Source organism: Myodes glareolus, chromosome 7, assembly GCF_982192425.1.
Source record: "Myodes glareolus chromosome 7, mMyoGla1.1, whole genome shotgun sequence".
Classification (NCBI taxonomy): domain Eukaryota; kingdom Metazoa; phylum Chordata; class Mammalia; order Rodentia; family Cricetidae; genus Myodes; species Myodes glareolus.
The window spans coordinates 109,546,643-109,618,050 of record NC_142032.1 but is presented as its reverse complement, the minus strand read 5'-3'; positions in this window follow the sequence as shown (position 1 = coordinate 109,618,050).

The following is a 71,408-nucleotide window of genomic DNA, read 5'->3' as shown; positions in this document are numbered from 1 at the left end:
GAGAAACGCATGTGAGTTTCTTCCTAATGCTTGCAAGTAGCTTAAGGCACTTTCAAAGGAAAGTGATTTTCTCAGAAAGGACAGCATTTAGAAAGTGAAGCAACACTCCATTCACTTCGCACAGTGAATTGAAGTGTTGGAACAGACTGCTTCTCTTTCATAGAAACGCATGTGAGTTTCTTCCTAATGCTTGCAAGTAGCTTAAGGCACTTTCAAAGGAAAGTGATTTTCTCTGAAAGGACAGCATTTACAAAGTGAAGCAACACTCCATTCAATTCGCACAGTGAATTGAAGTGTTGGAACAGACTGCTTCTCTTTCAGAGAAACGCATGTGAGTTTCTGGTGAATGCTTGTAAGTAGCTTAAGGCACTTTCAAAGGAAAGTGATTTTCTCTGAAAGGACAGCATTTAGAAAGTGAAGCAACACTCCATTCACTTCGAACAGTGAATTGAAGTGTTGGAACAGACTGCTTCTCTTTCAGAGAAATGCATGTGAGTTTCTGTTGAATGCTTGTAAGTAGCTTAAGGCACTTTCAAAGGAAAGTGATTTTCTCTGAAAGGACAGCATTTAGAAAGTGAGGCAGCACTCCATTCACTTCACACAGTGAATTGAAGTGTTGGAACAGACTGCTTCTCTTTCAGAGAAACGCATGTGAGTTTCTTCCTAATGCTTGCAAGTAGCTTAAGGCACTTTCAAAGGAAAGTGATTTTCTCTGAAAGGACAGCATTTAGAAAGTGAGGCAACACTCCATTCACTTCGCACAGTGAATTGAAGTGTTGGAACAGACTGCTTCTCTTTCAGAGAAATGCATGTGAGTTTCTGGTGAATGCTTGCAAGTAGCTTAAGGCACTTTCAAAGGAAAGTGATTTTCTCTGAAAGGACAGCATTTAGAAAGTGAAGCAACACTCCATTCACTTCGCACAGTGAATTGAAGTGTTGGAACCGACTGCTTCTCTTTCAGAGAAACGCATGTGAGTTTCTGGTGAATGCTTGTAAGAAGCTTAAGGCACTTTCAAAGGAAAGGGATTTTCTCTGAAAGGACAGCATTTAGAAAGTGAAGCAACACTCCATTCACTTCGTGCAGTGAATTGAAGTGTTGGAACAGAGTGCTTCTCTTTCATAGAAACGCATTAGTGTTTCTTGTGAATGCTTGCAAGTTGCTTAAGGCACTATCAAAGGAAAGTGATTTTCTCTGAAAGGACATAATTTAGAAAGTGAAGCAACACTCCCTTCACTTCGCACAGTGAATTGAAGTGTTGGAACAGACTGCTTCTCTTTCAGAGAAACGCATGTGAGTTTCTGTTGAATGCTTGTAAGTAGCTTAAGGCACTTTCAAAGGAAAGTGATTTTCTCTGAAAGGACAGCATTTAGAAAGTGAAGAAACACTCCATTCACTTCGCACAGTGAATTGAAGTGTTGGAACAGACTGCTTCACTTTCAGAGAAACGCATGTGAGTTTCTGTTGAATGCTTGTAAGTAGCTTAAGGCACTTTCAAAGGAAAGTGATTTTCTCTGAGAGGACAGCATTTAGAAAGTGAGGCAACACTTCATTCTCTTCGCACCGTGAATTGAAGTGTTGGAACAGACTGCTTCTCTTTCAGAGAAACGCATGTGAGTTTCTTGTGAATTCTTGCAAGTTGCTTAAGGCACTTTCAAAGGAAAGTGATTTTCTCTGAAAAACAGCATTTAGAAACTGAAGCAACACTCCATTCACTTCGCACAGTGAATTGAAGTGTTGAAACAGAATGCTTCTCTTTAAGAGAAACGCATGTGAGTTTTTTGTGAATGCTTGAAAGTAGTTTAAGGCACTTTCAAAGGAAAGTGATTTTCTCTGAATGGACAGCATTTAGAAAGTGAAGCAACACTCCATTCACTTCGCACAGTGAATTGAAGTGTTGGAACAGACTGCTTCTCTTTCAGAGAAACGCATGTGAGTTTCTGTTGAATGCTTGTAAGTAGCTTAAGGCACTTTCAAAGGAAAGTGATTTTCTCTGAAAGGACAGCATTTAGAAAGTGAAGCAACACTCCATTCCCTTCGTGCAGTGAATTGAAGTGTTGGAACAGAGTGCTTCCTTTCATAGAAACGCATTAGTGTTTCTTGTGAATGCTTGCAAGTTGCTTAAGGCACTTTCAAAGGAAAGTGATTTTCTCTGAAAGGACATAATTTAGAAAGTGAAGCAACACTCCATTCACTTCGCACAGTGAATTGAAGTGTTGGAGCAGACTGCTTCTCTTTCATAGAAATGCATGTGAGTTTCTGATGAATGCTTGTAAGTAGCTTAAAAAACTTTCAAAGGAAAGAGATTTTCTCTGAAAGGACAGCATTTAGAAAGTGAAGCAACACTCCATTCACTTCGCACATTGAATTGAAGTGTTGGAACAGACTGCTTCTCTTTCAGAGAAACGCATGTGAGTTTCTGTTGAATGCTTGTAAGTAGCATAAGGCACGTTGAAAGAAAAGTGATTTTCTCTGAAAGGACAGCATTTAGAAAGCGAGGCAACACTCCATTCACTTCACACAGTGAATTGAAGTGTTGGAACAGACTGCTTCTCTTTCAGAGAAACGCATGTGAGTTTCTTCCTAATGCTTGCAAGTAGCTTAAGGCACTTTCAAAGGAAAGTGATTTTCTCTGAAAGGACAGGATTTAGAAAGTGAAGCAACACTCCATTCACTTTGCACAGTGAATTGAAGTGTTGGAACAGACTGCTTCTCTTTCAGAGAAACGCATGTGAGTTTCTTCCTAATGCCTGCAAGTAGCTTAAGGCACTTTCAAAGGAAAGTGATTTTCTCTGAAAGGACAGCATTTAGAAAGTGAAGCAACTCTCCATTCACTTCGCACAGAGAATTGAAGTGTTGGAACAGATTGCTTCTCTTTCAGAGAAAGGCATGTGAGTTTCTGTTGAACGCTTGTAAGTAGCTTAAGGCACATTCAAAGGAAAGGGATTTTCTCTGAAAAGACAGCATTTAGAAAGTGAAGCAACACTATATTCACTTCGCACTGTGAATTGAAGTGTTGGAACAGACTGCTTCTCTTTCAGAGAAACGCATGTGAGTTTCTGTTGAATGCTTATAAGTAGCTTAAGGCACTTTCAAAGGAAAGTGATTTTCTCTGAAAGGACAGCATTTAGAAAGTGAAGCAACACTCCATTCACTTCGCACACTGAATTGAAATGTTGGAACCGACTGCTTCTCTTTCAGAGAAACGCATGTGAGTTTCTTCCTAATGCTTGCAAGTAGCTTAAGGCACTTTCAAAGGAAAGTGATTTTCTCTGAAAGGACAGCATTTAGAAAGTGAAGCAACACTCCATTCACTTCGCACAGTGAATTGAAGTGTTGGAACAGACTGCTTCTCTTTCAGAGAAACGCATGTGAGTTTCTTGTGAATTCTTGCAAGTTGCTTAAGGCACTTTCAAAGGAAAGTGATTTTCTCTGAAAGGACAGCATTTAGAAAGTGAAGCAACACTCCATTCATATCGCACAGTGAAATGAAGTGTTGGAACAGACTGCTTCTCTTTCAGAGAAACGCATGTGAGTTTTTTGTGAATGCTTGAAAGTAGTTTAAAGCACTTTCAAAGGAAAGTGATTTTCTCTGAAAGGACAGCATTTAGAAAGTGAAGCAACACTCCATTCACTTCGCACAGTGAAGTGAAGTGTTTGAACAGTCTGCTTCTCTTTCAGAGAAACGCATGTGAGTTTCTTCCTAATGCTTGCAAGTAGCTTAAGGCACATTCAAAGGAAAGTGATTTTCTCTGAAAGGACAGCATTTAGAAAGTGAAGCAACACTCCATTCACTTCGCACAGTGAATTGAAGTGTTGGAACAGACTGCTTCTCCTTCAGAGAAATGCATGTGAGTTTCTGTTGAATGCTGGTAAGAAGCTTAAGGCACTTTCAAAGGAAAGTGATTTTCTCTGAAAGGACAGCATTTAGAAAGTGAAGCAACACTCCATTCACTTCGCACAGTGAATTGAAGTGTTGGAACAGACTGCTTCTCTTTCAGAGTATCGCATGTGAGTTTCTGTTGAATGCTTGTAAGTAGCTTAAGGCACTTTCAAAGGAAAGTGATTTTCTCTGAAAGGACAGCATTTAGAAAGTGAGGCAACACTCCATTCACTTCACACAGTGAATTGAAGTGTTGGAACAGACTGCTTCTCTTTCAGAGAAACGCATGTGAGTTTCTTCCTAATGCTTGCAAGTAGCTTAAGGCACTTTCAAAGGAAAGTGATTTTCTCTGAAAGGACAGCATTTAGAAAGTGAAGCAACACTCCATTCACTTCGCACAGTGAATTGAAGTGTTGTAACAGAGTGCTTCTCTTTCAGAATAACGCATGTGAGTTTCTTCCTAATGCTTGCAAGTAGCTTAAGGCACTTTCAAAGGAAAGTGATTTTCTCTGAAAGGACAGGATTTAGAAAGTGAAGCAACACTCCATTCACTTCGCACAGTGAATTGAAGTGTTGGAACAGACTGCTTCTCTTTCAGAGAAATGCATGTGAGTTTCTGTTGAATGCTTGTAAGTAGCTTAAGGCACTTTCAAATGAAAGTGATTTTCTCTGAAAGGACAGCATTTAGAAAGTGAGGCAACACTCCATTCACTTCACACAGTGAATTGAAGTGTTGGAACAGACTGCTTCTCTTTCAGAGAAACGCATGAGAGTTTCTTCCTAATGTTTGTAAGTAGCTTAAGGCACTTTCAAAGGAAAGTGATTTTCTCTGAAAGGACAGCATTTAGAAAGTGAAGCAACACTCCATTCACTTCGCAGAGTGAATTGAAGTGTTGGAACAGACTGCTTCTCTTTCAGAGAAACGCATGTGATTTTCTTGTGAATTCTTGCAAGTTGCTTAAGGCACTTTCAAAGGAAAGTGATTTTCTCTGAAAGGACAGCATTTAGAAACTGAAGCAACACTCCATTCACTTCGCACAGTGAATTGAAGTGTTGGAACAGACTGCTTCTCTTTAAGAGAAACGCATGTGAGTTTTTTGTGAATGCTTGAAAGTAGTTTAAGTCACTTTCAAAGGAAAGTGATTTTCTCTGAAAGGACAGCATTTAGAAAGTGAAGCAACACTCCATTCACTTCGCACAGTGAATTGAAATGTTAGAACAGACTGCTTCTCCTTCAGAGAAACGCATGTGAGTTTCTGGTGAATGCTTGTAAGTAGCTTAAGGCACTTTCAAAGGACAGTGATTTTCTCTGAAAGGACAGCATTTAGAAAGTGAAGCAACACTCCATTCACTTCACACAGTGAATTGAAGTGTTGGAACAGACTGCTTCTCTTTCAGAGAAACGCATGAGAGTTTCTTCCTAATGTTTGTAAGTAGCTTAAGGCACTTTCAAAGGAAAGTGATTTTCTCTGAAAGGACAGCATTTAGAAAGTGAAGCAACACTCCATTCCCTTCGTGCAGTGAATTGAAGTGTTGGAACAGAGTGCTTCTCTTTCATATAAACGCATTAGTGTTTCTTGTGAATGCTTGCAAGTTGCTTAAGACACTTTCAAAGGAAAGTGATTTTCTCTGAAAGGACATAATTTAGAAAGTGATGCAACACTCCATTCACTTCGCACAGTGAATTGAAGTGTTGGAACAGACTGCTTCTCTTTCAGAGAAATGCATGTGAGTTTCTGTTGAATGCTTGTTAGTAGCTTAAGGCAATTTCAAAGGAAAGTGATTTTCTCTCAAAGGACAGCATTTAGAAAGTGAAGCAACACTCCATTCACTTCGCACATTGAATTGAAGTTTTGGAACAGACTGCTTCTCTTTCAGAGAAACGCATGTGAGTTTCTGGTGAATTCTTGTAAGTAGCTTAAGGCACTTTCAAAGGAAAGTGATTTTCTCTGAAAGGACAGCATTTAGAAAGTGAGGCAACACTCCATTCACTTCACACAGTGAATTGAAGTGTTGGAACAGACTGCTTCTCTTTCAGAGAAACGCATGAGAGTTTCTTCCTAATGCTTGCAAGTAGCTTAAGGCACTTTCAAAGGAAAGTGATTTTCTCTGAAAGGACAGCATTTAGAAAGTGAAGCAACACTCCATTCAATTCGCAGAGTGAATTGAAGTATTGGAACAGACTGCTTCTCTTTCAGAGATACGCATGTGAGTTTCTGTTGAATGCTTGTAAGTAGCTTAAGGCACTTTCAAAGGAAAGTGATTTTCTCTGAAAGGACAGCATTTAGAAAGTGAAGCAACACTCCATTCACTTCGCACAGTGAATTGAAGTGTTGGAACAGTCTGCTTCTCTTTCAGAGAAACGCATGTGAGTTTCTTCCTAATGCTTTTAAGTAGCTTAAGGCACTTTCAAAGGAAAATGATTTTCTCTGAAAGGACAGCATTTAGAAAGTGAAGCAATACTCCATTCACTTCGCACAGTGAATTGAAGTGTTGGAACAGACTGCTTCTCTTTCAGAGAAACGCATGTTAGTTTCTGGTGAATGCTTGTAAGTAGCTTAAGGCACTTTCAAAGGAAAGTGATTTTCTCTGAAAGGACAACATTTAGAAAGTGAAGCAACACTCCATTCACTTCGCACAGTGAATTGAAGTATTGGAACAGACTGCTTCTCTTCCAGAGAAACGCATGTGAGTTTCTGGTGAATGCTTGTAAGTAGCTTAAGGCACTTTCAAAGGAAAGTGATTTTCTCTGAAAGGACAGCATTTAGAAAGTGAAGCAACACTCCATTCACATCGAACAGTGAATTGAAGTGTTGGAATAGACTGCTTCTCTTTCAGAGACATGCATGTGAGTTTCTGTTGAATACTTGCAAGTTGATTAAGGCACTTTCAAAGGAAAGTGATTTTCTCTGAAAGGACAGCATTTAGAAAGTGAAGCAACACTCCATTCACTTCGCAGAGTTTATTGAAGTATTGGAACAGACTGCTTCTCTTTCAGAGAAACGCATGTGAGTATCTGGTGAATGCTTGTAAGTAGCTTAAGGCACTTTCAAAGGAAAGTGATTTTCTCTGAAAGGACAGCATTTAGAAAGTGAAGCAACACTCCATTCACTTTGTACAGTGAATTGAAGTGTTGGAACAGACTGCCTCTCTTTCAGAGAAATGCATGTGAGTTTCTGTTGAATGCTCGGCAGTAGCTTAAGGCTCTTTCAAAGGAAAGTGATTTTCTCTGAAAGGACAGCATTTAGAAAGTAAAGTAACACTCCATTCCCTTCGCGCAATGAATTGAAGTTTTGGAACAGACTGCTTCTCTTTCATAGAAACGCATTAGTGTTTCTTGTGAATGCTTGCAAGTAGCTTAAGGCACTTTCAAAGGAAAGTGATTTTCTCTGAAAGGACAGCATTTAGAAAGTGAAGCAACACTACATTCACTTCGCACAGTGAATTGAAGTGTTGGAACAGACTGCTTCTCTTTCAGAGAAACGCATGTGAGTTTTCTGTGAATGCTTGAAAGTAGTTTAAGGCACTTTCAAAGGAAAGTGATTTTCTCTGAAAGGACAGAATTTAGAAAGTGAAGCAACACTCCATTCACTTCGCACAGTGAATTGAAGTGTTTGAACAGTCTGCTTCTCTTTCAGAGAAACGCATGTGAGTTTCTTCCTAATGCTTGCAAGTAGCTTAAGGCACTTTCAAAGGAAAGTGATTTTCTCTGAAAGGACAGCATTTAGAAACTGAAGCAACACTCCATTCACTTCGCACAGTGAATTGAAGTGTTGGAACAGACTGCTTCTCTTTCAGAGAAACACATGTGAGTTTCTGGTGAATGCTTGTAAAAAGCTTAAGGCACTTTCAAAGGAAAGTGATTTTCTCTGAAAGGACAGCATTTAGAAAGTGAAGCAACACTCCATTCACTTCGAACAGTGAATTGAAGTGTTGGAACAGACTGCTTCTCTTTCAGAGAAATGCATGTGAGTTTCTGTTGAATGCTTGTAAGTAGCTTAAGGCACTTTCAAAGGAAAGTGATTTTCTCTGAAAGGACAGCATTTAGAAAGTGAAGCAACACTCCATTCACTTCGCAGAGTGAATTGAAGTGTTGGAACAGACTGCTTCTCTTTCAGAGAAACGCATGTGAGTTTCTGGTAAATGCTTGTAAGTAGCTTAAGGCACTTTCAAAGGAAAGTGATTTTCTCTGAAAGGACAGCATTTAGAAAGTGAAGCAACACTCCATTCACTTCGCACAGTGAATTGAAGTGTTGGAACAGACTGCTTCTCTTTCAGAGAAACGCATGTGAGATTCTGGTGAATTCTTGCAAGTTGCTTAAGGCACTTTCAAAGGAAAGTGATTTTCTCTGAAAGGACAGCATTTAGAAAGTGAAGCAACACTCCATTCACTTCACACAGTGAATTGAAGTGTTGGAACAGACTGCTTCTCTTTAAGAGAAACGCATGTGAGTTTTTTGTGAATGCTTGAAAGTAGTTTAAGGCACTTTCAAAGGAAAGTGATTTTCTCTGAAAGGACAGAATTTAGAAAGTGATGCAACACTCCATTCACTTCGCACAGTGAATTGAAGTGTTGGAACAGACTGCTTCTCTTTCAGAGAAACGCATGTGAGTTTCTTCCTAATGCTTGTAAGTAGCTTCAGGCACTTTCAAAGGAAAGTGATTTTCTCTGAAAGGACAGCTTTTTGAAAGTGAAGCAACACTCCATTCCCTTCGTGCAGTGAATTGAAGTGTTTGAACAGAGTGCTTCTCTTTCATAGAAACGCATTAGTTTTTCTTGTGAATGCTTGCAAGTGGCTTAAGGCACTTTCAAAGGAAAGTGATTTTCTCTGAAAGGACAGCATTTAGAATGTGAAGCAACACTCCATTCCCTTTGTACAGTGAATTGAAGTGTTGGAACAGACTGCCTCTCTTTCAGAGAAATGCATGTGAGTTTCTGTTGAATGCTTGTCAGTAGCTTAAGGCTGTTTCAAAGGAAAGTGATTTTCTCGGAAAGGACAGCATTTAGAAAGTGAAGCAACACTCCATTCACTTCGCACAGTGAATTGAAGTGTTGGAACAGACTGCTTCTCTTTCAGAGGAACGCATGTGAGTTTCTTGTGAATTCTTCCAAGTTGCTTAACGCACTTTCAAAGGAAAGTGATTTTCTCTGAAAGGACAGCATTTAGAAAGTGAAGCAACACTCCATTCACTTCGCACAGTGAATTGAAGTGTTGGAACAGACTGCTTCTCTTTCAGAGAAACACATGTGAGTTTTTTGTGAATGCTTGAAAGTAGTTTAAGGCACTTTCAAAGGAAAGTGATTTTCTCTGAAAGGACATAATTTAGAAAGTGAAGCAACACTCCATTCACTTCGCACAGTGAATTGAAGTGTTTGAACAGTCTGCTTCTCTTTCAGAGAAACGCATGTGAGTTTCTTCCTAATGCTTGCAAGTAGCTTAAGGCACTTTCAAAGGAAAGTGATTTTCTCTGAAAGGACAGCATTTAGAAAGTGAAGCAACACTCCATTCACTTCGCACAGTGAATTGAAGTGTTGGAACAGACTGCTTCTCTTTCAGAGAAACGCATGTGAGTTTCTGGTGAATTCTTATAAGTAGCTTAAGGCACTTTCAAAGGAAAGTGATTTTCTCTGAAAGGACAGCATTTAGAAAGTGAGGCAACACTCCATTCACTTCACACAGTGAATTGAAGTGTTGGAACAGACTGCTTCTCTTTCAGAGAAACGCATGAGAGTTTCTTCCTAATGCTTGCAAGTAGCTTAAGGCACTTTCAAAGGAAAGTGATTTTCTCTGAAAGGACAGCATTTAGAAAGTGAAGCAACACTCCATTCACTTCGCACAGTGAATTGAAGTGTTGGAACAGTCTGCTTCTCTTTCAGAGAAACGCATGTGAGTTTCTTCCTAATGCTTGTAAGTAGCTTAAGGCACTTTCAAAGGAAAATGATTTTCTCTGAAAGGACAGCATTTAGAAAGTGAAGCAATACTCCATTCACTTCGCACAGTGAATTGAAGTGTTGGAACAGACTGCTTCTCTTTCAGAGAAACGCATGTTAGTTTCTGGTGAATGCTTGTAAGTAGCTTAAGGCACTTTCAAAGGAAAGTGATTTTCTCTGAAAGGACAACATTTAGAAAGTGAAGCAACACTCCATTCACTTCGCACAGTGAATTGAAGTATTGGAACAGACTGCTTCTCTTCCAGAGAAACGCATGTGAGTTTCTGGTGAATGCTTGTAAGTAGCTTAAGGCACTTTCAAAGGAAAGTGATTTTCTCTGAAAGGACAGCATTTAGAAAGTGAAGCAACACTCCATTCACATCGAACAGTGAATTGAAGTGTTGGAATAGACTGCTTCTCTTTCACAGAAATGCATGTGAGTTTCTGTTGAATGCTTGCAAGTTGCTTAAGGCACTTTCAAAGGAAAGTGATTTTCTCTGAAAGGACAGCATTTAGAAAGTGAAGCAACACTCCATTCACTTCGCAGAGTGAATTGAAGTTTTGGAACAGACTGCTTCTCTTTAAGAGAAACGCATGTGAGTTTTTTGTGAATGCTTGAAAGTAGTTTAAGGCAATTTCAAAGGAAAGTGATTTTCTCTAAAAGGACAGAATTTAGAAAGTGATGTAACACTCCATTCACTTCGCACAGTGAATTGAAGTGTTGGAACAGACTGCTTCTCTTTCAGAGAAACGCATGTTAGTTTCTGGTGAATGCTTGTAAGTAGCTTAAGGCACTTTCAAAGGAAAGTGATTTTCTCTGAAAGGACAGCATTTAGAAAGTGAAGCAACACTACATTCACATCGAACAGTGAATTGAAGTGTTGGAATAGACTGCTTCTCTTTCAGAGACATGCATGTGAGTTTCTGTTGAATGCTTGCAAGTTGCTTAAGGCACTTTCAAAGGAAAGTGATTTTCTCTGAAAGGACAGCATTTAGAAAGTGAAGCAACACTCCATTCACTTCGCAGAGTTTATTGAAGTATTGGAACAGACTGCTTCTCTTTCAGAGAAACGCATGTGAGTATCTGGTGAATGCTTGTAAGTAGCTTAAGGCACTTTCAAAGGAAAGTGATTTTCTCTGAAAGGACAGCATTTAGAAAGTGAAGCAACACTCCATTCACTTCGCACAGTGAATTGAAGTGTTGGAACAGACTGCTTCTCTTTCAAAGAAACGCATGTGAGTTTCTGGTGAATTCTTGCAAGTTGCTTAAGGCACTTTCAAAGGAAAGTGATTTTCTCTGAAAGGACAGAATTTAGAAAGTGATGCAACACTCCATTCACTTCGCACAGTGAATTGAAGTGTTGGAACAGACTGCTTCTCTTTCAGAGAAACGCATGTGAGTTTCTACCTAATGCTTGTAAGTAGCTTCAGGCACTTTCAAAGGAAAGTGATTTTCTCTGAAAGGACAGCATTTAGAAAGTGAAGCAACACTCCATTCACTTTGTACAGTGAATTGAAGTGTTGGAACAGACTGCCTCTCTTTCAGAGAAATGCATGTGAGTTTCTGTTGAATGCTCGGCAGTAGCTTAAGGCTCTTTCAAAGGAAAGTGATTTTCTCTGAAAGGACAGCATTTAGAAAGTAAAGTAACACTCCATTCCCTTCGCGCAATGAATTGAAGTTTTGGAACAGACTGCTTCTCTTTCATAGAAACGCATTAGTGTTTCTTGTGAATGCTTGCAAGTAGCTTAAGGCACTTTCAAAGGAAAGTGATTTTCTCTGAAAGGACAGCATTTAGAAAGTGAAGCAACACTCCATTCACTTCGCACAGTGAATTGAAGTGTTGGAACAGACTGCTTCTCTTTCAGAGAAACGCATGTGAGTTTTCTGTGAATGCTTGAAAGTAGTTTAAGGCACTTTCAAAGGAAAGTGATTTTCTCTGAAAGGACAGAATTTAGAAAGTGAAGCAACACTCCATTCACTTCGCACAGTGAATTGAAGTGTTTGAACAGTCTGCTTCTCTTTCAGAGAAACGCATGTGAGTTTCTTCCTAATGCTTGCAAGTAGCTTAAGGCACTTTCAAAGGAAAGTGATTTTCTCTGAAAGGACAGCATTTAGAAAGTGAAGCAACACTCCATTCACTTCGCACAGTGAATTGAAGTGTTGGAACAGACTGCTTCTCTTTCAGAGAAACACATGTGAGTTTCTGGTGAATGCTTGTAAAAAGCTTAAGGCACTTTCAAAGGAAAGTGATTTTCTCTGAAAGGACAGCATTTAGAAAGTGAAGCAACACTCCATTCACTTCGAACAGTGAATTGAAGTGTTGGAACAGACTGCTTCTCTTTCAGAGAAATGCATGTGAGTTTCTGTTGAATGCTTGAAAGTAGCTTAAGGCACTTTCAAAGGAAAGTGATTTTCTCTGAAAGGACAGCATTTAGAAAGTGAAGCAACACTCCATTCACTTCGCACAGTGAATTGAAGTGTTGGAACAGACTGCCTCTCTTTCAGAGAAATGCATGTGAGTTTCTGTTGATTGCTTGTCAGTAGCTTAAGGCTGTTTCAAAGGAAAGTGATTTTCTCGGAAAGGACAGCATTTAGAAAGTGAAGCAACACTCCATTCACTTCGCACAGTGAATTGAAGTGTTGGAACAGACTGCTTCTCTTTCAGAGGAACGCATGTGAGTTTCTTGTGAATTCTTGCAAGTTGCTTAACGCACTTTCAAAGGAAAGTGATTTTCTCTGAAAGGACATAATTTAGAAAGTGAAGCAACACTCCATTCACTTCGCACAGTGAATTGAAGTGTTTGAACAGTCTGCTTCTCTTTCAGAGAAACGCATGTGAGTTTCTTCCTAATGCTTGCAAGTAGCTTAAGGCACTTTCAAAGGAAAGTGATTTTCTCTGAAAGGACAGCATTTAGAAAGTGAAGCAACACTCCATTCACTTCGCACAGTGAATTGAAGTGTTGGAACAGACTGCTTCTCTTTCAGAGAAACGCATGTGAGTTTCTGGTGAATGCTTGTAAGAAGCTTAAGGCACTTTCAAAGGAAAGTGATTTTCTCTGAAAGGACAGCATTTAGAAACTGAAGCAACACTCCATTCACTTCGCACAGTGAATTGAAGTGTTGGAACAGACTGCTTCTCTTTAAGAGAAACGCATGTGAGTTTTTTATGAATGCTTGAAAGTAGTTTAAGGCACTTTCAAAGGAAAGTGATTTTCTCTGAAAGGACAAAATTTAGAAAGTGATGCAACACTCCATTCACTTCGCACAGTGAATTGAAGTGTTGGAACAGACTGCTTCTCTTTCAGAGAAACGCATGTTAGTTTCTGGTGAATGCTTGTAAGTAGCTTAAGGCACTTTCAAAGGAAAGTGATTTTCTCTGAAAGGACAGCATTTAGAAAGTGAAGCAACACTCCATTCACTTCACACAGTGAATTGAAGTGTTGGAACAGACTGCTTCTCTTTCAGAGAAATGCATGTGAGTTTCTGTTGAATGCTTGTAAGTAGCTTAAGGCACTTTCAAAGGAAAGTGATTTTCTCTGAAAGGACAGCATTTAGAAAGTGAAGCAACACTCCATTCACTTCGCAGAGTGAATTGAAGTATTGGAACAGACTGCTTCTCTTTCAGAAATACGCATGTGAGTTTCTGTTGAATGCTTGTAAGTAGCTTAAGGCACTTTCAAAGGAAAGTGATTTTCTCTGAAAGGACAGCATTTAGAAAGTGAAGCAACACTCCATTCACTTCGCACAGTGAATTGAAGTGTTGGAACAGACTGCTTCTCTTTCAGAGAAACGCATGTGAGTTTCTTGTGAATTCTTGCAAGTTGCTTAAGGCACTTTCAAAGGAAAGTGATTTTCTCTGAAAGGACAGCATTTAGAAAGTGAAGCAACACTCCATTCACTTCGCACAGTGAATTGAAGTGTTGGAACAGACTGCTTCTCTTTCAGAGAAACTCATGTGAGTTTTTTGTGAATGCTTGAAAGTAGTTTAAGGCACTTTCAAAGGAAAGTGATTTTCTCTGAAAGGACAGAATTTAGATAGTGAAGCAACACTCCATTTACTTCGCACAGTGAATTGAAGTGTTTGAACAGTCTGCTTCTGTTTCAGAGAAACGCATGTGAGTTTCTTCCTAATGCTTGCAAGTAGCTTAAGGCACTTTCAAAGGAAAGTGATTTTCTCTGAAAGGACAGCATTTAGAAAGTGAAGCAACACTCCATTCACTTCGCACAGTGAATTGAAGTGTTGGAACAGACTGCTTCTCTTTCAGAGAAACGCATGTAAGTTTCTGGTGAATGCTTGTAAGAAGCTTAAGGCACTTTCAAAGGAAAGTGATTTTCTCTGAAAGGACAGCATTTAGAAACTGAAGCAACACTCCATTCACTTCTCACAGTGAATTGAAGTGTTGGAACCGACTGCTTCTCTTTCAGAGATACGCATGTGAATTTCTGGTGAATGCTTGTAAGTAGCTTAAGGCAGTTTCAAAGGAAAGTGATTTTCTCTGAAAGGACAGCATTTAGAATGTGAAGCAACACTCCATTCACTTCCTGCAGTGAATTGAAGTGTTGGAACAGAGTACTTCTCTTTCATATAAACGCATTAGTGTTTCTTGTGAATGCTTGCAAGTTGCTTAAGGCACTTTCAAAGGAAAGTGATTTTCTCTGAAAGGACATAATTTAGAAAGTGATGCAACACTCCATACACTTTGCACAGTGAATTGAAGTGTTGGAACAGACTGCTTCTCTTTCAGAGAAACGCATGTGAGTTTTTTGTGAATGCTTGAAAGTAGTTTAAGGCACTTTCAAAGGAAAGTGATTTTCTCTGAAAGGACAGAATTTAGAAAGTGAAGCAACACTCCATTCACTTCGCACAGTGAATTGAAGTGTTTGAACAGTCTGCTTCTCTTTCAGAGAAACGCATGTGAGTTTCTTCCTAATGCTTGCTAGTAGCTTAAGGCACTTTCAAAGGAAAGTGATTTTCTCTGAAAGGACAGCATTTAGAAAGTGAAGAAACATTCCATTCACTTCGCACAGTGAATTTAAGTGTTGGAACAGACTGCTTCTCTTTCAGAGAAACGCATGTGAGTTTCTGGTGAATGCTTGTAAGAAGCTTAAGGCACTTTCAAAGGAAAGTGATTTTCTCTGAAAGGACAGCATTTAGAAAGTGAAGCAACACTCCATTCACTTCGCACAGTGAATTGAAGTGTTGGAACAGACTGCTTCTCTTTCAGAGAAACGCTTGTGAGTTGTTTGTGAATGCTTGAAAGTAGTTTAAGACACTTTCAAAGGAAAGTGATTTTCTCTGAAAGGACAGAATTTAGAAAGTGATGCAACACTCCATTCACTTCGCACAGTGAATTGAAGTGTTGGAACAGACTGCTTCTCTTTCAGAGAAACGCATGTTAGTTTCTGGTGAATGCTTGTAAGTAGCTTAAGGCACTCTCAAAGGAAAGTGATTTTCTCTGAAAGGACAGCATTTAGAAAGTGAAGCAACACTCCATTCACTTCGCACAGTGAATTGAAGTGTTGGAACAGACTGCTTCTCTTTCAGAGAAACGCATGTGAGTTTCTGTTGAATCCTTTAAGTAGCTTAAGGCACTTTCAAAGGAAAGTGATTTTCTCTGAAAGGACAGCATTTAGAAAGTGAAGCAACACTCCATTCACTTCGCAGAGTGAATTGAAGTATTGGAACAGACTGCTTCTCTTTCAGAGAAACGCATGTGAGTTTCTGGTGAATGCTTGTAAGTAGCTTAAGGCACTTTCAGACGAAAGTGATTTTCTCTGAAAGGACAGCATTTAGAAAGTGAAGCAACACTCCATTCACTTCGCACAGTGAATTGAAGTGTTGGAACAGACTGCTTCTCTTTCAGAGAAACGCATGTGAGATTCTGGTGAATTCTTGCAAGTTGCTTAAGGCACTTTCAAAGGAAAGTGATTTTCTCTGAAAGGACAGCATTTAGAAAGTGAAGCAACACTCCATTCCCTTCGTGCAGTGAATTGAAGTGTTGGAACAGAGTGCTTCTCTTTCATAGAAACGCATTAGTGTTTCTTGTGAATGCTTGCAAGTGGCTTAAGGCACTTTCAAAGGAAAGTGATTTTCTCTGAAAGGACAGCATTTAGAAAGTGAAGCAACACTCCATTCACTTCGCACAGTGAATTGAAATGTTGGAACAGACTGCTTCTCTTTCAGAGGAACGCATGTGAGTTTCTTAGAATTCTTACAAGTTGCTTAAGGCACTTTCAAAGGAAAGTGATTTTCTCTGAAAGGACAGCATTTAGAAAGTGAAGCAACACTCCATTCACTTCGCACAGTGAATTGAAGTGTTGGAACAGAGTGCTTCTCTTTCAGAGAAACGCATGTGAGTTTTTTGTGAATGCTTGAAAGTAGTTTAAGGCACTTTCAAAGGAAAGTGATTTTCTCTGAAAGGACATAATTTAGAAAGTGAAGCAACACTCCATTCACTTCGCACAGTGAATTGAAGTGTTGGATCAGACTGCTTCTCTTTCAGAGAAACGCATGTGAGTTTCTTCCTAATGCTTGCAAGTAGCTTAAGGCACTTTCAAAGGAAAGTGATTTTCTCTGAAAGGACAGCATTTAGAAAGTGAAGCAACACTCCATTCCCTTCGTGCAGTGAATTGAAGTGTTGGAACAGACTGCTTCTCTTTCAGAGAAACGCATGTGAGTTTCTGGTGAATGCTTGTAAGAAGCTTAAGGCACTTTCAAAGGAAAGTGATTTTCTCTGAAAGGACAGCATTTAGAAACTGAAGCAACAATCCATTCACTTCGCACAGTGAATTGAAGTGTTGGAACAGACTGCTTCTCTTTAAGAGAAACGCATGTGAGTTTTTTATGAATGCTTGAAAGTAGTTTAAGGCACTTTCAAAGGAAAGTGATTTTCTCTGAAAGGACAAAATTTAGAAAGTGATGCAACACTCCATTCACTTCGCACAGTGAATTGAAGTGTTGGAACAGACTGCTTCTCTTTCAGAGAAACGCATGTTAGTTTCTGGTGAATGCTTGTAAGTAGCTTAAGGCACTTTCAAAGGAAAGTGATTTTCTCTGAAAGGACAGCATTTAGAAAGTGAAGCAACACTCCATTCACTTCACACAGTGAATTGAACTGTTGGAACAGATTGCTTCTCTTTCAGAGAAATGCATGTGAGTTTCTGTTGAATGCTTGTAAGTAGCTTAAGGCACTTTCAAAGGAAAGTGATTTTCTCTGAAAGGACAGCATTTAGAAAGTGAAGCAACACTCCATTCACTTCGCACTGTGAATTGAAGTGTTGGAACAGACTGCTTCTCTTTCAGAGAAACGCATGTGAGTTTCTTGTGAATTCTTGCAAGTTGCTTAAGGCACTTTCAAAGGAAAGTGATTTTCTCTGAAAGGACAGCATTTAGAAAGTGAAGCAACACTCCATTCACTTCGCACAGTGAATTGAAGTGTTGGAACAGACTGCTTCTCTTTCAGAGAAACTCATGTGAGTTTTTTGTGAATGCTTGAAAGTAGTTTAAGGCACTTTCAAAGGAAAGTGATTTTCTCTGAAAGGACAGAATTTAGATAGTGAAGCAACACTCCATTCACTTCGCACAGTGAATTGAAGTGTTTGAACAGTCTGCTTCTGTTTCAGAGAAACGCATGTGAGTTTCTTCCTAATGCTTGCAAGTAGCTTAAGGCACTTTCAAAGGAAAGTGATTTTCTCTGAAAGGACAGCATTTAGAAAGTGAAGCAACACTCCATTCACTTCGCACAGTGAATTGAAGTGTTGGAACAGACTGCTTCTCTTTCAGAGAAACGCATGTAAGTTTCTGGTGAATGCTTGTAAGAAGCTTAAGGCACTTTCAAAGGAAAGTGATTTTCTCTGAAAGGACAGCATTTAGAAACTGAAGCAACACTCCATTCACTTCTCACAGTGAATTGAAGTGTTGGAACCGACTGCTTCTCTTTCAGAGATACGCATGTGAATTTCTGGTGAATGCTTGTAAGTAGCTTAAGGCACTTTCAAAGGAAAGTGATTTTCTCTGAAAGGACAGCATTTCGAATGTGAAGCAACACTCCATTCACTTCGCACAGTGAATTGAAGTGTTGGAACAGAGTACTTCTCTTTGATATAAACGCATTAGTGTTTCTTGTGAATGCTTGCAAGTTGCTTAAGGCACTTTCAAAGGAAAGTGATTTTCTCTGAAAGGACATAATTTAGAAAGTGATGCAACACTCCATATACTTCGCACAGTGAATTGAAGTGTTGGAACAGACTGCTTCTCTTTCAGAGAAACGCATGTGAGTTTTTTGTGAATGCTTGAAAGTAGTTTAAGGCACTTTCAAAGGAAAGTGATTTTCTCTGAAAGGACAGAATTTAGAAAGTGAAGCAACACTCCATTCACTTCGCACAGTGAATTGAAGTGTTTGAACAGTCTGCTTCTCTTTCAGAGAAACGCATGTGAGTTTCTTCCTAATGCTTGCTAGTAGCTTAAGGCACTTTCAAAGGAAAGTGATTTTCTCTGAAAGGACAGCATTTAGAAAGTGAAGAAACACTCCATTCACTTCGCACAGTGAATTGAAGTGTTGGAACAGACTGCTTCTCTTTCAGAGAAACGCTTGTGAGTTGTTTGTGAATGCTTGAAAGTAGTTTAAGGCACTTTCAAAGGAAAGTGATTTTCTCTGAAAGGACAGAATTTAGAAAGTGATGCAACACTCCATTCACTTCGCACAGTGAATTGAAGTGTTGGAACAGACTGCTTCTCTTTCAGAGAAACGCATGTTAGTTTCTGGTGAATGCTTGTAAGTAGCTTAAGGCACTCTCAAAGGAAAGTGATTTTCTCTGAAAGGACAGCATTTAGAAAGTGAAGCAACACTCCATTCACTTCGCACAGTGAATTGAAGTGTTGGAACAGACTGCTTCTCTTTCAGAGAAACGCATGTGAGTTTCTGTTGAATCCTTTAAGTAGATTAAGGCACTTTCAAAGGAAAGTGATTTTCTCTGAAAGGACAGCATTTAGAAAGTGAAGCAACACTCCATTCACTTCGCAGAGTGAATTGAAGTATTGGAACATACTGCTTCTCTTTCAGAGAAACGCATGTGAGTTTCTGGTGAATGCTTGTAAGTAGCTTAAGGCACTTTCAGACGAAAGTGATTTTCTCTGAAAGGACAGCATTTAGAAAGTGAAGCAACACTCCATTCACTTCGCACAGTGAATTGAAGTGTTGGAACAGACTGCTTCTCTTTCAGAGAAACGCATGTGAGATTCTGGTGAATTCTTGCAAGTTGCTTAAGGCACTTTCAAAGGAAAGTGATTTTCTCTGAAAGGACAGCATTTAGAAACTGAAGCAACACTCCATTCACTTCACACAGTGAATTGAAGTGTTGGAACAGACTGCTTCTCTTTAAGAGAAACGCATGTGAGTTTTTTGTGAATGCTTGAAAGTAGTTTAAGGCACTTTCAAAGGAAAGTGATTTTCTCTGAAAGGACAGCATTTAGAAAGTGATGCAACACTCCATTCACTTCGCACAGTGAATTGAAGTGTTGGAACAGACTGCTTCTCTTTCAGAGAAACGCATGTGAGTTTCTTCCTAATGCTTGTAAGTAGCTTCATGCACTTTCAATGAAAGTGATTTTCTCTGAAAGGACAGCATTTAGAAAGTGAAGCAACACTCCATTCCCTTCGTGCAGTGAATTGAAGTGTTGGAACAGAGTGCTTCTCTTTCATAGAAACGCATTAGTGTTTCTTGTGAATGCTTGCAAGTGGCTTAAGGCACTTTCAAAGGAAAGTGATTTTCTCTGAAAGGACAGCATTTAGAAAGTGAAGCAACACTCCATTCACTTTGTACAGTGAATTGAATTGTTGGAACAGACTGCCTCTCTTTCAGAGAAATGCATGTGAGTTTCTGTTGAATGCTTGTCAGTAGCTTAAGGCTCTTTCAAAGCAAAGTGATTTTCTCTGAAAGGACAGCATTTAGAAAGTGAAGCAACACTCCATTCACTTCGCACAGTGAATTGAAGTGTTGGAACAGACTGCTTCTCTTTCAGAGGAACGCATGTGAGTTTCTTAGAATTCTTACAAGTTGCTTAAGGCACTTTCAAAGGAAAGTGATTTTCTCTGAAAGGACAGCATTTAGAAAGTGAAGCAACACTCCATTCACTTCGCACAGTGAATTGAAGTGTTGGAACAGAGTGCTTCTCTTTCAGAGAAACGCATGTGAGTTTTTTGTGAATGCTTGAAAGTAGTTTAAGGCACTTTCCAAGGAAAGTGATTTTCTCTGAAAGGACATAATTTAGAAAGTGAAGCAACACTCCATTCACTTCGCACAGTGAATTGAACTGTTTGAACAGTCTGCTTCTCTTTCAGAGAAACGCATGTGAGTTTCTTCCTAATGCTTGCAAGTAGCTTAAGGCACTTTCAAAGGAAAGTGATTTTCTCTGAAAGGACAGCATTTAGAAAGTGAAGCAACACTCCATTCACTTCGCACAGTGAATTGAAGTGTTGGAACAGACTGCTTCTCTTTCAGAGAAACGCATGTGAGTTTCTGGTGAATGCTTGTAAGAAGCTTAAGGCACTTTCAAAGGAAAGTGATTTTCTCTGAAAGGACAGCATTTAGAAACTGAAGCAACAATCCATTCACTTCGCACAGTGAATTGAAGTGTTGGAACCGACTGCTTCCCTTTCAGATATACACATGTGAATTTCTGGTGAATGCTTGTAAGTAGCTTAAGGCACTTTCAAAGGAAAGTGATTTTCTCTGAAAGGACAGCATTTAGAAAGTGAAGCAACACTCCATTCACTTCGCACAGTGAATTGAAGTATTGGAACAGACTGCTTCTCTTTCAGAGAAACGCATGTGAGTTTCTGGTGAATGCTTGTAAGAAGCTTAAGGCACTTTCAAAGGAAAGTGATTTCCTCTGTAAGGACAGCATTTAGAAAGTGAAGCAACACTCCATTCACTTCGCACAGTGAATTGAAGTGTTGGAACCGACTGCTTCTATTTCCGAGAAACGCATGTGAGTTTCTTGTGAATTCTTGCAAGTTGCTTCAGGCACTTTCAAAGGAAAGTGATTTTCTCTGAAAGGACATAATTTAGAAAGTGAAGCAACACTCCATTCACTTCGCACAGTGAATTGAAGTGTTGGAACAGTCTGCTTCTCTTTCAGAGAAACACATGTGAGCTTCTTCCTAATGCTTGCAAGTAGCTTAAGGCACTTTCAAAGGAAAGTGATTTTCTCTGAAAGGACAGCATTTAGAAAGTGAAGCAACACTCCATTCACTTCGCACAGTGAATTGAAGTGTTGGAACAGACTGCTTCTCTTTCAGAGAAACGCATGTGAGTTTCTTGTGAATGCTTGCAAGTTGCTTAAGGCACTTTCAAAGGAAAGTGATTTTCTCTGAAAGGACAGCATTTAGAAACTGAAGCAACACTCCATTCACTTTGCACAGTGAATTGAAGTGTTGGAACAGACTGCTTCTCTTTAAGAGAAACGCATGTGAATTTTTTGCGAATGCTTGAAAGTAGTTTAAGGCACTTTCAAAGAAAAGTGATTTTCTCTGAAAGGACAGCATTTAGAAAGTGAAGCAACACTCCATTCACTTCTCACAGTGAATTGAAGTGTTGGAACAGACTGCTTCTCTTTCAGAGAAACGCTTGTGAGTTGTTTGTGAATGCTTGAAAGTAGTTTAAGGCACTTTCAAAAGAAAGTGATTTTCTCTGAAAGGACAGCATTTAGAAACTGAAGCAACACTCCATTCAATTCGCAGAGTGAATTGAAGTATTGGAACAGACTGCTTCTCTTTCAGAGATACGCATGTGAGTTTCTGTTGAATGCTTGTAAGTAGCTTAAGGCACTTTCAAAGGAAAGTGATTTTCTCTGAAAGGACAGCATTTAGAAAGTGAAGCAACACTCCATTCACTTCGCACAGTGAATTGAAGTTTTGGAACAGACTGCTTCTCTTTCAGAGAAACTCATGTGAGTTTTTTGTGAATGCTTGAAAGTAGTTTAAGGCACTTTCAAAGGAAAGTGATTTTCTCTGAAAGGACAGAATTTAGATAGTGAAGTAACACTCCATTCACTTCGCATAGTGAATTGAAGTGTTTGAAAAGTCTGCTTCTCTTTCAGAGAAACGCATGTGAGTTTCTTCCTAATGCTTGCAAGTAGCTTAAGGCACTTTCAAAAGAAAGTGATTTTCTCTGAAAGGACAGCATTTAGAAAGTGAAGCAACACTCCATTCACTTCGCACAGTGAATTGAAGTGTTGGAACAGACTGCTTCTCTTTCAGAGAAACGCATGTAAGTTTCTGGTGAATGCTTGTAAGAAGCTTAAGGCACTTTCAAAGGAAAGTGATTTTCTCTGAAAGGACAGCATTTAGAAACTGAAGCAACACTCCATTCACTTCTCACAGTGAATTGAAGTGTTGGAACCGACTGCTTCTCTTTCAGAGATACGCATGTGAATTTCTGGTGAATGCTTGTAAGTAGCTTAAGGCACTTTCAAAGGAAAGTGATTTTCTCTGAAAGGACAGCATTTAGAAAGTGAAGCAACACTCCAATCACTTCGCACAGTGAATTGAAGTGTTGGAACAGAGTACTTCTCTTTCATATAAACGCATTAGTGTTTCTTGTGAATGCTTGCAAGTTGCTTAAGGCACTTTCAAAGGAAAGTGATTTTCTCTGAAAGGACAGCATTTAGAAAGTGAAGCAACACTCCATTCACTTCGCACAGTGAATTGAAGTGTTGGAACAGACTGCTTCTCTTTCAGAGAAACGCATGTTAGTTTTTTGTGAATGCTTGAAAGTAGTTTAAGGCACATTCAAAGGAAAGTGATTTTCTCTGAAAGGACATAATTTAGAAAGTGAAGCAACACTCCATTCACTTCGCACAGTGAATTGAAGTGTTTGAACAGTCTGCTTCTCTTTCAGAGAAACGCATGTGAGTTTCTTCCTAATGCTTGCAAGTAGCTTAAGGCACTTTCAAAGGAAAGTGATTTTCTCTGAAAGGACAGCATTTAGAAAGTGAAGCAACACTCCATTCACTTCGCACAGTGAATTGAAGTGTTGGAACAGACTGCTTCTCTTTCAGAGAAACGCATGTGAGTTTCTGGTGAATGCTTGTAAGAAGCTTAAGGCACTTTCAAAGGACAGTGATTTTCTCTGAAAGGACAGCATTTAGAAACTGAAGCAACACTCCATTCACTTCTCACAGTGAATTGAAGTGTTGGAACCGACTGCTTCCCTTTCAGAGATACACATGTGAATTTCTGGTGAATGCTTGTAAGTAGCTTAAGGCACTTTCAAAGGAAAGTGATTTTCTCTAAAAGGACAGCATTTAGAAAGTGAAGCAACACTCCATTCACTTCGCACAGTGAATTGAAGTATTGGAACAGACTGCTTCTCTTTCAGAGAAACGCATGTGAGTTTCTGGTGAATGCTTGTAAGAAGCTTAAGGCACTTTCAAAGGAAAGTGATTTCCTCTGTAAGGACAGCATTTAGAAAGTGAAGCAACATTCCATTCACTTCGCACAGTGAATTGAAGTGTTGGAACAGACTGCTTCTCTTTCAGAGAAACGCATGTGAGTTTCTTGTGAATGCTTGCAAGTTGCTTAAGGCACTTTCAAAGGAAAGTGATTTTCTCTGAAAGGACAGCATTTAGAAACTGAAGCAACACTCCATTCACTTTGCACAGTGAATTGAAGTGTTGGAACAGACTGTTTCTCTTTAAGAGAAACGCATATGAATTTTTTGCGAATGCTTGAAAGTAGTTTAAGGCACTTTCAAAGAAAAGTGATTTTCTCTGAAAGGACAGCATTTAGAAAGTGAAGCAACACTCCATTCACTTCGCACAGTGAATTGAAGTGTTGGAACAGACTGCTTCTCTTTCAGAGAAACGCTTGTGAGTTGTTTGTGAATGCTTGAAAGTAGTTTAAGGCACTTTCAAAGGAAAGTGATTTTCTCTGAAAGGACAGCATTTAGAAACTGAAGCAACACTCCATTCAATTCGCAGAGTGAATTGAAGTATTGGAACAGACTGCTTCTCTTTCAGAGATACGCATGTGAGTTTCTGTTGAATGCTTGTAAGTAGCTTAAGGCACTTTCAAAGGAAAGTGATTTTCTCTGAAAGGACAGCATTTAGAAAGTGAAGCAACACTCCATTCACTTCGCACAGTGAAGTGAAGTTTTGGAACAGACTGCTTCTCTTTCAGAGAAACTCATGTGAGTTTTTTGTGAATGCTTGAAAGTAGTTTAAGGCACTTTCAAAGGAAAGTGATTTTCTCTGAAAGGACAGAATTTAGATAGTGAAGTAACACTCCATTCACTTCGCATAGTGAATTGAAGTGTTTGAAAAGTCTGCTTCTCTTTCAGAGAAACGCATGTGAGTTTCTTCCTAATGCTTGCAAGTAGCTTAAGGCACTTTCAAAGGAAAGTGATTTTCTCTGAAAGGACAGCATTTAGAAAGTGAAGCAACACTCCATTCACTTCGCACAGTGAATTGAAGTGTTGGAACAGACTGCTTCTCTTTCAGAGAAACGCATGTAAGTTTCTGGTGAATGCTTGTAAGAAGCTTAAGGCACTTTCAAAGGAAAGTGATTTTCTCTGAAAGGACAGCATTTAGAAACTGAAGCAACACTCCATTCACTTCTCACAGTGAATTGAAGTGTTGGAACCGACTGCTTCTCTTTCAGAGATACGCATGTGAGTTTCTGGTGAAAGCTTGTAAGTAGCTTAAGGCACTTTCAAAGGAAAGTGATTTTCTCTGAAAGGACAGCATTTAGAAAGTGAAGCAACACTCCATTCACTTCGCACAGTGAATTGAAGTGTTGGAACAGAGTACTTCTCTTTCATATAAACGCATTAGTGTTTCTTGTGAATGCTTGCAAGTTGCTTAAGGCACTTTCAAAGGAAAGTGATTTTCTCTGAAAGGACAGCATTTAGAAAGTGAAGCAACACTCCATTCACTTCGCACAGTGAATTGAAGTGTTGCAACAGACTGCTTCTCTTTCAGAGAAACGCATGTGAGTTTTTTGTGAATGCTTGAAAGTAGTTTAAGGCACTTTCAAAGGAAAGTGATTTTCTCTGAAAGGACAGAATTTAGAAAGTGAAGCAACACTCCATTCACTTCGCACAGTGAATTGAAGTGTTTGAACAGTCTGCTTCTCTTTCAGAGAAACGCATGTGAGTTTCTTCCTAATGCTTGCTAGTAGCTTAAGGCACTTTCAAAGGAAAGTGATTTTCTCTGAAAGGACAGCATTTAGAAAGTGAAGCAACACTCCATTCACTTCGCACAGTGAATTGAAGTGTTGGAACAGACTGCTTCTCTTTCAGAGAAACGCATGTGAGTTTCTGGTGAATGCTTGTAAGAAGCTTAAGGCACTTTCAAAGGAAAGTGATTTTCTCTGAAATGACAGCATTTAGAAAGTGAAGCAACACTCCATTCACTTCTCACAGTGAATTGAAGTGTTGGAACAGACTGCTTCTCTTTCAGAGAAACGCTTGTGAGTTGTTTGTGAATGCTTGAAAGTAGTTTAAGGCACTTTCAAAGGAAAGTGATTTTCTCTGAAAGGACAGAATTTAGAAAGTGATGCAACACTCCATTCACTTCGCACAGTGAATTGAAGTGTTGGAACAGACTGCTTCTCTTTCAGAGAAACGCATGTTAGTTTCTGGTGAATGCTTGTAAGTAGCTTAAGGTACTTTCAAAGGAAAGTGATTTTCTCTGAAAGGACAGCATTTAGAAAGTGAAGCAACACTCCATTCACTTCGCACAGTGAATTGAAGTGTTGGAACAGACTGCTTCTCTTTCAGAGAAATGCATGTGAGTTTCTGTTGAATGCTTGTAAGTAGCTTAAGGCACTTTCAAAGGAAAGTGATTTTCTCTGAATGGACAGCATTTAGAAAGTGAAGCAACACTCCATTCACTTCGCAGAGTGAATTGAAGTATTGGAACAGACTGCTTCTCTTTCAGAGAAACGCATGTGAGTTTCTGGTGAATGCTTGTAAGAAGCTTAAGGCACTTTCAAAGGAAAGTGATTTCCTCTGAAAGGACAGCATTTAGAAAGTGAAGCAACACTCCATTCACTTCGCACAGTGAATTGAAGTGTTGGAACAGACTGCTTCTCTTTCCGAGAAACGCATGTGAGTTTCTTGTGAATTCTTGCAAGTTGCTTCAGGCACTATCAAAGAAAGTGATTTTCTCTGAAAGGACAGCATTTAGAAAGTGAAGCAACACTCCATTCACTTCGCACAGTGAATTGAAGTGTTGGAACAGACTGCTTCTCTTTCAGAGAAACGCATGTGAGTTTTTTGTGAATGCTTGAAAGTAGTTTAAGGCACTTTCAAAGGAAAGTGATTTTCTCTGAAAGGACAGAATTTAGAAAGTGAAGCAAAACTCCATTCACTTCGCACAGTGAATTGAAGTGTTGGAACAGTCTGCTTCTCTTTCAGAGAAACGCATGTGAGCTTCTTCCTAATGCTTGCAAGTAGCTTAAGGCACTTTCAAAGGAAAGTGATTTTCTCTGAAAGGACAGCATTTAGAAAGTGAAGCAACACTCCATTCACTTCGCACAGTGAATTGAAGTGTTGGAACAGACTGCTTCTCTTTCAGAGAAACGCATGTGAGTTTCTTGTGAATGCTTGCAAGTTGCTTAAGGCACTTTCAAAGGAAAGTGATTTTCTCTGAAAGGACAGCATTTAGAAACTGAAGCAACACTCCATTCACTTTGCACAGTGAATTGAAGTGTTGGAACAGACTGCTTCTCTTTAAGAGAAACGCATGTGAGTTTTTTGTGAATGCTTGAAAGTAGTTTAAGGCACTTTCAAAGGAAAGTGATTTTCTCTGAAAGGACAGCATTTAGAAAGTGAAGCAACACTCCATTCACTTCGCACAGTGAATTGAAGTTTTGGAACAGACTGCTTCTCTTTCAGAGAAACTCATGTGAGTTTTTTGTGAATGCTTGAAAGTAGTTTAAGGCACTTTCAAAGGAAAGTGATTTTCTCTGAAAGGACAGAATTTAGATAGTGAAGTAACACTCCATTCACTTCGCACAGTGAATTGAAGTGTTTGAACAGTCTGCTTCTCTTTCAGAGAAACGCATGTGAGTTTCTTCCTAATGCTTGCAAGTAGCTTAAGGCACTTTCAAAGGAAAGTGATTTTCTCTGAAAGGACAGCATTTAGAAAGTGAAGCAACACTCCATTCACTTCGCACAGTGAATTGAAGTGCTGGAAAAGACTGCTTCTCTTTCAGAGAAACGCATGTAAGTTTCTGGTGAATGCTTGTAAGAAGCTTAAGGCACTTTCAAAGGAAAGTGATTTTCTCTGAAAGGACAGCATTTAGAAACTGAAGCAACACTCCATTCACTTCTCACAGTGAATTGAAGTGTTGGAACAGACTGCTTCTCTTTCAGAGATACGCATGTGAGTTTCTTCCTAATGCTTGCTAGTAGCTTAAGGCACTTTCAAAGGAAAGTGATTTTCTCTGAAAGGACAGCATTTAGAAAGTGAAGCAACACTCCATTCACTTCGCACAGTGAATTGAAGTGTTGGAACAGACTGCTTCTCTTTCAGAGAAACGCATGTGAGTTTCTGGTGAATGCTTGTAAGAAGCTTAAGGCACTTTCAAAGGAAAGTGATTTTCTCTGAAAGGACAGCATTTAGAAACTGAAGCAACACTCCATTCACTTTGCACAGTGAATTGAAGTGTTGGAACAGACTGCTTCTCTTTAAGAGAAACGCATGTGAGTTTTTTGTGAATGCTTGAAAGTAGTTTAAGGCACTTTCAAAGGAAAGTGATTTTCTCTGAAAGGACAGCATTTAGAAAGTGAAGCAACACTCCATTCACTTCGCACAGTGAATTGAAGTGTTTGAACAGTCTGCTTCTCTTTCAGAGAAACGCATGTGAGTTTTTTGTGAATGCTTGAAAGTAGTTTAAGGCACTTTCAAAGGAAAGTGATTTTCTCTGAAAGGACAGAATTTAGATAGTGAAGTAACACTCCATTCACTTCGCACAGTGAATTGTAGTGTTTGAACAGTCTGCTTCTCTTTCAGAGAAACGCATGTGAGTTTCTTCCTAATGCTTGCAAGTAGCTTAAGGCACTTTCAAAGGAAAGTGATTTTCTCTGAAAGGACAGCATTTAGAAAGTGAAGCAACACTCCATTCACTTCGCACAGTGAATTGAAGTGCTGGAACAGACTGCTTCTCTTTCAGAGAAACGCATGTAAGTTTCTGGTGAATGCTTGTAAGAAGCTTAAGGCACTTTCAAAGGAAAGTGATTTTCTCTGAAAGGACAGCATTTAGAAACTGAAGCAACACTCCATTCACTTCTCACAGTGAATTGAAGTGTTGGAACAGACTGCTTCTCTTTCAGAGATACGCATGTGAATTTCTGGTGAATGCTTGTAAGTAGCTTAAGGCACTTTCAAAGGAAAGTGATTTTCTCTGAAAGGACAGCATTTAGAAAGTGAAGCAACACTCCATTCACTTCGCACAGTGAATTGAAGTGTTTGAACAGTCTGCTTCTCTTTCAGAGAAACGCATGTGAGTTTCTTCCTAATGCTTGCTAGTAGCTTAAGGCACTTTCAAAGGAAAGTGATTTTCTCTGAAAGGACAGCATTTAGAAAGTGAAGCAACACTCCATTCACTTCGCACAGTGAATTGAAGTGTTGGAACAGACTGCTTCTCTTTCAGAGAAACGCATGTGAGTTTCTTCCTAATGCTTGCTAGTAGCTTAAGGCACTTTCAAAGGAAAGTGATTTTCTCTGAAAGGACAGCATTTAGAAAGTGAAGCAACACTCCATTCACTTCGCACAGTGAATTGAAGTGTTTGAACAGTCTGCTTCTCTTTCAGAGAAACGCATGTGAGTTTCTTCCTAATGCTTGCTAGTAGCTTAAGGCACTTTCAAAGGAAAGTGATTTTCTCTGAAAGGACAGCATTTAGAAAGTGAAGCAACACTCCATTCACTTCGCACAGTGAATTGAAGTGTTGGAACAGACTGCTTCTCTTTCAGAGAAACGCTTGTGAGTTGTTTGTGAATGCTTGAAAGTAGTTTAAGGCACTTTCAAAGGAAAGTGATTTTCTCTGAAAGGACAGCATTTAGAAACTGAAGCAACACTCCATTCACTTCTCACAGTGAATTGAAGTGTTGGAACAGACTGCTTCTCTTTCAGAGATACGCATGTGAATTTCTGGTGAATGCTTGTAAGTAGCTTAAGGCACTTTCAAAGGAAAGTGATTTTCTCTGAAAGGACAGCATTTAGAAAGTGAAGCAACACTCCATTCACTTCGCACAGTGAATTGAAGTGTTGGAACAGACTGCTTCTCTTTCAGAGAAATGCATGTGAGTTTCTGTTGAATGCTTGTAAGTAGCTTAAGGCACTTTCAAAGGAAAGTGATTTTCTCTGAAAGGACAGCATTTAGAAAGTGAAGCAACACTCCATTCACTTCGCAGAGTGAATTGAAGTATTGGAACAGACTGCTTCTCTTTCAGAGAAACGCATGTGAGTTTCTGGTGAATGCTTGTAAGAAGCTTAAGGCACTTACAAAGGAAAGTGATTTCCTCTGAAAGGACAGCATTTAGAAAGTGAAGCAACACTCCATTCACTTCGCACAGTGAATTGAAGTGTTGGAACCGACTGCTTCTCTTTCCGAGAAACGCATGTGAGTTTCTTGTGAATTCTTGCAAGTTGCTTCAGGCACTATCAAAGGAAAGTGATTTTCTCTGAAAGGACAGCATTTAGAAAGTGAAGCAACACTCCATTCACTTCGCACAGTGAACTGAAGTGTTGGAACAGACTGCTTCTCTTTCAGAGAAACGCATGTGAGTTTTTTGTGAATGCTTGAAAGTAGTTTAAGGCACTTTCAAAGGAAAGTGATTTTCTCTGAAAGGACAGCATTTAGAAACTGAAGCAACACTCCATTCACTTCTCACAGTGAATTGAAGTGTTGGAACAGACTGCTTCTCTTTCAGAGATACGCATGTGAATTTCTGGTGAATGCTTGTAAGTAGCTTAAGGCACTTTCAAAGGAAAGTGATTTTCTCTGAAAGGACAGCATTTAGAAAGTGAAGCAACACTCCATTCACTTCGCACAGTGAATTGAAGTGTTGGAACAGAGTACTTCTCTTTCATATAAACGCATTAGTGTTTCTTGTGAATGCTTGCAAGTTGCTTAAGGCACTTTCAAAGGAAAGTGATTTTCTCTCAAAGGACAGCATTTAGAAAGTGAAGCAACACTCCATTCACTTCGCACAGTGAATTGAAGTGTTGGAACAGACTGCTTCTCTTTCAGAGAAACGCATGTGAGTTTTTTGTGAATGCTTGAAAGTAGTTTAAGGCACTTTCAAAGGAAAGTGATTTTCTCTGAAAGGACAGAATTTAGAAAGTGAAGCAACACTCCATTCACTTCGCACAGTGAATTGAAGTGTTTGAACAGTCTGCTTCTCTTTCAGAGAAACGCATGTGAGTTTCTTCCTAATGCTTGCTAGTAGCTTAAGGCACTTTCAAAGGAAAGTGATTTTCTCTGAAAGGACAGCATTTAGAAAGTGAAGCAACACTCCATTCACTTCGCACAGTGAATTGAAGTGTTGGAACAGACTGCTTCTCTTTCAGAGAAACGCATGTGAGTTTCTGGTGAATGCTTGTAAGAAGCTTAAGGCACTTTCAAAGGAAAGTGATTTTCTCTGAAAGGACAGCATTTAGAAACTGAAGCAACACTCCATTCACTTTGCACAGTGAATTGAAGTGTTGGAACAGACTGCTTCTCTTTAAGAGAAACGCATGTGAGTTTTTTGTGAATGCTTGAAAGTAGTTTAAGGCACTTTCAAAGGAAAGTGATTTTCTCTGAAAGGACAGCATTTAGAAAGTGAAGCAACACTCCATTCACTTCGCACAGTGAATTGAAGTGTTTGAACAGTCTGCTTCTCTTTCAGAGAAACGCATGTGAGTTTTTTGTGAATGCTTGAAAGTAGTTTAAGGCACTTTCAAAGGAAAGTGATTTTCTCTGAAAGGACAGAATTTAGATAGTGAAGTAACACTCCATTCACTTCGCACAGTGAATTGAAGTGTTTGAACAGTCTGCTTCTCTTTCAGAGAAACGCATGTGAGTTTCTTCCTAATGCTTGCAAGTAGCTTAAGGCACTTTCAAAGGAAAGTGATTTTCTCTGAAAGGACAGCATTTAGAAAGTGAAGCAACACTCCATTCACTTCGCACAGTGAATTGAAGTGCTGGAACAGACTGCTTCTCTTTCAGAGAAACGCATGTAAGTTTCTGGTGAATGCTTGTAAGAAGCTTAAGGCACTTTCAAAGGAAAGTGATTTTCTCTGAAAGGACAGCATTTAGAAACTGAAGCAACACTCCATTCACTTCGCACAGTGAATTGAAGTGTTGGAACAGACTGCTTCTCTTTCAGAGATACGCATGTGAATTTCTGGTGAATGCTTGTAAGTAGCTTAAGGCACTTTCAAAGGAAAGTGATTTTCTCTGAAAGGACAGCATTTAGAAAGTGAAGCAACACTCCATTCACTTCGCACAGTGAATTGAAGTGTTTGAACAGTCTGCTTCTCTTTCAAAGAAACGCATGTGAGTTTCTTCCTAATGCTTGCTAGTAGCTTAAGGCACTTTCAAAGGAAAGTGATTTTCTCTGAAAGGACAGCATTTAGAAAGTGAAGCAACACTCCATTCACTTCGCACAGTGAATTGAAGTGTTGGAACAGACTGCTTCTCTTTCAGAGAAACGCATGTGAGTTTCTTCCTAATGCTTGCTAGTAGCTTAAGGCACTTTCAAAGGAAAGTGATTTTCTCTGAAAGGACAGCATTTAGAATGTGAAGCAACACTCCATTCACTTCGCACAGTGAATTGAAGTGTTTGAACAGTCTGCTTCTCTTTCAGAGAAACGCATGTGAGTTTCTTCCTAATGCTTGCTAGTAGCTTAAGGCACTTTCAAAGGAAAGTGATTTTCTCTGAAAGGACAGCATTTAGAAAGTGAAGCAACACTCCATTCACTTCGCACAGTGAATTGAAGTGTTGGAACAGACTGCTTCTCTTTCAGAGAAACGCTTGTGAGTTGTTTGTGAATGCTTGAAAGTAGTTTAAGGCACTTTCAAAGGAAAGTGATTTTCTCTGAAAGGACAGCATTTAGAAACTGAAGCAACACTCCATTCACTTCTCACAGTGAATTGAAGTGTTGGAACAGACTGCTTCTCTTTCAGAGATACGCATGTGAATTTCTGGTGAATGCTTGTAAGTAGCTTAAGGCACTTTCAAAGGAAAGTGATTTTCTCTGAAAGGACAGCATTTAGAAAGTGAAGCAACACTCCATTCACTTCGCACAGTGAATTGAAGTGTTGGAACAGACTGCTTCTCTTTCAGAGAAATGCATGTGAGTTTCTGTTGAATGCTTGTAAGTAGCTTAAGGCACTTTCAAAGGAAAGTGATTTTCTCTGAAAGGACAGCATTTAGAAAGTGAAGCAACACTCCATTCACTTCGCAGAGTGAATTGAAGTATTGGAACAGACTGCTTCTCTTTCAGAGAAACGCATGTGAGTTTCTGGTGAATGCTTGTAAGAAGCTTAAGGCACTTTCAAAGGAAAGTGATTTCCTCTGAAAGGACAGCATTTAGAAAGTGAAGCAACACTCCATTCACTTCGCACAGTGAATTGAAGTGTTGAAACAGACTGCTTCTCTTTCCGAGAAACGCATGTGAGTTTCTTGTGAATTCTTGCAAGTTGCTTCAGGCACTATCAAAGAAAGTGATTTTCTCTGAAAGGACAGCATTTAGAAAGTGAAGCAACACTCCATTCACTTCGCACAGTGAATTGAAGTGTTGGAACAGACTGCTTCTCTTTCAGAGAAACGCATGTGAGTTTTTTGTGAATGCTTGAAAGTAGTTTAAGGCACTTTCAAAGGAAAGTGATTTTCTCTGAAAGGACAGAATTTAGAAAGTGAAGCAACACTCCATTCACTTCGCACAGTGAATTGAAGTGTTGGAACAGTCTGCTTCTCTTTCAGAGAAACGCATGAGAGCTTCTTCCTAATGCTTGCAAGTAGCTTAAGGCACTTTCAAAGGAAAGTGATTTTCTCTGAAAGGACAGCATTTAGAAAGTGAAGCAACACTCCATTCACTTCGCACAGTGAATTGAAGTGTTGGAACAGACTGCTTCTCTTTCAGAGAAACGCTTGTGAGTTGTTTGTGAATGCTTGAAAGTAGTTTAAGGCACTTTCAAAGGAAAGTGATTTTCTCTGATGGACAGAATTTAGAAAGTGATGCAACACTCCATTCACTTCGCACAGTGAATTGAAGTGTTGGAACAGACTGCTTCTCTTTCAGAGAAATGCATGTGAGTTTCTGTTGAATGCTTGTAAGTAGCTTAAGGCACTTTCAAAGGAAAGTGATTTTCTCTGAAAGGACAGCATTTAGAAAGTGAAGCAACACTCCATTCACTTCGCAGAGTGAATTGAAGTATTGGAACAGACTGCTTCTCTTTCAGAGAAACGCATGTGAGTTTCTGGTGAATGCTTGTAAGAAGCTTAAGGCACTTTCAAAGGAAAGTGATTTCCTCTGAAAGGACAGCATTTAGAAAGTGAAGCAACACTCCATTCATTTCGCACAGTGAATTGAAGTGTTGGAACCGACTGCTTCTCTTTCCGAGAAACGCATGTGAGTTTCTTGTGAATTCTTGCAAGTTGCTTCAGGCACTATCAAAGAAAAGTGATTTTCTCTGAAAGGACAGCATTTAGAAAGTGAAGCAACACTCCATTCACTTCGCACAGTGAATTGAAGTGTTGGAACAGACTGCTTCTCTTTCAGAGAAACGCATGTGAGTTTTTTGTGAATGCTTGAAAGTAGTTTAAGGCACTTTCAAAGGAAAGTGATTTTCTCTGAAAGGACAGAATTTAGAAAGTGAAGCAACACTCCATTCACTTCGCACAGTGAATTGAAGTGTTGGAACAGTCTGCTTCTCTTTCAGAGAAACGCATGTGAGCTTCTTCCTAATGCTTGCAAGTAGCTTAAGGCACTTTCAAAGGAAAGTGATTTTCTCTGAAAGGACAGCATTTAGAAAGTGAAGCAACACTCCATTCACTTCGCACAGTGAATTGAAGTGTTGGAACAGACTGCTTCTCTTTCAGAGAAACGCATGTGAGTTTCTTGTGAATGCTTGCAAGTTGCTTAAGGCACTTTCAAAGGAAAGTGATTTTCTCTGAAAGGACAGCATTTAGAAACTGAAGCAACACTCCATTCACTTTGCACAGTGAATTGAAGTGTTGGAACACACTGCTTCTCTTTAAGAGAAACGCATGTGAGTTTTTTGTGAATGCTTGAAAGTAGTTTAAGGCACTTTCAAAGGAAAGTGATTTTCTCTGAAAGGACAGCATTTAGAAAGTGAAGCAACACTCCATTCACTTCGCACAGTGAATTGAAGTTTTGGAACAGACTGCTTCTCTTTCAGAGAAACTCATGTGAGTTTTTTGTGAATGCTTGAAGGAGTTTAAGGCACTTTCAAAGGAAAGTGATTTTCTCTGAAAGGACAGAATTTAGATAGTGAAGTAACACTCCATTCACTTCGCACAGTGAATTGAAGTGTTTGAACAGTCTGCTTCTCTTTCAGAGAAAGGCATGTGAGTTTCTTCCTAATGCTTGCAAGTAGCTTAAGGCACTTTCAAAGGAAAGTGATTTTCTCTGAAAGGACAGCATTTAGAAAGTGAAGCAACACTCCATTCACTTCGCACAGTGAATTGAAGTGCTGGAACAGACTGCTTCTCTTTCAGAGAAACGCATGTAAGTTTCTGGTGAATGCTTGTAAGAAGCTTAAGGCACTTTCAAAGGAAAGTGATTTTCTCTGAAAGGACAGCATTTAGAAACTGAAGCAACACTCCATTCACTTCGCACAGTGAATTGAAGTGTTTGAACAGTCTGCTTCTCTTTCAGAGAAATGCATGTGAGTTTCTTCCTAATGCTTGCTAGTAGCTTAAGGCACTTTCAAAGGAAAGTGATTTTCTCTGAAAGGACAGCATTTAGAAAGTGAAGCAACACTCCATTCACTTCGCACAGTGAATTGAAGTGTTGGAACAGACTGCTTCTCTTTCAGAGAAACGCATGTGAGTTTCTGGTGAATGCTTGTAAGAAGCTTAAGGCACTTTCAAAGGAAAGTGATTTTCTCTGAAAGGATAGCATTTAGAAAGTGAAGCAACACTCCATTCACTTCGCACAGTGAATTGAAGTGTTGGAACAGACTGCTTCTCTTTCAGAGAATCGCTTGTGAGTTGTTTGTGAATGCTTGAAAGTAGTTTAAGGCACTTTCAAAGGAAAGTGATTTTCTCTGAAAGGACAGCATTTAGAAACTGAAGCAACACTCCATTCACTTCTCACAGTGAAGTGAAATGTTGGAACAGACTGCTTCTCTTTCAGAGATACGCATGTGAATTTCTGGTGAATGCTTGTAAGTAGCTTAAGGCACTTTCAAAGGAAAGTGATTTTCTCTGAAAGGACAGCATTTAGAAAGTGAAGCAACACTCCATTCACTTCGCACAGTGAATTGAAGTGTTGGAACAGAATACTTCTCTTTCATATAAACGCATTAGTGTTTCTTGTGAATGCTTGCAAGTTGCTTAAGGCACTTTCAAAGGAAAGTGATTTTCTCTGAAAGGACAGCATTTAGAAAGTGAAGCAACACTCCATTCACTTCGCACAGTGAATTGAAGTGTTGGAACAGACTGCTTCTCTTTCAGAGAAACGCATGTGAGTTTTTTGTGAATGCTTGAAAGTAGTTTAAGGCACTTTCAAAGGAAAGTGATTTTCTCTGAAAGGACAGAATTTAGATAGTGAAGTAACACTCCATTCACTTCGCACAGTGAATTGAAGTGTTTGAACAGTCTGCTTCTCTTTCAGAGAAAGGCATGTGAGTTTCTTCCTAATGCTTGCAAGTAGCTTAAGGCACTTTCAAAGGAAAGTGATTTTCTCTGAAAGGACAGCATTTAGAAAGTGAAGCAACACTCCATTCACTTCGCACAGTGAATTGAAGTGCTGGAACAGACTGCTTCTCTTTCAGAGAAACGCATGTAAGTTTCTGGTGAATGCTTGTAAGAAGCTTAAGGCACTTTCAAAGGAAAGTGATTTTCTCTGAAAGGACAGCATTTAGAAACTGAAGCAACACTCCATTCACTTCTCACAGTGAATTGAAGTGTTGTAACAGACTGCTTCTCTTTCAGAGATACGCATGTGAATTTCTGGTGAATGCTTGTAAGTAGCTTAAGGCACTTTCAAAGGAAAGTGATTTTCTCTGAAAGGACAGCATTTAGAAAGTGAAGCAACACTCCATTCACTTCGCACAGTGAATTGAAGTGTTGGAACAGAGTACTTCTCTTTCATATAAACGCATTAGTGTTTCTTGTGAATGCTTGCAAGTTGCTTAAGGCACTTTCAAAGGAAAGTGATTTTCTCTGAAAGGACAGCATTTAGAAAGTGAAGCAACACTCCATTCACTTCGCACAGTGAATTGAAGTGTTGGAACAGACTGCTTCTCTTTCAGAGAAACGCATGTGAGTTTTTTGTGAATGCTTGAAAGTAGTTTAAGGCACTTTCAAAGGAAAGTGATTTTCTCTGAAAGGACAGAATTTAGAAAGTGAAGCAACACTCCATTCACTTCGCACAGTGAATTGAAGTGTTTGAACAGTCTGCTTCTCTTTCAGAGAAACGCATGTGAGTTTCTTCCTAATGCTTGCTAGTAGCTTAAGGCACTTTCAAAGGAAAGTGATTTTCTCTGAAAGGACAGCATTTAGAAAGTGAAGCAACACTCCATTCACTTCGCACAGTGAATTGAAGTGTTGGAACAGACTGCTTCTCTTTCAGAGAAACGCATGTGAGTTTCTGGTGAATGCTTGTAAGAAGCTTAAGGCACTTTCAAAGGAAAGTGATTTTCTCTGAAAGGATAGCATTTAGAAAGTGAAGCAACACTCCATTCACTTCGCACAGTGAATTGAAGTGTTGGAACAGACTGCTTCTCTTTCAGAGAAACGCTTGTGAGTTGTTTGTGAATGCTTGAAAGTAGTTTAAGGCACTTTCAAAGGAAAGTGATTTTCTCTGAAAGGACAGCATTTAGAAACTGAAGCAACACTCCATTCACTTCTCACAGTGAATTGAAATGTTGGAACAGACTGCTTCTCTTTCAGAGATACGCATGTGAATTTCTGGTGAATGCTTGTAAGTAGCTTAAGGCACTTTCAAAGGAAAGTGATTTTCTCTGAAAGGACAGCATTTAGAAAGTGAAGCAACACTCCATTCACTTCGCACAGTGAATTGAAGTGTTGGAACAGAATACTTCTCTTTCATATAAACGCATTAGTGTTTCTTGTGAATGTTTGCAAGTTGCTTAAGGCACTTTCAAAGGAAAGTGATTTTCTCTGAAAGGACAGCATTTAGAAAGTGAAGCAACACTCCATTCACTTCGCACAGTGAATTGAAGTGTTGGAACAGACTGCTTCTCTTTCAGAGAAACGCATGTGAGTTTTTTGTGAATGCTTGAAAGTAGTTTAAGGCACTTTCAAAGGAAAGTGATTTTCTCTGAAAGGACAGAATTTAGAAAGTGAAGCAACACTCCATTCACTTCGCACAGTGAATTGAAGTGTTTGAACAGTCTGCTTCTCTTTCAGAGAAACGCATGTGAGTTTCTTCCTAATGCTTGCTAGTAGCTTAAGGCACTTTCAAAGGAAAGTGATTTTCTCTGAAAGGACAGCATTTAGAAAGTGAAGCAACACTCCATTCACTTCGCACAGTGAATTGAAGTGTTGGAACAGACTGCTTCTCTTTCAGAGAAACGCATGTGAGTTTCTGGTGAATGCTTGTAAGAAGCTTAAGGCACTTTCAAAGGAAAGTGATTTTCTCTGAAAGGATAGCATTTAGAAAGTGAAGCGACACTCCATTCCCTTCGCACAGTGAATTGAAGTGTTGGAACAGACTGCTTCTCTTTCAGAGAAACGCTTGTGAGTTGTTTGTGAATGCTTGAAAGTAGTTTAAGGCACTTTCAAAGGAAAGTGATTTTCTCTGAAAGGACAGAATTTAGAAAGTGATGCAACACTCCATTCACTTCGCACAGTGAATTGAAGTGTTGGAACAGACTGCTTCTCTTTCAGAGAAACGCATGTTAGTTTCTGGTGAATGCTTGTAAGTAGCTTAAGGTACTTTCAAAGGAAAGTGATTTTCTCTGAAAGGACAGCATTTAGAAAGTGAAGCAACACTCCATTCACTTCGCACAGTGAATTGAAGTGTTGGAACAGACTGCTTCTCTTTCAGAGAAACGCATGTGAGTTTCTGGTGAATGCTTGTAAGAAGCTTAAGGCACTTTCAAAGGAAAGTGATTTCCTCTGAAAGGACAGCATTTAGAAAGTGAAGCAACACTCCATTCACTTCGCACAGTGAATTGAAGTGTTGGAACCGACTGCTTCTCTTTCCGAGAAACGCATGTGAGTTTCTTGTGAATTCTTGCAAGTTGCTTCAGGCACTATCAAAGGAAAGTGATTTTCTCTGAAAGGACAGCATTTAGAAAGTGAAGCAACACTCCATTCACTTCGCACAGTGAATTGAAGTGTTGGAACAGACTGCTTCTCTTTCAGAGAAACGCATGTGAGTTTTTTGTGAATGCTTGAAAGTAGTTTAAGGCACTTTCAAAGGAAAGTGATTTTCTCTGAAAGGACAGCATTTAGAAAGTGAAGCAACACTCCATTCACTTCGCACAGTGAATTGAAGTGTTGGAACAGTCTGCTTCTCTTTCAGAGAAACGCATGTGAGCTTCTTCCTAATGCTTGCAAGTAGCTTAAGGCATTTTCAAAGGAAAGTGATTTTCTCTGAAAGGACAGCATTTAGAAAGTGAAGCAACACTCCATTCACTTCGCACAGTGAATTGAAGTGTTGGAACAGACTGCTTCTCTTTCAGAGAAACGCATGTGAGTTTCTTGTGAATGCTTGCAAGTTGCTTAAGGCACTTTCAAAGGAAAGTGATTTTCTCTGAAAGGACAGCATTTAGAAACTGAAGCAACACTCCATTCACTTTGCACAGTGAATTGAAGTGTTGGAACAGACTGCTTCTCTTTAAGAGAAACGCATGTGAGTTTTTTGCGAATGCTTGAAAGTAGTTTAAGGCACTTTCAAAGGAAAGTGATTTTCTCTGAAAGGACAGCATTTAGAAACTGAAGCAACACTCCATTCACTTCGCACAGTGAATTGAAGTGTTGGAACAGACTGCTTCTCTTTCAGAGAAACGCATGTGAGTTTTTTGTGAATGCTTGAAAGTAGTTTAAGCACTTTCAAAGGAAAGTGATTTTCTCTGAAAGGACAGGATTTAGAAAGTGATGCAACACTCCATTCACTTCGCACAGTGAATTGAAGTGTTGGAACAGACTGCTTCTCTTTCAGAGAAACGGATGTTAGTTTCTGGTGAATGCTTGTAAGTAGCTTAAGGCACTTTCAAAGGAAAGTGATTTTCTCTGAAAGGACAGCATTTAGAAAGTGAAGCAACACTCCATTCACTTCGCACAGTGAATTGAAGTGTTGGAACAGACTGCTTCTCTTTAAGAGAAACGCATGTGAGTTTTTTGTGAATGCTTGAAAGTAGTTTAAGGCACTTTCAAAGGAAAGTGATTTTCTCTGAAAGGACAGAATTTAGAAAGTGATGCAACACACCATTCACTTCGCACAGTGAATTGAAGTGTTGGAACCGACTGCTTCTCTTTCAGAGAAACGGATGTTAGTTTCTGGTGAATGCTTGTAAGTAGCTTAAGGCACTTTCAAAGGAAAGTGATTTTCTCTGAAAGGACAGCATTTAGAAAGTGAAGCAACACTCCATTCACTTCGCACAGTGAATTGAAGTGTTGGAACAGACTGCTTCTCTTTAAGAGAAATGCATGTGAGTTTCTGTTGAATGCTTGTAAGTAGCTTAAGGCACTTTCAAAGGAAAGTGATTTTCTCTGAAAGGACAGCATTTAGAAAGTGAAGCAACACTCCATTCCCTTCGTGCAGTGAATTGAAGTGTTGGAAGAGACTGCTTCTCTTTCAGAGAAATGCATGTGAGTTTCTGTTGAATGCTTGTAAGTAGCTTAAGGCACTTTCAAAGGAAAGTGATTTTCTCTGAAAGGACAGCATTTAGAAAGTGAAGCAACACTCCATTCACTTCGCAGAGTGAATTGAAGTATTGGAACAGACTGCTTCTCTTTCAGAGAAACGCATGTGAGTTTCTTGTGAATTCTTGCAAGTTGCTTAAGGCACTTTCAAAGGAAAGTGATTTTCTCTGAAAGGACAGCATTTAGAAAGTGAAGCAACACTCCATTCACTTCGCACAGTGAATTGAAGTGTTGGAATAGACTGCTTCTCTTTAAGAGAAACGCATGTGAGTTTTTTGTGAATGCTTGAAAGTAGTTTAAGGCACTTTCAAAGGAAAGTGATTTTCTCTGAAAGGACAGAATTTAGAAAGTGATGCAACACTCCATTCACTTCGCACAGTGAATTGAAGTGTTGGAACAGACTGCTTCTCTTTCAGAGAAAAGCATGTGAGTTTCTTCCTAATGCTTGTAAGTAGCTTAAGGCACTTTCAAAGGAAAGAGATTTTCTCTGAAAGGTCAGCATTTAGAAAGTGAAGCAACACTCCATTCCCTTCGTGCAGTGAATTGAAGTGTTGGAACAGAGTGCTTCTCTTTCATAGAAACGCATTAGTGTTTCTTGTGAATGCGTGCAAGTGGCTTAAGGCACTTTCAAAGGAAAGTGATTTTCTCTGAAAGGACAGCATTTAGAAAGTGAAGCAACACTCCATTTACTTCGCACAGTGAATTGAAGTGTTGGAACAGACTGCTTCTCTTTCCGAGAAACGCATGTGAGTTTCTTGTGAATTCTTGCAAGTTGCTTCAGGCACTTTCAAAGGAAAGTGATTTTCTCTGAAAGGACAGCATTTAGAAAGTGAAGCAACACTCCATTCACTTCACACAGTGAATTGAAGTGTTGGAACAGACTGCTTCTCTTTCAGAGAAACGCATGTGAGTTTCTTCCTAATGCTTGCAAGTAGCTTAAGGCACTATCAAAGGAAAGTGATTTTCTCTGAAAGGACAGCATTTAGAAAGTGAAGCAACACTCCATTCACTTCGCACAGTGAATTGAAGTGTTGCAACAGACTGCTTCTCTTTCAGAGAAACGCATGTGAGTTTTTTATGAATGCTTGAAAGTAGATTAAGGCACGTTCAAAGGAAAGTGATTTTCTCTGAAAGGACAGCATTTAATAAGTGAGGCAACACTCCATTCACTTCGCACAGTGAATTGAAGTGTGGAACAGACTGATTCTCTTTCAGAGAAACGCATGTGAGTTTCTTCCTAATGCTTGCAAGTAGCTTAAGGCACTTTCAAAGGAAAGTGATTTTCTCTGAAAGGACAGCATTTAGAAAGTGAAGCAACACTCCATTCACTTCGCACATTGAATTGAAGCGTTGGAACCTACTGCTTCTCTTTCAGAGAAACGCATGTGAGTTTCTGGTGAATGCTTGTAAGTAGCTTAAGGCACTTTCAAAGGAAAGTGATTTTCTCTGAAAGGACAGCATTTAGAAAGTGAAGCAACACACCATTCCCTTCGTGCAGTGAATTGGAATGTTGGAACAGAGTACTTCTCTTTCATATAAACGCATTAGTGTTTCTTGTGAATGCTTGCAAGTTGCTTAAGGCACTTTCAAAGGAAAGTGATTTTCTCTGAAAGGACATAATTTAGAAAGTGAAGCAACACTCCATTCACTTCGCACATTGAATTGAAATGTTGGAACAGACTGCTTCTCTTTCAGAGAAACGCATGTGAGTTTCTGGTGAATGCTTGTAAGTAGCTTAAGGCACTTTCAAAGGAAAGTGATTTTCTCTGAAAGGACAGCATTTAGAAAGTGTGGCAACACTCCATTCACTTCACACAGTGAATTGAAGTGTTGGAACAGACTGCTTCTCTTTCAGAGAAACGCATGTGAGTTTCTTCCTAATGCTTGCAAGTAGCTTAAGGCACTTTCAAAGGAAAGTGATTTTCTCTGAAAGGACAGCATTTAAAAAGTGAGGCAACACTCCATTCACATCACACAGTGAATTGAAGTGTTGCAACAGACTGCTTCTCTTTCAGAGAAATTCATGTGACTTTCTGTTGAATGCTTGTAAGTAGCTTAAGGCACTTTCAAAGGAAAGTGATTTTCTCTGAAACGACAGCATTTAGAAAGTGAAGCAACACTCCATTCACTTCGCAGATAAATTGAAGTATTGGAACAGACTGCTTCTCTTTCAGAGAAACGCATGTGAGTTTCTGGTGAATGCTTGTAAGTAGCTTAAGGCACTTTCAAAGGAAAGTGATTTTCTCTGAAAGGACAGCATTTAGAAAGTGAAGGAACACTCCATTCACTTCGCACAGTGAATTGAAGTGTTGGAACAGACTGCTTCTCTTTAAGAGAAACGCATGTGAGTTTTTTGTGAATGCTTGAAAGTAGTTTACGGCACTTTCAAAGGAAAGTGATTTTCTCTGAAGGGACAGAATTTAGAAAGTGAAGCAACACTCCATTCACTTCACACAGTGAATTGAATTGTTGGAACAGACTGCTTCTCTTTCAGAGAAACACATGTGAGTTTCTTCCTAAAGCTTGTAAGTAGCTTAAGGCACTTTCAAAGGAAAGTGATTTTCTCTGAAAGGACAGCATTTAGAAAGTGAAGCAACACTCCATTCCCTTCGTGCAGTTAATTGAAGTGTTGGAACAGAGTGCTTCTCTTTCATAGAAACGCATTAGTGTTTCTTGTGAATGCTTGCAAGTTGCTTAAGGCACTTTCAAAGGAAAGTGATTTTCTCTGAAAGGACAGCATTTAGAAAGTGAAGCAACACTCCATTCACTTTGTACAGTGAATTGAAGTGTTGGAACAGACTCCTTCTCTTTCAGAGAAATGCATGTGAGTTTCTGTTGAATGCTTGTAAGTAGCTTAAGGCTCTTTCAAAGGAAAGTGATTTTCTCTGAAAGAACAGAATTTAGAAAGTAAAGCAACACTCAATTCCCTTCGCGCAATGAATTGAAGTGTTGGAACAGACTGCTTCTCTTTCGTAGAAACGCATTAGTGTTTCTTGTGAATGCTTGCAAGTAGCTTAAGGCACTTTCAAAGGAAAGTGATTTTCTCTGAAAGGACAGCATTTAGAAAGTGAAGCAACACTCCATTCACTTCGCACAGTGAATTGAAGTGTTGGAACAGACTGCTTCTCTTTCAGAGAAACGCATGTGAATTTCTTGTGAATTCTTGCAAGTTGCTTAAGGCACTTTCAAAGGAAAGTGATTTTCTCTGAAAGGACAGCATTTAGAAACTGAAGCAACACTCCATTTACTTCGGACAGTGAATTGAAGTGTTGGAACAGACTGCTTCTCTTTCACAGAAACGCATGTGAGTTTTTTGTAAATGCTTGAAAGTAGTTTAAGGCACTTTCAAAGGAAAGTGATATTCTCTGAAAGGACAGAATTTAGAAACTGAAGCAACACTCCATTCACTTCGCACAGTGAATTGAAGTGTTGGAACAGACTGCTTCTCTTTCAGAGAAACGCATGTGAGTTTCTTCCTAATGCTTGCAAGTAGCTTAAGGCACTTTCAAAGGAAAGTGATTTTCTCTGATTGGACAGCATTTAGAAAGTGAAGCAACACTCCATTCACTTCGCACAGTGAATTGAAGTGTTGGAACAGACTGCTTCTCTTTCAGAGAAACGCATGTGAGTTTCTGGTGAATGCTTGTAAGTAGCTTAAGGCACTTTCACAGGAAAGTGATTTTCTCTGAAAGGACAGCATTTAGAAAGTGAAGCAACACTCCATTCACTTCGCAGAGTGAATTGAAGTGTTGGAACAGAGTGCTTCTCTTTCATAGAAACGCATTAGTGTTTCTTGTGAATGCTTGCAAGTGGCTTAAGGCACTTTCAAAGGAAAGTGATTTTCTCTGAAAGGACAGCATTTAGAAAGTGAAGCAACACTCCATTCACTTCGCACATTGAATTGAAGTGTTGGAAGAGACTGCTTCTCTTTCCGAGAAACGCATGTGAGTTTCTTGTGAATTCTTGCAAGTTGCTTCAGGCACTTTCAAAGAAAGTGATTTTCTCTGAAAGGACAGCATTTAGAAAGTGAAGCAACACTCCATTCACTTAACACAGTGAATTGAAGTGTTGGAACAGACTGCTTCTCTTTCAGAGAAACGCATGTGAGTTTCTTCCTAATGCTTGCAAGTAGCTTAAGGCACTATCAAAGGAAAGTGATTTTCTCTGAAAGGACAGCATTTAGAAAGTGAAGCAACACTCCATTCACTTCGCACAGTGAATTGAAGTGTTGGAACAGACTGCTTCTCTTTCAGAGAAACGCATGTGAGTTTTTTATGAATGCTTGAAAGTAGTTTAAGGCACTTTAAAAGGAAAGTGATTTTCTCTGAAAGGAAAGCATTTAGAAAGTGAGGCAACACTCCATTCACTTCGCACAGTGAATTGAAGTGTTGGGACAGACTGATTCTCTTTCAGAGAAACGCATGTGAGTTTCTTCCTAATGCTTGCAAGTAGCTTAAGGCACTTTCAAAGGAAAGTGATTTTCTCTGAAAGGACAGCATTTAGAAAGTGAAGCAACACTCCATTCACTTCTCACAGTGAATTGAAATGTTGGAACAGTCTGCTTCTCTTTTAGAGAAACGCATGTGAGTTTCTTCCTAATGCTTTTAAGTAGCTTAAGGCACTTTCAAAGGAAAGTGATTTTCTCTGAAAGGACAGCATTTAGAAAGTGAAGCAACACTCCATTCACTTCTCACAGTGAATTGAAGTATTGGAACAGACTGCTTCTCTTTCAGACAAACGCATGTGAGTTTCTGGTGAATGCTTGCAAGTAGCTTAAAGCACTTTCAAAGGAAAGTAATTTTCTCTGAAAGGACAGCATTTAAAAAGTGAGGCAACACTCCATTCACTTCACACAGTGAATTGAAGTGTTGCAACAGACTGCTTCTCTTTCAGAGAAATGCATGTGAGTTTCTGGTGAATGCTTGTAAGTAGCTTAAGGCACTTTCAAAGGAAAGTGATTTTCTCTGAAAGGACAGCATTTAGAAAGTGAAGCAACACTCCATTCACTTCGCAGAGTGAATTGAAGTATTGGAACAGACTGCTTCTCTTTCAGAGAAACGCATGTGAGTTTCTGGTGAATGCTTGTAAGTAGCTTAAGGCACTTTCAAAGGAAAGTGATTTTCTCTGAAAGGACAGCATTTAGAAAGTGAAGCAACACTCCATTCACTTCGCACAGTGAATTGAAGTGTTGGAACAGACTGCTTCTCTTTCCGAGAAACGCATGTGAGTTTCTTGTGAATTCTTCCAAGTTGCTTCAGGCACTTTCCAAGAAAGTGATTTTCTCTGAAATGACAGCATTTAGAAAGTGAAGCAACACTCCATTCACTTAACACAGTGAATTGAAGTGTTGGAACAGACTGCTTCTCTTTCAGAGAAACGCATGTGAGTTTCTTCCTAATGCTTGCAAGTAGCTTAAGGCACTATCAAAGGAAAGTGATTTTCTCTGAAAGGACAGCATTTAGAAAGTGAAGCAACACTCCATTCACTTCGCACAGTGAATTGAAGTGTTGGAACAGACTGCTTCTCTTTCACAGAAACGCATGTGAGTTTTTTATGAATGCTTGAAAGTAGTTTAAGGCACTTTAAAAGGAAAGTGATTTTCTCTGAAAGGACAGCATTTAGAAAGTGAAGCAACACTCCATTCCCTTCGTGCAGTGAATTGAAGTGTTGGAACAGAGTACTTCTCTTTCATATAAACGCATTAGTGTTTCTTGTGAATGCTTGCAAGTTGCTTAAGGCACTTTCAAAGGAAAGTGATTTTCTCTGAAAGGACAGCATTTAGAAAGTGAAGCAACACTCCATTCACTTCGCACTTTGAATTGAAGTGTTGGAACAGACTGCTTCTCTTTCAGAGAAACGCATGTGAGTTGCTGGTGAATGCTTGTAAGTAGCTTAAGGCACTTTCAAAGGAAAGTGATTTTCTCTGAAAGGACAGCATTTAGAAAGTGAGGCAACACTCCATTCACTTCACACAGTGAATTGAAGTGTTGGAACAGACTGCTTCTCTTTCAGAGAAACGCATGTGAGTTTCTTACTAATGCTTGCAAGTAGCTTAAGGCACTTTCAAAGGAAAGTGATTTTCTCTGAAAGGACAGCATTTAGAAAGTGAAGCAACACTCCATTCACTTCGCACAGTGAATTGAAGTGTTGGAACAGAATGCTTCTCTTTTAGAGAAACGCATGTGAGTTTCTTCCTAATGCTTGCAAGTAGCTTAAGGCACTTTCAAAGGAAAGTGATTTTCTCTGAAAGGACAGCATTTAGAAAGTGAAGCAACACTCCATTCACTTCGCACAGTGAATTGAAGTGTTGGAACAGACTACTTCTCTTTCAGAGAAATGCATGTGAGTTTCTGTTGAATGCTTGTAAGTAGCTTAAGGCACTTTCAAAGGAAAGTGATTTTCTCTGAAAGGACAGCATTTAGAAAGTGAAGCAACACTCCATTCACTTCGCAGAATGAATTGAAGTATTGGAACAGACTGCTTCTCTTTCAGAGAAACGCATGTGAGTTTCTGGTGAATGCTTGCAAGTATCTTAAGGCACTTTCAAAGGAAAGTGATTTTCTCTGAAAGGACAGCATTTAAAAAGTGAGGCAACACTCCATTCACTTCACACAGTGAATTGAAGTGTTGCAACAGACTGCTTCTCTTTCAGAGAAATGCATGTGAGTTTCTGTTGAATGCTTGTAAGTAGCTTAAGGCACTTTCAAAGGAAAGTGATTTTCTCTGAAACGACAGCATTTAGAAAGTGAAGCAACACTCCATTCACTTCGCAGAGTGAATTGAAGTATTGGAACAGACTGCTTCTCTTTCAGAGAAACGCATGTGAGTTTCTGGTGAATGCTTGTAAGAAGCTTAAGGCACTTTCAAAGGAAAGTGATTTTCTCTGAAAGGACAGCATTTAGAAAGTGAAGCAACACTCCATTCACTTCGCACAGTGAACTGAAGTGTTGGAACAGACTGCTTCTCTTTCAGAGAAACGCATGTGAGTTTCTTGTGAATTCTTGCAAGTTGCTTAAGGCACTTTCAAAGGAAAGTGATTTTCTCTGAAAGGACAGCATTTAGAAACTGAAGCAACACTCCATTCACTTCGCACAGTGAATTGAAGTGTTGGAACAGACTGCTTCTCTTTAAGAGAAACGCATGTGAGTTTTTTGTGAATGCGTGAAAGTAGTTTAAGGCACTTTCAAAGGAAAGTGATTTTCTCTGAAAGGACAGAATTTAGAAAGTGCTGCAACACTCCATTCACTTCGCACAGTGAATTGAAGTGTTGGAACAGACTGCTTCTCTTTCAGAGAAACGCATGTGAGTTTCTTCCAAATGCTTGTAAGTAGCTTAAGGCACTTTCAAAGGAAAGTGATTTTCTCTGAAAGGACAGCATTTAGAAAGTGAAGCAACACTCCATTCCCTTCGTGCAGTGAATTGAAGTGTTGGAACAGAGTGCTTCTCTTTCAGAGAAACGCATGTGAGTTTTTTATGAATGCTTGAAAGTAGTTTAAGGCACTTTAAAAGGAAAGTGATTTTCTCTGAAAGGAAAGCATTTAGAAAGTGAGGCAACACTCCATTCACTTCGCACAGTGAATTGAAGTGTTGGGACAGACTGATTCTCTTTCAGAGAAACGCATGTGAGTTTCTTCCTAATGCTTGCAAGTAGCTTAAGGCACTTTCAAAGGAAAGTGATTTTCTCTGAAAGGACAGCATTTAGAAAGTGAAGCAACACTCCATTCACTTCTCACAGTGAATTGAAATGTTGGAACAGTCTGCTTCTCTTTTAGAGAAACGCATGTGAGTTTCTTCCTAATGCTTTTAAGTAGCTTAAGGCACTTTCAAAGGAAAGTGATTTTCTCTGAAAGGACAGCATTTAGAAAGTGAAGCAACACTCCATTCACTTCTCACAGTGAATTGAAGTATTGGAACAGACTGCTTCTCTTTCAGAGAAACGCATGTGAGTTTCTGGTGAATGCTTGCAAGTAGCTTAAAGCACTTTCAAAGGAAAGTAATTTTCTCTGAAAGGACAGCATTTAAAAAGTGAGGCAACACTCCATTCACTTCACACAGTGAATTGAAGTGTTGCAACAGACTGCTTCTCTTTCAGAGAAATGCATGTGAGTTTCTGGTGAATGCTTGTAAGTAGCTTAAGGCACTTTCAAAGGAAAGTGATTTTCTCTGAAAGGACAGCATTTAGAAAGTGAAGCAACACTCCATTCACTTCGCAGAGTGAATTGAAGTATTGGAACAGACTGCTTCTCTTTCAGAGAAACGCATGTGAGTTTCTGGTGAATGCTTGTAAGTAGCTTAAGGCACTTTCAAAGGAAAGTGATTTTCTCTGAAAGGACAGCATTTAGAAAGTGAAGCAACACTCCATTCACTTCGCACAGTGAATTGAAGTGTTGGAACAGACTGCTTCTCTTTCCGAGAAACGCATGTGAGTTTCTTGTGAATTCTTCCAAGTTGCTTCAGGCACTTTCCAAGAAAGTGATTTTCTCTGAAATGACAGCATTTAGAAAGTGAAGCAACACTCCATTCACTTAACACAGTGAATTGAAGTGTTGGAACAGACTGCTTCTCTTTCAGAGAAACGCATGTGAGTTTCTTCCTAATGCTTGCAAGTAGCTTAAGGCACTATCAAAGGAAAGTGATTTTCTCTGAAAGGACAGCATTTAGAAAGTGAAGCAACACTCCATTCACTTCGCACAGTGAATTGAAGTGTTGGAACAGACTGCTTCTCTTTCACAGAAACGCATGTGAGTTTTTTATGAATGCTTGAAAGTAGTTTAAGGCACTTTAAAAGGAAAGTGATTTTCTCTGAAAGGACAGCATTTAGAAAGTGAAGCAACACTCCATTCCCTTCGTGCAGTGAATTGAAGTGTTGGAACAGAGTACTTCTCTTTCATATAAACACATTAGTGTTTCTTGTGAATGCTTGCAAGTTGCTTAAGGCACTTTCAAAGGAAAGTGATTTTCTCTGAAAGGACAGCATTTAGAAAGTGAAGCAACACTCCATTCACTTCGCACTTTGAATTGAAGTGTTGGAACAGACTGCTTCTCTTTCAGAGAAACGCATGTGAGTTGCTGGTGAATGCTTGTAAGTAGCTTAAGGCACTTTCAAAGGAAAGTGATTTTCTCTGAAAGGACAGCATTTAGAAAGTGAGGCAACACTCCATTCACTTCACACAGTGAATTGAAGTGTTGGAACAGACTGCTTCTCTTTCAGAGAAACGCATGTGAGTTTCTTACTAATGCTTGCAAGTAGCTTAAGGCACTTTCAAAGGAAAGTGATTTTCTCTGAAAGGACAGCATTTAGAAAGTGAAGCAACACTCCATTCACTTCGCACAGTGAATTGAAGTGTTGGAACAGAATGCTTCTCTTTTAGAGAAACGCATGTGAGTTTCTTCCTAATGCTTGCAAGTAGCTTAAGGCACTTTCAAAAGAAAGTGATTTTCTCTGAAAGGACAGCATTTAGAAAGTGAAGCAACACTCCATTCACTTCGCACAGTGAATTGAAGTGTTGGAACAGACTGCTTCTCTTTCAGAGAAATGCATGTGAGTTTCTGTTGAATGCTTGTAAGTAGCTTAAGGCACTTTCAAAGGAAAGTGATTTTCTCTGAAAGGACAGCATTTAGAAAGTGAAGCAACACTCCATTCACTTCGCAGAATGAATTGAAGTATTGGAACAGACTGCTTCTCTTTCAGAGAAACGCATGTGAGTTTCTGGTGAATGCTTGCAAGTATCTTAAGGCACTTTCAAAGGAAAGTGATTTTCTCTGAAAGGACAGCATTTAAAAAGTGAGGCAACACTCCATTCACTTCACACAGTGAATTGAAGTGTTGCAACAGACTGCTTCTCTTTCAGAGAAATGCATGTGAGTTTCTGTTGAATGCTTGTAAGTAGCTTAAGGCACTTTCAAAGGAAAGTGATTTTCTCTGAAACGACAGCATTTAGAAAGTGAAGCAACACTCCATTCACTTCGCAGAGTGAATTGAAGTATTGGAACAGACTGCTTCTCTTTCAGAGAAACGCATGTGAGTTTCTGGTGAATGCTTGTAAGAAGCTTAAGGCACTTTCAAAGGAAAGTGATTTTCTCTGAAAGGACAGCATTTAGAAAGTGAAGCAACACTCCATTCACTTCGCACAGTGAACTGAAGTGTTGGAACAGACTGCTTCTCTTTCAGAGAAACGCATGTGAGTTTCTTGTGAATTCTTGCAAGTTGCTTAAGGCACTTTCAAAAGAAAGTGATTTTCTCTGAAAGGACAGCATTTAGAAACTGAAGCAACACTCCATTCCCTTCGCACAGTGAATTGAAGTGTTGGAACAGACTGCTTCTCTTTAAGAGAAACGCATGTGAGTTTTTTGTGAATGCGTGAAAGTAGTTTAAGGCACTTTCAAAGGAAAGTGATTTTCTCTGAAAGGACAGAATTTAGAAAGTGCTGCAACACTCCATTCACTTCGCACAGTGAATTGAAGTGTTGGAACAGACTGCTTCTCTTTCAGAGAAACGCATGTGAGTTTCTTCCAAATGCTTGTAAGTAGCTTAAGGCACTTTCAAAGGAAAGTGATTTTCTCTGAAAGGACAGCATTTAGAAAGTGAAGCAACACTCCATTCCCTTCGTGCAGTGAATTGAAGTGTTGGAACAGAGTGCTTCTCTTTCATAGAAACGCATTAGTGTTTCTTGTGAATGCTTGCATGTTGCTTAAGGCACTTTCAAAGGAAAGTGATTTTCTCTGAAAGGACAGCATTTAGAAAGTGAAGCAACACTCCATTCACTTTGTAAAGTGAATTGAAGTGTTGGAACACACTGCTTCTCTTTCAGAGAAATGCATGTGAGTTTCTGTTGAATGCTTGTAAGTAGCTTAAGGCTCTTTCAAAGGAAAGTGATTTTCTCCTAAAGGACAGCATTTAGAAAGTAAAGCAACACTCAATTCCCTTCGCGCAATGAATAGAAGTGTTGGAACAGACTGCTTCTCTTTCATAGAAACGCATTAGTGTTTCTTGTGAATGCTTGCAAGTAGCTTAAGGCACTTTTAAAGGAAAGTGATTTTCTCTGAAAGGACAGCATTTAGAAAGTGAAGCAACACTCCATTCACTTCGCACAGTGAATTGAAGTGTTGGAACAGACTGCTTCTCTTTCAGAGAAACGCATGTGAGTTTCTTGTGAATTCTTGCAAGTTGCTTAAGGCACATTCAAAGGAAAGTGATTTTCTCTGAAAGGACAGCATATAGAAACTGAAGCAACACTCCATTTACTTCGGACAGTGAATTGCAGTGTTGGAACAGAATGCTTCTCTTTCACAGAAACGCATGTGAGTTTTTTGTAAATGCTTGAAAGTAGTTTAAGGCACTTTCAAAGGAAAGTGATTTTCTCTGAAAGGACAGAATTTAGAAAGTGAAGCAACACTCCATTCACTTCGCACAGTGAATTGAAGTGTTGGAACAGACTGCTTCTCTTTCAGAGAAACGCATGTGAGTTTCTGGTGAATGCTTGTAAGTAGATTAAGGCACTTTCAAAGGAAAGTGATTTTCTCTGAAAGGACAGCATTTAGAAAGTGAAGCAACACTCCATTCCCTTCGTGCAGTGAATTGAAGTGTTGGAACAGACTGCTTCTCTTTCATAGAAACGCATTAGTGTTTCTTGTGAATGCTTGTAAGTTGCTTAAGGCACTTTCAAAGGAAAGTGATTTTCTCTGAAAGGACAGCATTTAGAAAGTGAAGCAGCACTCCATTCACTTTGTACAGTGAATTGAAGTGTTGGAACAGACTGCTTCTCTTTCAGAGAAATGCATGTGAGTTTCTGTTGAATGCTTGTAAGTAGCTTAAGGCTCTTTCAAAGGAAAGTGATTTTCTCTGAAAGGACAGCATTTAGAAAGTAAAGCAACACTCCATTCCCTTCTCGCAATGAATTGAAGTGTTGGAACAGACTGCTTCTCTTTCATAGAAACACATTGGTGTTTCTTGTGAATGCTTGTAAGTAGCTTAAGGCACTTTCAAAGGAAAGTGATTTTCTCTGAAAGGACAGCATTTAGAAAGTGAAGCAACACTCCATTCACTTCGCACAGAGAATTGAAGTGTTGGAACAGATTGCTTCTCTTTCAGAGAAATGCATGTGAGTTTCTGATGAATGCTTGTAAGTAGCTTAAGGCACATTCAAAGGAAAGGGATTTTCTCTGAAAGGACAGCATTTAGAAAGTGAACCAACACTCCATTCACTTCGCACAGTGAATTGAAATGTTGGAACAGACTGCTTCTCTTTCAGAGAAACTCATGTGAGTTTTTTGTGAATGCTTGAATGTAGTTTAAGGCACTTTCAATGGAAAGTGATTTTCTCTGAAAGGACAGCATTTAGAAAGTGAGGCAACACTCCATTCACTTCGCACAGTGAATTGAAGTGTTGGAACAGACTGCTTCTCTTTCAGAGAAACGCATGTGAGTTTCTTCCTAATGCTTGAAAGTAGCTTAAGGCACTTTCAAAGGAAAGTGATTTTCTCTGAAAGGACAGCATTTAGAAAGTGAAGCAACACTCCATTCACTTCGCACAGTGAATTGAAGTGTTGGAACGGACTGCTTCTCTTTCAGAGAAACGCATGTGAGTTTCTTCCTAATGCTTGCAAGTAGCTTAAGGCACTTTCAAAGGAAAGTGATTTTCTCTGAAAGAACAGCATTTAGAAAGTGAAGCAACACTCCATTCACTTCGCACAGTGAATTGAAGTAATGGAACAGACTGCTTCTCTTTCAGAGAAACGCATGTGAGTTTCTGTTAAATGCTTGTAAGTAGCTTAAGGCACTTTCAAAGGAAAGTGATTTTCTCTGAAAGGACAGCATTTAGAAAGTGAGGCAACACTCCATTCACTTCACACAGTGAATTGAAGTGTTGGAACAGACTGCTTCTCTTTCAGAGAAACGCATGTGAGTTTCTTCCTAATACTTGCAAGTAGCTTAAGGCACTATCAAAGGAAAGTGATTTTCTCTGAAAGGACAGCATTTAGAAAGTGAAGCAACACTCCATTCACTTCGCACAGTGAATTGAAGTGTTGGAACAGACAGCTTCTCTTTCAGAGAAGCGCATGTGAGTTTTTTGTGAATGCTTGAAAGTAGTTTAAGGCACTTTCAAAGGAAAGTGATTTTCTCTGAAAGGACAGCATTTAGAAAGTGAAGCAACACTCCATTCACTTCGTGCAGTGAATTGAAGTGTTGGAACAGAGTGCTTCTCTTTCATAGAAACGCATTAGTGTTTCTTGTGAATGCTTGCAAGTTGCTTAAGGCACTTTCAAAGGAAAGTGATTTTCTCTGAAAGGACAGCATTTAGAAAGTGTAGCAACACTCCATTCACTTCGCACAGTGAATTGAAGTTTTGGAACAGACTGCTTCTCTTTCAGAGAAATGCATGTGAGTTTCAGTTGAATGCTTGTAAGTAGCTTAAGGCACATTCAAAGGAAAGTGATTTTCTCTGAAAGGACAGCATTTAGAAAGTGAAGCAACACTATATTCACTTCGCACACTGAATTGAAGTGTTGGAACAGACTGCTTCTCTATCAGAGAAACGCATGTGAGTTTTTTGTGAATGCTTGAAAGTAGTTTTGGGCACTTGCAATGGAAAGTGATTTTCTCTGAAAGGACAGCATTTAGAAACTGAAGCAACACTCCATTCACTTCGCACAGTTAATTGAAGTGTTAGAACAGACTGCTTCTCTTTAAGAGAAACGCATGTGAGTTTTTTGTGAATGCTTGAAAGTAGTTTAAGGCACTTTCAAAGGAAAGTGATTTTCTCTTAAAGGACAGCATTTAGAAAGTGAAGCAGCACTCCATTCACTTCGCACAGTGAATTGAAGTGTTGGAACAGACTGCTTCTCTTTCAGAGAAACGCATGTGTGTTTCTGTTGAATGTTTGTAAGTAGCTTAAGGCACTTTCAAAGGAAAGTGATTTTCTCTGAAAGGACAGCATTTAGAAAGTGAAGCATCACTCCATTCCCTTCGTGCAGTGAATTGAAGTGTTGGAACAGACTGCTTCTCTTTTAGAGAAATGCATGTGAGTTTCTGTTGAATGCTTGTAAGTAGCTTAAGGCACTTTCAAAGGAAAGTGATTTTCTCTGAAAGGACAGGATTTAGAAAGTGAAGCAACACTCCATTCACTTCGCACAGTGAATTGAAGTGTTGGAACAGACTGCTTCTCTTTAAGAGAAACGCATGTGAGTTTCTGTTGAATGCTTGCAAGTAGCTTAAGGCACTTTCAAAGGAAAGTGATTTTCTCTGAAACGACAGCATTTAGAAAGTGAAGTAACACTCCATTCACTTCGCAGAGTGAATTGAAGTATTGGAACAGACTGCTTCTCTTTCAGAGAAACGCATGTGAGTTTCTGGTGAATGCTTGTAAGTAGCTTAAGGCACTTTCAAAGGAAAGTGATTTTCTCTGAAAGGACAGCATTTAGAAAGTGAAGCAACACTCCATTCACTTCTCACAGTGAATTGAAGTGTTGGAACAGACTGCTTCTCTTTCAGAGAAACGCATGTGAGTTTCTTGTGAATTCTTGCAAGTTGCTTAAGGCACTTTCAAAGGAAAGTGATTTTCTCTGAAAGGACAGCATTTAGAAACTGAAGCAACACTCCATTCACTTTGCACAGTGAATTGAAGTGTTGGAACAGACTGCTTCTCTTTAAGAGAAACGCATGTGAGTTTTTTGTGAATGCTTGAAAGTAGTTTAAGGCACTTTCAAAGGAAAGTGATTTTCTCTGAAAGGACAGCATTTAGAAAGTGATGCAACACTCCATTCACTTCGCACAGTGAATTGAAGTGTTGGAACAGACTGCTTCTCTTTCAGAGAAACGCATGTGAGTTTCTGTTGAATGCTTGTAAGTAGCTTAAGGCACTTTCAAAGGAAAGTGATTTTCTCTGAAAGGACAGCATTTAGAAAGTAAAGCGACACTCCATTCCCTTCGCGCAATGAATTGAATGTTCGAACAGACTGCTTCTCTTTCAGAGAAACGCATTAGTGTTTCTTGTGAATGCTTGCAAGTAGCTTAAGGCACTTTCAAAGGAAAGTGATTTTCTCTGAAAGGACAGCATTTAGAAAGTGAAGCAACACTCCATTCACTTCGCACAGAGAATTGAAGTGTTGGAACAGATTGCTTCTCTTTCAGAGAAATGCATGTGAGTTTCTGTTGAATGCTTGTAAGTAGCTTAAGGCACATTCAAAGGAAAGGGATTTTCTCTGAAAGGACAGCATTTAGAAAGTGAACCAACACTCCATTCACTTCGCACAGTGAATTGAAGTGTTGGAACAGACTGCTTCTCTTTCAGAGAAACTCATGTGAGTTTTTTGTGAATGCTTGAAAGTAGTTTAAGGCACTTTCAATGGAAAGTGATTTTCTCTGAAAGGACAGCATTTAGAAAGTGAGGCAACACTCCATTCACTTCGCACAGTGAATTGAAGTGTTGGAACAGACTGCTTCTCTTTCAGAGAAACGCATGTGAGTTTCTTCCTAATGCTTGAAAGTAGCTTAAGGCACTTTCAAAGGAAAGTGATTTTCTCTGAAAGGACAGCATTTAGAAAGTGAAGCAACACTCCATTCACTTCGAACAGTGAATTGAAGTGTTGTAACGGACTGCTTCTCTTTCAGAGAAACGCATGTGAGTTTCTTCCTAATGCTTGCAAGTAGCTTAAGGCACTTTCAAAGGAAAGTGATTTTCTCTGAAAGAACAGCATTTAGAAAGTGAAGCAACACTCCATTCACTTCGCACAGTGAATTGAAGTAATGGAACAGACTGCTTCTCTTTCAGAGAAACGCATGTGAGTTTCTGTTAAATGCTTGTAAGTAGCTTAAGGCACTTTCAAAGGAAAGTGATTTTCTCTGAAAGGACTGCATTTAGAAAGTGAGGCAACACTCTATTCACTTCACACAGTGAATTGAAGTGTTGGAACAGACTGCTTCTCTTTCAGAGAAACGCATGTGAGTTTCTTCCTAATGCTTGCAAGTAGCTTAAGGCACTATCAAAGGAAAGTGATTTTCTCTGAAAGGACAGCATTTAGAAAGTGAAGCAACACTCCATTCACTTCGCACAGTGAATTGAAGTGTTGGAACAGACAGCTTCTCTTTCAGAGAAGCGCATGTGAGTTTTTTGTGAATGCTTGAAAGTAGTTTAAGGCACTTTCAAAGGAAAGTGATTTTCTCTGAAAGGACAGCATTTAGAAAGTGAAGCAACACTCCATTCACTTCGTGCAGTGAATTGAAGTGTTGGAACAGAGTGCTTCTCTTTCGTAGAAACGCATTAGTGTTTCTTGTGAATGCTTGCAAGTTGCTTAAGGCACTTTCAAAGGAAAGTGATTTTCTCTGAAAGGACAGCATTTAGAAAGTGAAGCAACACTCCATTCACTTCGCACAGTGAATTGAAGTGTTGGAACAGACTGCTTCTCTTTCAGAGAAATGCCTGTGAGTTTCAGTTGAATGCTTGTAAGTAGCTTAAGGCACATTCAAAGGAAAGTGATTTTCTCTGAAAGGACAGCATTTAGAAAGTGAAGCAACACTATATTCACTTCGCACACTGAATTGAAGTGTTGGAACAGACTGCTTCTCTTTCAGAGAAACGCATGTGAGTTTTTTGTGAATGCTTGAAAGTAGTTTAATGCACTTTCAAAGGAAAGTGATTTTCTCTTAAAGGACAGCATTTAGAAAGTGAAGCAGCACTCCATTCACTTCGCACAGTGAATTGAAGTGTTGGAACAGACTGCTTCTCTTTCAGAGAAATGCATGTGAGTTTCTGTTGAATGCTTGTAAGTAGCTTAAGGCACTTTCAAAGGAAAGTGATTTTCTCTGAAAGGACAGGATTTAGAAAGTGAAGCAACACTCCATTCACTTCGCACAGTGAATTGAAGTGTTGGAACAGACTGCTTCTCTTTAAGAGAAACGCATGTGAGTTTCTGTTGAATGCTTGCAAGTAGCTTAAGGCACTTTCAAAGGAAAGTGATTTTCTCTGAAAGGACAGCATTTAGAAAGTGAAGCAACACTCCTTTCACTTCGCACACTGAATTGAAGTGTTGGAACAGACTGCTTCTCTTTCATAGAAACGCATTAGTGTTTCTTGTGAATGCTTGCAAGTTGCTTAAGGCACTTTCAAAGGAAAGTGATTTTCTCTGAAAGGACATAATTTAGAAAGTGAAGCAACACTCCATTCACTTCGCACAGTGAATTGAAGTGTTGGAACAGAATGCTTCTCTTTCAGAGAAATGCATGTGAGTTTCTGTTGAATGCTTGTAAGTAGCTTAAGGCACTTTCAAAGGAAAGTGATTTTCTCTGAAAGGACAGCATTTAGAAAGTGAAGCAACACTCCATTCACTTCGCACAGTGAATTGAAGTGTTGGAACAGACTGCTTCTCTTTCAGAGAAACGCATGTGAGTTTCTTGTGAATTCTTGCAAGTTGCTTAAGGCACTTTCAAAGGAAAGTGATTTTCTCTGAAAGGACAGCATTTAGAAACTGAAGCAACACTCCATTCACTTTGCACAGTGAATTGAAGTGTTGGAACAGACTGCTTCTCTTTAAGAGAACCGCATGTGAGTTTTTTGTGAATGCTTGAAAGTAGTTTAAGGCACTTTCAAAGGAAAGTGATTTTCTCTGAAAGGACAGCATTTAGAAAGTGAAGCAACACTCCATTCACTTCGCACAGAGAATTGAAGTGTTGGACCAGATTGCTTCTCTTTCAGAGAAATGCATGTGAGTTTCTGTTGAATGCTTGTAAGTAGCTTAAGGCACATTCAAAGGAAAGGGATTTTCTCTGAAAGGACAGCATTTAGAAAGTGAACCAACACTCCATTCACTTCGCACAGTGAATTGAAGTGTTGGAACAGACTGCTTCTCTTTCAGAGAAACTCATGTGAGTTTTTTGTGAATGCTTGAAAGTAGTTTAAGGCACTTTCAATGGAAAGTGATTTTCTCTGAAAGGACAGCATTTAGAAAGTGAGGCAACACTCCATTCACTTCGCACAGTGAATTGAAGTGTTGGAACAGACTGCTTCTCTTTCAGAGAAACGCATGTGAGTTTCTTCCTAATGCTTGAAAGTAGCTTAAGGCACTTTCAAAGGAAAGTGATTTTCTCTGAAAGGACAGCATTTAGAAAGTGAAGCAACACTCCATTCACTTCGCACAGTGAATTGAAGTGTTGGAACGGACTGCTTCTCTTTCAGAGAAACGCATGTGAGTTTCTTCCTAATGCTTGCAAGTAGCTTAAGGCACTTTCAAAGGAAAGTGATTTTCTCTGAAAGAACAGCATTTAGAAAGTGAAGCAACACTCCATTCACTTCGCACAGTGAATTGAAGTAATGGAACAGACTGCTTCTCTTTCAGAGAAACGCATGTGAGTTTCTGTTATATGCTTGTAAGTAGCTTAAGGCACTTTCAAAGGAAAGTGATTTTCTCTGAAAGGACAGCATTTAGAAAGTGAGGCAACACTCTATTCACTTCACACAGTGAATTGAAGTGTTGGAACAGACTGCTTCTCTTTCAGAGAAACGCATGTGAGTTTCTTCCTAATGCTTGCAAGTAGCTTAAGGCACTATCAAAGGAAAGTGATTTTCTCTGAAAGGACAGCATTTAGAAAGTGAAGCCACACTCCATTCACTTCGCACAGTGAATTGAAGTGTTGGAACAGACAGCTTCTCTTTGAGAAGCGCATGTGAGTTTTTTGTGAATGCTTGAAAGTAGTTTAAGGCACTTTCAAAGGAAAGTGATTTTCTCTGAAAGGACAGCATTTAGAAAGTGAAGCAACACTCCATTCACTTCGTGCAGTGAATTGAAGTGTTGGAACAGAGTGCTTCTCTTTCATAGAAACGCATTAGTGTTTCTTGTGAATGCTTGCAAGTTGCTTAAGGCACTTTCAAAGGAAAGTGATTTTCTCTGAAAGGACAGCATTTAGAAAGTGAAGCAACACTCCATTCACTTCGCACAGTGAATTGAAGTTTTGGAACAGACTGCTTCTCTTTCAGAGAAATGCATGTGAGTTTCAGTTGAATGCTTGTAAGTAGCTTAAGGCACATTCAAAGGAAAGTGATTTTCTCTGAAAGGACAGCATTTAGAAAGTGAAGCAACACTATATTCACTTCGCACACTGAATTGAAGTGTTGGAACAGACTGCTTCTCTTTCAGAGAAACGCATGTGAGTTTTTTGTGAATGCTTGAAAGTAGTTTTGGGCACTTTCAATGGAAAGTGATTTTCTCTGAAAGGACAGCATTTAGAAACTGAAGCAACACTCCATTCACTTCGCACAGTTAATTGAAGTGTTAGAACAGACTTCTTCTCTTTAAGAGAAACGCATGTGAGTTTTTTGTGAATGCTTGAAAGTAGTTTAAGGCACTTTCAAAGAAAAGTGATTTTCTCTTAATGGACAGCATTTAGAAAGCGAAGCAGCACTCCATTCACTTCGCACAGTGAATTGAAGTGTTGGAACAGACTGCTTCTCTTTCAGAGAAATGCATGTGTGTTTCTGTTGAATGTTTGTAAGTAGCTTAAGGCACTTTCAAAGGAAAGTGATTTTCTCTGAAAGGACAGCATTTAGAAAGTGAAGCATCACTCCATTCCCTTCGTGCAGTGAATTGAAGTGTTGGAACAGACTGCTTCTCTTTCAGAGAAATGCATGTGAGTTTCTGTTGAATGCTTGTAATTCGCTTAAGGCACTTTCAAAGGAAAGTGATTTTCTCTGAAAGGACAGGATTTAGAAAGTGAAGCAACACTCCATTCACTTCGCACAGTGAATTGAAGTGTTGGAACAGACTGCTTCTCTTTAAGAGAAACGCATGTGAGTTTCTGTTGAATGCTTGCAAGTAGTTTAAGGCACTTTCAAAGGAAAGTGATTTTCTCTGAAAGGACAGGATTTAGAAAGTGAAGCAACACTCCATTCACTTCGTGCAGTGAATTGAAGTGTTGGAACAGAGTGCTTCTCTTTCATAGAAACGCATTAGTGTTTCTTGTGAATGCTTGCAAGTTGCTTAAGGCACTTTCAAAGGAAAGTGATTTTCTCTGAAAGGACAGCATTTAGAAAGTGAAGCAACACTCCATTCACTTCGCACAGTGAATTGAAGTTTTGGAACAGACTGCTTCTCTTTCAGAGAAATGCATGTGAGTTTCAGTTGAATGCTTGTAAGTAGCTTAAGGCACATTCAAAGGAAAGTGATTTTCTCTGAAAGGACAGCATTTAGAAAGTGAAGCAACACTATATTCACTTCGCACACTGAATTGAAGTGTTGGAACAGACTGCTTCTCTTTCAGAGAAACGCATGTGAGTTTTTTGTGAATGCTTGAAAGTAGTTTTGGGCACTTTCAATGGAAAGTGATTTTCTCTGAAAGGACAGCATTTAGAAACTGAAGCAACACTCCATTCACTTCGCACAGTTAATTGAAGTGTTAGAACAGACTTCTTCTCTTTAAGAGAAACGCATGTGAGTTTTTTGTGAATGCTTGAAAGTAGTTTAAGGCACTTTCAAAGGAAAGTGATTTTCTCTTAAAGGACAGCATTTAGAAAGCGAAGCAGCACTCCATTCACTTCGCACAGTGAATTGAAGTGTTGGAACAGACTGCTTCTCTTTCAGAGAAACGCATGTGTGTTTCTGTTGAATGTTTGTAAGTAGCTTAAGGCACTTTCAAAGGAAAGTGATTTTCTCTGAAAGGACAGCATTTAGAAAGTGAAGCATCACTCCATTCCCTTCGTGCAGTGAATTGAAGTGTTGAAACAGACTGCTTCTCTTTCAGAGAAATGCATGTGAGTTTCTGTTGAATGCTTGTAAGTAGCTTAAGGCACTTTCAAAGGAAAGTGATTTTCTCTGAAAGGACAGGATTTAGAAAGTGAAGCAACACTCCATTCACTTCGCACAGTGAATTGAAGTGTTGGAACGGACTGCTTCTCTTTAAGAGAAACGCATGTGAGTTTCTGTTGAATGCTTGCAAGTAGCTTAAGGCACTTTCAAAGGAAAGTGATTTTCTCTGAAAGGACAGCATTTAGAAAGTGAAGCAACACTCCATTCACTTCGCACAGTGAATTGAAGTGTTGGAACAGACTGCTTCTCTTTCAGAGAAACGCATGTGAGTTTCTTGTGAATTCTTGCAAGTTGCTTAAGGCACTTTCAAAGGAAAGTGATTTTCTCTGAAAGGACAGCATTTAGAAAGTGATGCAACACTCCATTCACTTCGCACAGTGAATTGAAGTGTTGGAACAGACTGCTTCTCTTTCAGAGAAACGCATGTGAGTTTCTGGTGAATGCTTGTAAGTAGCTTAAGGCACTTTCAAAGGAAAGTGATTTTCTCTGAAAGGACAGCATTTAGAAAGTAAAGCGACACTCCATTCCCTTCGCGCAATGAATTGAATGTTCGAACAGACTGCTTCTCTTTCAGAGAAACTCATGTGAGTTTTTTGTGAATGCTTGAAAGTAGTTTAAGGCACTTTCAATGGAAAGTGATTTTCTCTGAAAGGACAGCATTTAGAAAGTGAGGCAACACTCCATTCACTTCGCACAGTGAATTGAAGTGTTGGAACAGACTGCTTCTCTTTCAGAGAAACGCATGTGAGTTTCTTCCTAATGCTTGCAAGTAGCTTAAGGCACTTTCAAAGGAAAGTGATTTTCTCTGAAAGGACAGCATTTAGAAAGTAAAGCAACACTCCATTCACTTCGCACAGTGAATTGAAGTGTTGGAATGGACTGCTTCTCTTTCAGAGAAACGCATGTGAGTTTCTTCCTAATGCTTGCAAGTAGCTTAAGGCACTTTCAAAGGAAAGTGATTTTCTCTGAAAGAACAGCATTTAGAAAGTGAAGCAACACTCCATTCACTTCGCACAGTGAATTGAAGTGTTGGAACAGACTGCTTCTCTTTCAGAGAAACGCATGTGAGTTTCTGTTAAATGCTTGTAAGTAGCTTAAGGCATTTTCAAAGGAAAGTGATTTTCTCTGAAAGGACAGCATTTAGAAAGTGAGGCAACACTCTATTCACTTCACACAGTGAATTGAAGTGTTGGAACAGACTGCTTCTCTTTCAGAGAAACGCATGTGAGTTTCTTCCTAATGCTTGCAAGTAGCTTAAGGCACTATCAAAGGAAAGTGATTTTCTCTGAAAGGACAGCATTCAGAAAGTGAAGCAAAACTCCATTCACTTCGCACAGTGAATTGAAGTGTTGGAACAGACTGCTTCTCTTTCAGAGAAACGCATGTGAGTTTTTTCCTAATGCTTGCAAGTAGCTTAAGGCACTATCAAAGGAAAGTGATTTTCTCTGAAAGGACAGCATTTAGAAAATGAAGCAACACTCCATTCACTTCGCACAGTGAATTGAAGTGTTGGAACCGACTGCTTCTTTTTCAGAGAAACGCATGTGATTTTCTGGTGAATGCTTGTAAGAACCTTAAGGCACTTTCAAAGGAAAGTGATTTTCTCTGTAAGGACAGCATTTAGAAAGTGAAGCAACACTCCATTCACTTCGTGCAGTGAATTGAAGTGTTGGAACAGAGTGCTTCTCTTTCATAGAAACGCATTAGTGTTTCTTGTGAATGCTTGCAAGTTGCTTAAGGCACTTTCAAAGGAAAGTGATTTTCTCTTAAAGGACAGCATTTAGAAAGTGATGCAACACTCCATTCACTTCGCACCGTGAATTGAAGTGTTGGATCGGACTGCTTCTATTTCAGAGAAACGCATGTGAGTTTCTTCCTAATGCTTGCAAGTAGCTTAAGGCACTTTCAAAGGAAAGTGATTTTCTCTGAAAGGACAGCATTTAGAAAGTGAAGCAACACTCCATTCACTTCGCACAGTGAATTGAAGTGTTGGAACAGACTGCTTCTCTTTCATAGAAACGCATGTGAGTTTCTGGTGAATGCTTGTAAGTAGCTTAAGGCACTTTCAAAGGAAAGTGATTTTCTCTGAAAGGACAGCATTTAGAAAGTGAAGCAACACTCCATTCACTTCACACAGTGAATTGAAGTGTTGGAAGAGACTGCTTCAGTTTCAGAGAAACGCAAGTGAGTTTTTTGTGATTGCTTGAAAGTAGATTAAGGCACTTTCAAAGGAAAGTGATTTTCTCTGAAAGGACAGCATTTAGAAAGTGAAGCAACACTCCATTCACTTTGAACAGTGAATTGAAGTGTTGGAACATACTGCTTCTCTTTCAGAGAAGTGCATGTGAGTTTTTGTTGAATGCTTGTAAGTAGCTTAAGGCACTTTCAAAGGAATGTGATTTTCTCTGAAAGGACAGCATTTAGAAAGTGAAGCAACACTCCATTCACTTCGCACAGTGAATTGAAGTGTTGGAACAGACTGCTTCTCTTTCAGAGAAATGCATGTGAGTTTCTTCCTAATGCTTGCAAGTAACTTAAGGCACTTTCAAAGGAAAGTGATTTTCTCTGAAAGGACAGCATTTAGAAAGTGAAGCAACACTCCATTCACTTCGCACAGTGAATTGAAGTGTTGGAACAGACTGCTTCTCTTTCAGAGAAACGCATGTGAGTTTCTTGTGAATTCTTGCAAGTTGCTTAAGGCACTTTCAAAGGAAAGTGATTTTCTCTGAAAGGACAGCATTTAGAAAGTGAAGCAACACTCCATTCACTTCGCACAGTGAATTGAAGTGTTGGAACAGACTGCTTCTCTTTCACAGAAACGCATGTGAGTTTTTTGTGAATGCTTGAAAGTAGTTTAAGGCACTTTCAAAGGAAAGTGATTTTCTCTGAAAGGACAGAATTTAGAAAGTGAAGCAACACTCCATTCACTTCGCACAGTGAATTGAAGTGTTGGAACAGACTGCTTCTCTTTCAGAGAAACGCATGTGAGTTTCTTCCTAATGCTTGCAAGTAGCTTAAGGCACTTTCAAAGGAAAGTGATTTTCTCTGAAAGGACAGCATTTAGAAAGTGAAGCAACACTCCATTCACTTCGCACAGTGAAATGAAGTGTTGGAACAGACTGCTTCTCTTTCAGAGAAATGCATGTGAGTTTCTGTTAAATGCTTGTAAGTAGCTTAAGGCACTTTCAAAGGAAAGTGATTTTCCCTGAAAGGACAGCATTTAGAAAGTGAAGCAACACTCCATTCACTTCGCACAGTGAATTGAAGTGTTGGAACAGACTGCTTCTCTTTCAGAGAAATGCATGTGAGTTTTTGTTGAATGCTTGTAAGTAGCTTAAGGCACTTTCAAAGGAAAGTGATTTTCTCTGAAAGGACAGCATTTAGAAAGTGAAGCAACACTCCATTCACTTCGCACAGTGAATTGAAGTGTTGGAACAGACTGCTTCTCTTTCAGAGAAACGCATGTGAGTTTCTTCCTAATGATTGCAAGTAACTTAAGGCACTTTCAAAGGAAAGTGATTTTCTCTGAAAGGACAGCATTTAGAAAGTGAAGCAACACTCCATTCACTTTGCACAGTGAATTGAAGTGTTGGAACAGACTGCTTCTCCTTCAGAGAAACGCATGTGAGTTTTTTGTGAATTCTTGCAAGTTGCTTAAGGCACTTTCAAAGGAAAGTGATTTTCTCTGAAAGGACAGCATTTAGAAACTGAAGCAACACTCCATTCACTTCAAACAGTGAATTGAAGTGTTGGAACAGACTGCTTCTCTTTAAGAGAAATGCATGTGAGTTTTTTGTGAATGCTTGAAAGTAGTTTAAGGCACTTTCAAAGGAAAGTGATTTTCTCTGAAAGGACAGAATTTAGAAAGTGATGCAACACTCCATTCACTTCGCACAGTGAATTGAAGTGTTGGAACAGACTGCTTCTCTTTCAGAGAAACGCATGTGAGTTTCTTCCTAATGCTTGTAAGTAGCTTAAGGCACTTTCAAAGGAAAGTGATTTTCTCTGAAAGGACAGCATTTAGAAAGTGAAGCAACACTCCATTCCCTTCGTGCAGTGAATTGAAGTGTTGGAACAGAGTGCTTCTCTTTCATAGAAACGCATTAGTGTTTCTTGTGAATGCTTGCAAATTGCTTAAGGCACCTTCAAAGGAAAGTGATTTTCTCTGAAAGGACAGCATTTAGAAAGTGAAGCAACACTCCATTCACTTTGTACAGTGAATTGAAGTGTTGGAACAGACTGCTTCTCTTTCAGAGAAATGCATGTGAGTTTCTGTTGAATGCTTGTAAGTAGCTTAAGGCTCTTTCAAAGGAAAGTGATTTTCTCTGAAAGGACAGCATTTAGAAAGTAAAGCGACACTCCATTCCCTTCGGGCAATGAATTGAAGTGTTGGAACAGACTGCTTCTCTTTCATAGAAACGCATTAGTGTTTCTTGTGAATGCTTGCAAGCAGCTTAAGGCACTTTCAAAGGAAAGTGATTTTCTCTGAAAGGACAGCATTTAGAAAGTGAAGCAACACTCCATTCACTTCGCACAGTGAATTGAAGTGTTGGAACAGACTGCTTCTCTTTCAGAGAAACGCATGTGAGTTTCTTGTGAATTCTTGCAAGTTGCTCAAGGCACTTTCAAAGGAAAGTGATTTTCTCTGAAAGGACAGCATTTAGAAAGTGAAGCAACACTCCATTTACTTCGCACAGTGAATTGAAGTGTTGGAACAGACTGCTTCTCTTTCACAGAAACGCATGTGAGTTTTTTGTGAATGCTTGAAAGTAGTTTAAGGCACTTTCAAAGGAAAGTGATTTTCTCTGAAAGGACAGAATTTAGAAAGTGAAGCAACACTCCATTCACTTCGCACAGTGAATTGAAGTGTTGGAACAGACTGCTTCTCTTTCAGAGAAACGCATGTGAGTTTCTTCCTAATGCTTGCAAGTAGCTTAAGGCACTTTCAAAGGAAAGTGATTTTCTCTGAAAGGACAGCATTTATAAAGTGAAGCAACACTCCATTCACTTCGCACAGTGAATTGAAGTGTTGGAACAGACTGCTTCTCTTTCAGAGAAATGCATGTGAGTTTCTGTTGAATGCTTGTAAGTAGCTTAAGGCACTTTCAAAGGAAAGTGATTTTCTCTGAAAGGACAGCATTTAGAAAGTGAAGCATCACTCCATTCCCTTCGTGCAGTGAATTGAAGTGTTGGAACAGACTGCTTCTCTTTCAGAGAAATGCATGTGAGTTTCTGGTGAATGCTTGTAAGTAGCTTAAGGCACTTTCAAAGGAAAGTGATTTTCTCTGAAAGGACAGGATTTAGAAAGTGAAGCAACACTCCATTCACTTCGCACAGTGAATTGAAGTGTTGGAACAGACTGCTTCTCTTTAAGAGAAACGCATGTGAGTTTCTGTTGAATGCTTGCAAGTAGTTTAAGGCACTTTCAAAGGAAAGTGATTTTCTCTGAAAGGACAGCATTTAGAAAGTGAAGCAACACTCCATTCACTTCGTGCAGTGAATTGAAGTGTTGGAACAGAGTGCTTCTCTTTCATAGAAACGCATTAGTGTTTCTTGTGAATGCTTGCAAGTTGCTTAAGGCACTTTCAAAGGAAAGTGATTTTCTCTGAAAGGACAGCATTTAGAAAGTGAAGCAACACTCCATTCACTTCGCACAGTGAATTGAAGTTTTGGAACAGACTGCTTCTCTTTCAGAGAAATGCATGTGAGTTTCTGGTGAATGCTTGTAAGTAGCTTAAGGCACATTCAAAGGAAAGTGATTTTCTCTGAAAGGACAGCATTTAGAAAGTGAAGCAACACTATATTCACTTCGCACACTGAATTGAAGTGTTGGAACAGACTGCTTCTCTTTCAGAGAAACGCATGTGAGTTTTTTGTGAATGCTTGAAAGTAGTTTTGGGCACTTTCAATGGAAAGTGATTTTCTCTGAAAGGACAGCATTTAGAAACTGAAGCAACACTCCATTCACTTCGCACAGTTAATTGAAGTGTTAGAACAGACTTCTTCTCTTTAAGAGAAACGCATGTGAGTTTTTTGTGAATGCTAGAAAGTAGTTTAAGGCACTTTCAAAGGAAAGTGATTTTCTCTTAAAGGACAGCATTTAGAAAGCGAAGCAGCACTCCATTCACTTCGCACAGTGAATTGAAGTGTTGGAACAGACTGCTTCTCTTTCAGAGAAACGCATGTGTGTTTCTGTTGAATGTTTGTAAGTAGCTTAAGGCACTTTCAAAGGAAAGTGATTTTCTCTGAAAGGACAGCATTTAGAAAGTGAAGCATCACTCCATTCCCTTCGTGCAGTGAATTGAAGTGTTGGAACAGACTGCTTCTCTTTCAGAGAAATGCATGTGAGTTTCTGTTGAATGCTTGTAAGTAGCTTAAGGCACTTTCAAAGGAAAGTGATTTTCTCTGAAAGGACAGGATTTAGAAAGTGAAGCAACACTCCATTCACTTCGCACAGTGAATTGAAGTGTTGGAACAGACTGCTTCTCTTTAAGAGAAACGCATGTGAGTTTCTGTTGAATGCTTGCAAGTAGCTTAAGGCACTTTCAAAGGAAAGTGATTTTCTCTGAAAGGACAGCATTTAGAAAGTGAAGCAACACTCCATTCACTTCGCAGAGTTAATTGAAGTATTGGAACAGACTGCTTCTCTTTCAGAGAAACGCATGTGAGTTTCTGGTGAATGCTTGTAAGTAGCTTAAGGCACTTTCAAAGGAAAGTGATTTTCTCTGAAAGGACAGCATTTAGAAAGTGAAGCAACACTCCATTCACTTCGCACAGTGAATTGAAGTGTTGGAACAGACTGCTTCTCTTTCAGAGAAACGCATGTGAGTTTCTTGTGAATTCTTGCAAGTTGCTTAAGGCACTTTCAAAGGAAAGTGATTTTCTCTGAAAGGACAGCATTTAGAAAGTGATGCAACACTCCATTCACTTCGCACAGTGAATTGAAGTGTTGGAACAGACTGCTTCTCTTTCAGAGAAACGCATGTGAGTTTCTGGTGAATGCTTGTAAGTAGCTTAAGGCACTTTCAAAGGAAAGTGATTTTCTCTGAAAGGACAGCATTTAGAAAGTAAAGCGACTCTCCATTCCCTTCGCGCAATGAATTGAATGTTCGAACAGACTGCTTCTCTTTCAGAGAAACGCATGTGAGTTTTTTGTGAATGCTTGAAAGTAGTTTCAGGCACTTTCAATGGAAAGTGATTTTCTCTGAAAGGACAGCATTTAGAAAGTGAGGCAACACTCCATTCACTTCGCACAGTGAATTGAAGTGTTGGAACAGACTGCTTCTCTTTCAGAGAAACGCATGTGAGTTTCTTCCTAATGCTTGCAAGTAGCTTAAGGCACTTTCAAAGGAAAGTGATTTTCTCTGAAAGGACAGCATTTAGAAAGTAAAGCAACACTCCATTCACTTCGCACAGTGAATTGAAGTGTTGGAATGGACTGCTTCTCTCTCAGAGAAACTCATGTGAGTTTCTTCCTAATGCTTGCAAGTAGCTTAAGGCACTTTCAAAGGAAAGTGATTTTCTCTGAAAGAACAGCATTTAGAAAGTGAAGCAACACTCCATTCACTTCGCACAGTGAATTGAAGTGTTGGAACAGACTGCTTCTCTTTCAGAGAAACGCATGTGAGTTTCTGTTAAATGCTTGTAAGTAGCTTAAGGCATTTTCAAAGGAAAGTGATTTTCTCTGAAAGGACAGCATTTAGAAAGTGAGGCAACACTCTATTCACTTCACACAGTGAATTGAAGTGTTGGAACAGACTGCTTCTCTTTCAGAGAAACGCATGTGAGTTTCTTCCTAATGCTTGCAAGTAGCTTAAGGCACTATCAAAGGAAAGTGATTTTCTCTGAAAGGACAGCATTCAGAAAGTGAAGCAAAACTCCATTCACTTCGCACAGTGAATTGAAGTGTTGGAACAGACTGCTTCTCTTTCAGAGAAACGCATGTGAGTTTTTTCCTAATGCTTGCAAGTAGCTTAAGCCACTTTCAAAGGAAAGTGATTTTCTCTGAAAGGACAGCATTTAGAAAATGAAGCAACACTCCATTCACTTCGCACAGTGAATTGAAGTGTTGGAACCGACTGCTTCTTTTTCAGAGAAACGCATGTGATTTTCTGGTGAATGCTTGTAAGAAGCTTAAGGCACTTTCAAAGGAAAGTGATTTTCTCTGTAAGGACAGCATTTAGAAAGTGAAGCAACACTCCATTCACTTCGTGCAGTGAATTGAAGTGTTGGAACAGAGTGCTTCTCTTTCATAGAAACGCATTAGTGTTTCTTGTGAATGCTTGCAAGTTGCTTAAGGCACTTTCAAAGGAAAGTGATTTTCTCAGAAAGGACAGCATTTAGAAAGTGATGCAACACTCCATTCACTTCGCACCGTGAATTGAAGTGTTGGATCGGACTGCTTCTATTTCAGAGAAACGCATGTGAGTTTCTTCCTAATGCTTGCAAGTAGCTTAAGGCACTTTCAAAGGAAAGTGATTTTCTCTGAAAGGACAGCATTTAGAAAGTGAAGCAACACTCCATTCACTTCGCACAGTGAATTGAAGTGTTGGAACAGACTGCTTCTCTTTCATAGAAACGCATGTGAGTTTCTGGTGAAGGCTTGTAAGTAGCTTAAGGCACTTTCAAAGGAAAGTGATTTTCTCTGAAAGGACAGCATTTAGAAAGTGAAGCAACACTCCATTCACTTCACACAGTGAATTGAAGTGTTGGAACAGACTGCTTCTCTTTCAGAGAAATGCATGTGAGTTTTTGTTGAATGCTTGTAAGTAGCTTAAGGCACTTTCAAAGGAAAGTGATTGTCTCTGAAAGGACAGCATTTAGAAAGTGAAGCAACACTCCATTCACTTCGCACAGTGAATTGAAGTGTTGGAACAGACTGCTTCTCTTTCAGAGAAACGCATGTGAGTTTCTTCCTAATGCTTGCAAGTAACTTAAGGCACTTTCAAAGGAAAGTGATTTTCTCTGAAAGGACAGCATTTAGAAAGTGAAGCAACACTCCATTCACTTTGCACAGTGAATTGAAGTGTTGGAACAGACTGCTTCTCTTTCAGAGAAACGCATGTGAGTTTTTTGTGAATTCTTGCAAGTTGCTTAAGGCACTTTCAAAGGAAAGTGATTTTCTCTGAAAGGACAGCATTTAGAAACTGAAGCAACACTCCATTCACTTCAAACAGTGAATTGAAGTGTTGGAACAGACTGCTTCTCTTTAAGAGAAACGCATGTGAGTTTTTTGTGAATGCTTGAAAGTAGTTTAAGGCACTTTCAAAGGAAAGTGATTTTCTCTGAAAGGACAGAATTTAGAAAGTGATGCAACACTCCATTCACTTCGCACAGTGAATTGAAGTGTTGGAACAGACTGCTTCTCTTTCAGAGAAACGCATGTGAGTTTCTTCCTAATGCTTGTAAGTAGCTTAAGGCACTTTGAAAGGAAAGTGATTTTCTCTGAAAGGTCAGCATTTAGAAAGTAAAGCGACACTCCATTCCCTTCGGGCAATGAATTGAAGTGTTGGAACAGACTGCTTCTCTTTCATAGAAACGCATTAGTGTTTCTTGTGAATGCTTGCAAGCAGCTTAAGGCACTTTCAAAGGAAAGTGATTTTCTCTGAAAGGACAGCATTTAGAAAGTGAAGCAACACTCCATTCACTTCGCACAGTGAATTGAAGTGTTGGAACAGACTGCTTCTCTTTCAGAGAAACGCATGTGAGTTTCTTGTGAATTCTTGCAAGTTGCTTAAGGCACTTTCAAAGGAAAGTGATTTTCTCTGAAAGGACAGCATTTAGAAAGTGAAGCAACACTCCATTTACTTCGCACAGTGAATTGAAGTGTTGGAACAGACTGCTTCTCTTTCACAGAAACGCATGTGAGTTTTTTGTGAATGCTTGAATGTAGTTTAAGGCACTTTCAAAGGAAAGTGATTTTCTCTGAAAGACAGAATTTAGAAAGTGAAGCAACACTCCATTCACTTCGCACAGTGAATTGAAGTGTTGGAACAGACTGCTTCTCTTTCAGAGAAACGCATGTGAGTTTCTTCCTAATGCTTGCAAGTAGCTTAAGGCACTTTCAAAGGAAAGTGATTTTCTCTGAAAGGACAGCATTTAGAAAGTGAAGCAACACTCCATTCACTTCGCACAGTGAAATGAAGTGTTGGAACAGACTGCTTCTCTTTCAGAGTAATGCATGTGAGTTTCTGTTAAATGCTTGTAAGTAGCTTAAGGCACTTTCAAAGGAAAGTGATTTTCCCTGAAAGGACAGCATTTAGAAAGTGAAGCAACACTCCATTCACTTCGCACAGTGAATTGAAGTGTTGGAACAGACTGCTTCTCTTTCAGAGAAATGCATGTGAGTTTTTGTTGAATGCTTGTAAGTAGCTTAAGGCACTTTCAAAGGAAAGTGATTTTCTCTGAAAGGACAGCATTTAGAAAGTGAAGCAACACTCCATTCACTTCGCACAGTGAATTGAAGTGTTGGAACAGACTGCTTCTCTTTCAGAGAAACGCATGTGAGTTTCTTCCTAATGATTGCAAGTAACTTAAGGCACTTTCAAAGGAAAGTGATTTTCTCTGAAAGGACAGCATTTAGAAAGTGAAGCAACACTCCATTCACTTTGCACAGTGAATTGAAGTGTTGGAACAGACTGCTTCTCTTTCAGAGAAACGCATGTGAGTTTTTTGTGAATTCTTGCAAGTTGCTTAAGGCACTTTCAAAGGAAAGTGATTTTC